This window comes from Aegilops tauschii, chromosome 5 (genome assembly GCF_002575655.3).
Source record: "Aegilops tauschii subsp. strangulata cultivar AL8/78 chromosome 5, Aet v6.0, whole genome shotgun sequence".
Taxonomy (NCBI): Eukaryota; Viridiplantae; Streptophyta; class Magnoliopsida; order Poales; family Poaceae; genus Aegilops; species Aegilops tauschii.
Window position 1 is genome coordinate 448,597,187 of NC_053039.3, and position 72,089 is coordinate 448,669,275.

A 72,089-nucleotide genomic window follows, 5' to 3' on the forward strand; every position below is an offset into this window, starting at 1 on the left:
AGTCATGGGATCATGCATTACAGAACGAGTAAAGTGACTTGCCGGTAACGAGATTGAACGAGGTATTGGGATACCGACGATCGAATCTCGGGCAAAGTAACGTACCGATTGACAAAGGGAATTGTATACAGGATTGCTTGAATCCTCGACATCGTGGTTCATCCGATGAGATCATCGTGGAACATGTGGGAGCCAACATGGGTATCCAGATCCCGCTGTTGGTTATTGGCTAGAGAGCTGTCTAGGTCATGTCTGCATGATTCCTGAACCCGTAGGGTCTACACACTTAAGGTTCGATGACGCTAGGGTTATAAGGAAGGTTTGTATGTGATTACCGAATGTTGTTCGGAGTCCCGGACGTCACGAGGAGTTCCGGAATGGTCTGGAGACGAAGATTTATATATGGGAAGTCCTTATTCGGTCGCAGGAAGTGTTCGGGGGTATATCGGTATTGTACCGGGATCACCGAAAGGGTTCCGGGGGTCCACCGGGAGGGTCCACCTTCCCCAGAGGGCCCTATGGGCTGAATATAGAGGGGAACCAGCCCCTAGGTGGGCTGGGCGCCAAACCCCCCTAGGGCCCATGCGCCTAGGGTTTGGGGAAACCCTAGAGGGGGCGCCCCCCTTGGCTTGGGGGGCAAGCCTTCCCCCTTGGCCGCCGCCCCCCTCTAGATCCATCTGGAGGGGGCCGGCCCCCTCTCCCTTGCCCCTATAAATAGAGGGGGGTGGGAGGGCTGCAGCACCACATCCAAGGCGCAGCCCCTCCCCTCCCCAACACCTCTCCTCCTCCGCGTGTGCTTGGCGAAGCCCTGTCGGAGAACTGTCACTCCACAACCACCACGCCGTCGTGCTGCTGTTGGAGCCTTCTTCCTCAACCTCTCCCTCCTCCTTGCTGGATCAAGGCGCGGGAGACGTCACCGGGCTGCACGTGTGTTGAAGGCGGAGGCACCGTTGTTCGGTGCTTGGATCGGATTCTGCCGCGATCTGAATCGCTACGTGTACGACTCCCTCATCCGCGTTCTTGCAACGCTTCCGCATCGCGATCTTCAAAGGTATGAAGATGCACTCCCCTCTCGTTGCTATTAAACTCCATAGATTGATCTTGGTGATGCGTAGAAAAAATTTAATTTCTGCAACGATCCCCAACAAGGGGGGCGCCACCTCGTGTGTCTGCCTCCTCCTCTCCACTATGGCCCATTAGGCCCATTAACTTTCCCGGGGTTCCGGTAACCTCCCGGTGCCCCGGAAAATCTCCGAACCTCTTCAGAACCATTCTGGGGTCTGTATATAACCTTCCAATATATGAATATTTACCTCTCGACCATTTCGAGACTCCTCGTCATGTCCGTGATCTCTTCCGGGACTTCGAACAAACTTCGATCACCAAAACACATAACTCATAATACAAATCGTCATCGAACGTTAAGCGTGCGGACCCTATGGGTTTGAGAACTATGTAGACATGACCGAGACACATCTCCGGTCAATAACCAATAGCGGAACCAGGATGCTCATATTGGTTCCTACATATTCTACGAAGATCTTTATCGGTCAAACCGCATAACAACATACATCATTCCCTTTGTCATCGGTATGTTATTTGCCCGAGATTTGATCGTCGATATCATCATACCTAGTTCAATCTAGTTACCGACAAGTCTCTTTACTCGTTCCGTAATGCATCATCCCACAACTAACTTATTAGTTACATTGCTTGCAAGGCCTATAGTGATGTGTATTACCGAGAGGGCCGAGAGATACCTCTCCGATACACGGAGTGACAAATTCTAATCTTGATCTATGCCAACCCAACAAACACCTTCGGAGACACCTGTAGAGCATCTTTATAATCACCCAGTTACGTTCTGATGTTTGATAGCACACAAGGTGTTCCTCCGGTACTCGGGAGTTGCATAATCTCATAGTCAAAGGAATGTGTATAAGTCATGAAGAAAGCAATAGCAATAAAACTAAACGATCATAATGCTAAGCTAACGGATGGGTCTTATCCATCACATCATTCTCTAATTAATGTTGTGATCCCGTTCATCAAATGACAACACATGTCTATGGTCAGGAAACTTAACCATCTTTGATTAACGAGCTAGTCAAGTAGAGGCATACTAGGGACACTCTGTTTGTTTATGTATTCACACATGTACCAAGTTTCCGGTTAATACAATTCTAGCATGAATAATAAACATTTATCATGATATAAGGAAATATAAATAACAACTTTATTATTGCCTCTAGGGCATATTTCCTTCAATAATCTCATTCATCTTTTTATGGAAACAACTCCAACATTTGCAAAAACTATGTCAAGAAATGCCCTCACTTTTTTTGCTTGTACTTCTAGTGGAAAGTGTTTTTAAGAAACACCGTCACTAGAAGGATTACATATAGAAGCATTGTATGTTTTGGATTATATATTGGTTAACTGTCATATATGTTGTGACACGTCTTATGTCTCCTATGCACACATCATATAAAACAAAGAGTAAATTCAATTTATCGCGCAGCAGGCGCGATGAGAAATCTCAAATCATTCAAAAAAAATGTAGTAAATTCCTTTTTTTTACCCACATCGTTCATTTACGCTTGTGACAGAATTAATCCCAGTTTAAGAAAACTCTCAATTTAGACCCCCATTTATCACCTTTGTGCCACATTTTACCTCTTTGCAAAATTTTCCATTTTGTGCTAAGTTGGCATGCCCCGTCAATGTTTTTTATTATATATTTTGCCTATAGGTCATTTCTTTTATTTGACCTTGAGGTGGGCCACCTGTCATTATTGAAAAAAAAAGGCTGGGTAAGGGCCCGAACACATGACCTCCCCTGTGGAAGACTTGTATAGGATCTGTTCTTAGGTGAGATCAATGAAATCAATCTTTTTGAAGATACAAAACATGCTCAAAAATTCTGAAAAAAATTGGAGACATACATCCATGTTTGATGTACAAGCTCAAAAGTTTCAGCTCCTAATTCGAATTGCACTTAGAGGACCAAAAAAGACAAAATCAGATGTGAATAGTGTCAAATACTACTCATCCCAAAGCTGACACTATTCATAATCGAATTTGTCTTTTTCAAATCTCTAACTATAGATCGAGTTTTGACCTGATTTTTTTTGGAGTTGTAGACATACCCCGCAGGTATGTTGTACATTTTTTTTTCAGATTTTTTTGGATTGTCTAAATGTGAAATGTTTGAGTTCATCCTATGATCTCACCTAAAGGGCTGATCCTATGATCTCACCTATAGCAAGTGCATGCGGTTTGACCGGTTCTCGCCCCACTTGCATCCTCAGCAAGGTTTTGGTTACGACAGCTTCAAAAAGGTTTTTGATTACGACTCGAAAATTTTGGTTATGGCGTGGTTACCGAGTTTATCAGCGCCCCATGAGAAAAATGTATACCGGGCAGAGGAGTTTGAATTTTCTCGAAAATCTGAATTTAAAAGCCCGACGTATAGTTAAATAACCTAGTATCTTCATTGCTTGTAGTCGTCGTTAGATGGTCCACGAACATGATTATAATTTTTTACCTCTGTTGTTCTTTATACTAACATGACTGAAGATGAATAGATTGAAAGTTTCTCGTAAAAAAAAAACCTAGTATCTCTTTTCAAGCAACATGGATGGTGGTGGTGTAGTGTAATTACCTTCCAGCAGCAACTGCGCGGATGGGTTCGATTACCGCCAACCGTGCTCTTGTAATTCCTATTTCTATTCTTGGAGAATGCATTCAACCTTGAACGTGATAATTGCTAGAAATTATAAATCTACTACGGGTCGAGACCTTGCGACCTGCCTGACACCAGACCACCTGCCTCTGCGCTAGTACATAGTTTGTTATAAATTTGCGTTTTAAATTTATCTACAAGAAATTGAATTCAAATTTTGATTGTGAATTTCATCCTGTTTTTTGGTATTTCATGGTTACCGCAGTAACCTAGTTTTTCGCCCCTCCTCGGTAAAAACTATGTGTTCGATAGGCAAAATGTTGATCCTCACTCGTTTCACTGCCCCCTTGAATCTGAGAATGAAGATGAGGAGGATGCATATGTGAGATAGTGAGAGCATCTCTAGCAGACCCCTTATAACGCGTTTACAGTTCGCGGAAAACGTGTTTTAAGAATCGGTTTTAGCTACGGCCGAACAATCGACTCTCCTGCGCCCCCCACCCCGCGGGCGGCCAGGAGGGAACCCTAGCCGCCGCCGGGGCGCTCCCTCCTCCTCTCCTCCCTCCCTCGCCGCCGCCCGGGGGCGCAGCCGGGCGAAGCGCGGCTGGCGCCGGCGGCGGCGGGAGATCTCGTCCTCTCGCGCGGGGCCCTGATGCGGGACGGGGCGGCCGGGCTGAGGTGCGGCGCTGGCGGCGGGCGCTGCGGCGTGGCGGGGAGCCGGAGCTGTGCGGCGACGGCCTCTCTGGCTGCGCGACGGGCGTCGTGGTGGCGGAGCGTGCGGGGCGGCCGGTGGCGGCGGATGGTGCGGCAACGCAACTCCGCCAGATCTAGCCGTGTCGTGACGCGGGCTGCGGGCGGCGAGGACTGCGGACGGCGCCGTGGGGTCCGGCTTCCTCGGGCGCGGCGGCGGAGCGCGGCGACCGGTGTGTCGGATCTGAGGCGGCGGCCTCGCTGGTACGGACGGCGCTCCTCTGGTGGCAGGGAGTGCTCGTCGGTGAGGTAGGCCGGATCCCCTCGGCTGCGTGGGCAGCGAGGTCCCGATGGGCGCTGGTCATGGCGCGGGGAGGTCCCGGTCTCCCCTCGTAGGATCGGAGGCGAGCTGGTCCGCTCGTCATGCATGACCTCCGGCCGGTCTGGATCTCCGGCGTGCACGCGCCTGCTGATGTTGTGGCTGGTTCGGAGGTGGCGGCAGGGTGCTTGGCCGGGGGAAACCCTTGGCCGCCGGTGGCGGTCACGGCGTCGATGGCGTCCCGGACGCCATTCCCTCCTTGGTGGCGGCGCCGAGGCTAAACCTCCCCTGCCTCCCCCCTCCCCCTGCGCCCGGGTGAAAACCCTAGCCCCGGTGGCTAAGCGGCGGCGGCGCCACAGCGTCGTTACCTTCTTGAAGGCGCCGACTTGGGCATGGGGATGTTGGGTGTGCATGGCGAGTTTGTCTGGTTCCTGGTGGCGGCCCATGTCTGGCCGTGTCTCCGATGGCGACCTCGCCCTTTCTCACCTTGTACTTGCCATGGTGGAGCGGTACTTCATCTCACTCATTGATGGCGGCGGAGATCGGCGGCATGGCGCCGTGGAGGCTCGGCGTCCGATGTGCGGAGATGGACTCGCGCAGGAGGAGGTAGTTGTCTGGCGTCATGGTGACGTCGATGGCAGTAGTGGCCTTCACAAGGTAGAAGATTCAATATAATCTGAAGACGGACCTGTGAAAGATGGCGGCGACGACACAAGAGTGCGTCTGACCGGATTGTGCCCCAGACCCGGTATGTGGCTCGGCTGGGGCTTCCGGCTTTTGATGTTAGGTTTAGGTGAGTGGTTTGAGTAGTGGCCCAGCTAGCATCCCTACATCATATGGATAAGAGGAGCGGCATATGTTGCCAAGATGGTAGTTTCAGGTATATTATTTGTAATACTTTGCAAGGTCCTCGAGAATAATTAATAAAGTGGCCGTATGCATCTCCCTGATGCAGAGGCCGGGGGTCATCCTCCTTTTCTAAAAAAAAAGCTACGGCCGAACAGACCCCTCAAACTTAAACTGTAAAATCAAATATTCGCTTATATTCTTTCCCACGCATTCTTCTTCCTCTCACCCGTGTCCATGGTCAGTTAGCTTGCTCCCACGAAACTGATGGACAGTGATGCATAAAGCGGCCAAATATGGAGCCGCCGGCGACCAAATACGAAGCGCATGAAGCGGCCAATCCAGGTGCTAGCTAGCTCCTCCGTCGGGGCAGCCAGACTAGAGCTAGCTAGCTAGCTCAGCTCGAATCGATCCAGGAGCTAGCTAGCTCCTCCATCGTCGTAGCGAGGGACGCAGCCGGGACAGGCGGCCGGCGGCCGGGGGACCGGGGCGGCCGTGGACGGCGGACGCGGACGGGCTGCCGGCGTACAGGGATGGGCGGGGCGGCGTCCGAGGCGGCGCGGACGGCAGACGCGGAAGTTTCCGTGGCAGTTGGGTTCCTGCCAACTATTTTCTTCCGATACAGGGCACCGTAGAAGCGGACGCGAAAACTGTGTTTTTGCAGATCGGGAGGAGTTTTTTGCCGCACCCCTTAAAAAAATTAAAGGTCGAAGGTGTAAAATGTGTCTGTTCGGCCTACTTTTTCCGTCCGAAATTGAAAACTGATGGTTATTTTACAGTTCAGTGGGATATAAGGGGTCTGCTAGAGATGCTCTGAAGGGAGCTATAAATGGAGGCCATGTACACATATATACTCACACCTAGAATGCACACATGCACACCCTACCTTTGTGAGCATCTTTAAGAGACTGGGCTGGCACATCGTTTTGAGATTGACGAAGTCGCTATGGTGTTAAGTTTAAGACTTGAACCCTGATGGGCGGGGATACCACTGTTTTCCTAACTGTCCAACCACAGATTAGTTCGTGATGACCAACAATTAATGTATCATTTTCTTATGGTACCAATGTATTTTCTTTCCCCCTTTTCTCTTCTCTTTGTCATTTTCAATAAAGCCTTTTCATATAATATATTAAAAAAAATCTTGTCTCCTTTTTCTATTTTTCGAAGAAAGCCTTTTTATATAATATGTAAGTTTTTCTCAACAAATACACTCAATTTCCTTTTCTGTTTATTTTTCATTCCTTCTTTCTTGTTGTGTTTTTCATTTTTTTTCATTTCTATGTTATTTTTTGGATGCTTACCATTTTAACCACTAATTTTTGTTTCAAGGAAGTATAAATAATTTATTGAAAAGTATAAAAATATTTTTAATGTATGAACATTTTTCTAAAACTGCAAAAATATATTTTAAAGACGTGGGCACTTGTAAAATTATATGAATGATTCTTAAATACATGAACACTTTTTAAAACCTACATTGATTTTTTGTAAGAACTGTGAAAACCTTATAAACCTGCCAGACAAGAAATTCTGTTTCTTTTTTGGGGAATAATTCTATTTCGTTTTATAAATAAACCAATTGTCACATGACAAGAAACAGAACAGTTGTCCAACTAGAAAAATGAAAAGGAACTACACACACAACCTGAAACAGAGAGGAAAATCCAGAGGCTACAGGAGACGTTGCTTACAAAAGGTAGATGACTATGCACATTTTTTGACAGTTATGCAGTATGCACATGACAGATTAGCTTTGCCTCCAACAAAGAAAAGAAAAAACATGACAAGACTAGCTTGTACATATAGCTAGCACGTAGTAGTAAACTAGTAGTACATGACTTGGAACGAGAAATCAGATTCTTCTTATAACTAAGCTATTACATTTACATACCGGCAGCCATCATGGCCTTGAATTCATGGAAGTCGACGCGGCCATCGCTGTCCCGGTCATGCGCGGCGATCATGCCTTGCACCCGCGCCATGCACGCCGCCTCCGGCACCCCCATCCGCTCCAGCACGGCCTGCAGCTCCGCCGCGGAGATGTACCCGTCGCCGTTCTCGTCGAACACGGCGAACGCCTCCCTCATCTCGGCCTCCTCGTCCTCCTCGCCTCCGCCGCCGAGCTCGGCGTGGAGCGCCTCGAAGTCCGCGAACCGCAGGCCGGGCATGCCGGGCGCGACGTAGGCGGCGACGAGCCCGTCCGCCTGCGCGCCCAGGGCGAGCCCCAGGCGCCCCAGCGCGCCCGAGAGCTCGGCGGCGGTGATGACGCCGTCGCCGTCGTGGTCGAAGAGGTCGAACACCCGCCGCACCCGCAGCCTCCGGTGGCGCTGCTGCTGCTGCTGCTGGTGGTTCGCTTGCGGCGGCGCCGTGGACATTGTGTGCTACTGCTCTACGTAAAAAGAAGAAGTTTGTAAAGTTTGGGAGGATTAATTGCGAGTGTTTGTTTGCTTGTGAGAGCGGATGAAGTTGCTTGGGGGAGTATATATAAGGAGCCAGCCATTGTTTGCCAAATGAAAAGGATAGACGGCACTCCACAGAGAACGACTTGACCAAATACGATGGGCTCCTATAGATGTCAACCTTGTAGTCTGGGAAGGTCATCATTTCCTATTCCACAATCGAAAGTAATACGTACGTAATCAAACTAATCCAATCGATTGTTTATACACGCAACGCGTTGTGACATATGGTACTTGCTTGCTGTATACGCCAGCTCCAACCGTTATCAATGGAGCTTTGTCGTGGCTGATGCAAGTTGTAAGCTGTCAACGCGGCAAGCACACGGTCTTGACGCTGAAACGGGTGAGAAGGAGGAAAAAAGGAAAAATAAATAAATAAAACAGGACTTACGGAACATCGCTGCAAATGGGCTCCATATTTTATACAGTTAAAAAATAAAGAATAATGAAGTGTCTATTTAGCAAATGACTGTTTTTCAAATCAACAATAGTTAGTTTCTCCTATCACTACCAACCAACAATAGGTGCCGTCCTTTTCCTGCAAATCAATCTTTAGGTACATTTTCAACACGGACCTTTAAACCGCCTGCAACCATCTGGACATAGGGTCCGGACGGATTTTGCAATCCAACGTGATACCCTATCAGTCCGTGGATCGTCCAGACGTCTGATAACCCACAAGTATAGAGGATCGAAACAGTTTTCGAGGGTAGAGTATTCAACCCAAATTTATTGATTCGACACAAGGGGAGCCAAAAAATATTCTCAAGTATTAGCAGTTGAGTTGTCAATTCAACCACACCTGGATAACTTAATATCTGCAGCAAAGTATTTAGTAGCAAAGTAGTATGGAAGTAACGGTAACAACAGCAAAAGTAATATTTTTGGGTTTTGTAGTGATTGTAACAATAGCAACGAAAAAGTAAATAAGCGAGGAACAATATGTGAAAAGCTCGTAGGCATTGGATCGGTGATGGAGAATTATGACGGATGTGGTTCATCATGTAACAATCATAACATAGGGTGACACAGAACTAGCTCCAATTCATCAATGTAATGTGGGCATGTATTCCGAATATAGTCATATGTGCTTATGGAAAAGAACTTGATGACATCTTTTGTCCTACCCTCCCGTGGCAGCGGGGTCCTAGTGGAAACTAAGGGATATTAAGGCCTCCTTTTAATAGAGTACCGGACCAAAGCATTAACACATAGTGAATACATGAACTCCTCAAACTATGGTCATCACCGGGAGTGGTCCCGATTATTGTCACTTCGGAGTTGCCGGATCATAACACATAGTAGGTGACTATAGACTTGCAAGATAGGATCAAGAACTCACATATATTCATGAAAACATAATAGGTTCAGATCTGAAATCATGGCACTCGGGCCCTAGTGACAAGCATTAAGCATAGCAAAGTCATAGCAACATCAATCTCAGAACATAGTGGATACTAGGGATCAAACCCTAACAAATCTAACTCGATTACATGATAAATCTCATCCAACCCATCACCGTTCAGCAAGCCTACGATGGAATTACTCACGCACGGCGGTGAGCATCATGAAATTGGTGATGGAGGAAGGTTGATGATGACGATGGCGACGGATTCCCCTCTCCGGAGCCCCGAACGGACTCCAGACCAGCCCTCCCGAGAGGTTGTAGGGCTTGGCGGTGGCTTCGTATCGTAAAACGCGATGAATCCTTCTCTCTGTTTTTTTTCTCCCCGAACATGAATATATGGAGTTGGAGTTGAAATCGGTGGAGCGTCAGCGGGCCCACGAGGCAGGGGAGCGCGCCCCCCACCCTCGTGGACAGGTGGAGGCCCCCCTGACATGGATTCTTCTTCCAGTATTTTTACTATTTTCCAAAAATACGTTCCGTGGAGTTTCAAGTCATTCCGAGAACTTTTCTTTCTGCACGTAAATAACACCATGACAATTCTGCTGAAAACTACGTCAGTCCGGGTTAGTTCCATTCAAATCATGCAAGTTAGAGTCCAAAACAAGGGCAAAAATGTTTGGAAAAGTAGATACGACGGAGACGTATCAACGTCCATTTTCCTGCAAACCGGACGCAAATCAAGGGGGCTTTGCCGACGTCTGGACCGTAGCCACTTACACGTCCGCCATTCCACCCCCAGGGTTCAAGTCCTGGTGCTCGCATTATTTTTGGATTTATTTCAAGATTTCCGGTGACGTGCTTTCAGTGGGAGTAGATGTTCCGTCGACGACGAGGCGCCTACGGTGACTTCGTAAATCTCAAGATGATATGCCGGCCCAGTCTCTCGAAGGTGCTCATAGGGGTAGGACGTGCATGTGTGCGTGCATAGGGGTGAGTGTATGCGCGTACGTATGAGCGCTTGCGTCTGTACTGTGTTCAAAATAAAAGAAAACCCTCTCCAAAGTACCTCATAATATATTTTAAAAATAATACTCCTACAAAAACGTAGACATGGTACAAGCTCAATTGCTCAACATAGAATTTTAACTCAAACTCTGGCCAATGCCAAAAAACAAAAAAAAACAAGGGGAAAGACAACCCGGGCCCATGGCGCCGGCCTAGGTTATAGAGATGGCGTAGGCCGAAAAGCTAAACGAAGCCCACAAGCACGCACTCACCGCCGCGCGTTCCTCTCGAACCACCACCCTTTGCCAACTTTTTTTTGTGCTCAAATTGCTTGTGTGAAGGGGTTATCATAACAACCTACCCACCCTGTGTCCCTCGAACCAAACACATATATGGCTATCTCTAACCATTTGACATCGCACCCAGCCAAAAAGTAAAAAATGGTTATCCCTAATCATGTGGTTAGGGATACCCATAGTATGGAACTAACGGTAACAGCAACAAAAGTAATATTTTTAGGTTTTTTAGTGATTGTAACAATAGCAACGAAAAAGTAAATAAGCGAGGAACAATATGTGAAAAGCTCGTAGGCATTGGATCGGTGATGGAGAATTATGACGGATGTGGTTCATCATGTAACAATCATAACATAGGGTGACACAGAACTAGCTCCAATTCATCAATGTAATGTAGGCATGTATTCCGAATATAGTCATACGTGCTTATGGAAAAGAACTTGATGACATCTTTTGTCCTACCCTCCCGTGGCAGCGGGGTCCTAGTGGAAACTAAGGGATATTAAGGCCTCCTTTTAATAGAGTACCGGACCAAAGCATTAACACATAGTGAATACATGAACTCCTCAAACTATGGTCATCACTGGGAGTGGTCCCGATTATTGTCACTCCGGGGTTGCCGGATCATAACACATAGTAGGTGACTATAGACTTGCAAGATAGGATCAAGAACTCACATATATTCATGAAAATATAATAGGTTCAGATCTGAAATCATGGCACTTGGGCCCTAGTGACAAGCATTAAGCATAGTAAAGTCATAGCAACATCAATCTCGGAACATAGTGGATACTAGGGATCAAACCCTAACAAATCTAACTCGATTACATGATAAATCTCATCCAACCCATCACCGTCCAGCAAGCCTACGATGGAATTACTCACGCACGACGATGAGCATCATGAAATTGGTGATGGAGGAAGGTTGGTGATGACGACGGCGACGGATTCCCCTCTCCGGAGCCCCGAACGGACTCCAGATCAGCCCTCCCGAGAGGTTTTAGGGCTTGGCGGCGGCTCCGTATCGTAAAACGCGATGAATCCTTCTCTCTGATTTTTTTCTCCCCGAACACGAATATATGGAGTTGGAGTTGAGGTCGGTGGAGCGTCAGGGGACCCACGAGGCAGGGGGCGCGCCCAGGGGGGCAGGCGCGCCCCCACCCTCGTGGACAGGTGGAGGCCCCCCTGACGTGGATTATTCTTCCAATATTTTTAGTATTTTCCTAAAATACGTTCCGTGGAGTTTCAGGTCATTCCGAGAACTTTTGTTTCTGCACATAAATAACACCATGGCAATTCTGTTGAAAACAGCGTCAGTCCGGGTTAGTTCCATTCAAATCATGCAAGTTAGAGTCCAAAACAAGGGCAAAAGTGTTTGGAAAAGTAGATATGACGGAGACGTATCAACTCCCCCAAGCTTAAACCTTTGCTTGTCCTCAAGCAATTCAGTTGATAAACTGAAAGTGATAAAGAAAAAAATTTACAAACTCTGTTTGCTCTTGTTGTTGTAAATATGTAAAGTCAACATTCAGGTTTTCAGCAAAGATTATGAACAACCATATTCACAATAACACTTAGGTCTCATGTTTACTCATATCAATGACTTAATCAACTAGCAAGCAATAATAATAAATCTTGAATGACAACACTTTCTCAAAACAATCATGATATAATATAACAAGATGGTATCTCGCTAGCCCTTTCTGAGACCGCAAAACATAAATGCAGAGCACCTTTAAAGATCAAGGACTGACCAAACATTGTAATTCATGGTAAAAGAGATCCAGTCATAGTCATACCCAATATAAATTAATAGTAATGGATGCAAATGACGGCAGTGCTCTCCAGCTAGTGCTTTTTAATAAGAGGGTGATGACTCAACATAAAAGTAAATAGATAGGCCCTTCGCAGAGGGAAGCAGGGATTTGTAGAGGTGCCAGAGCTCGATTTTGAAATAGAGATAAATAATATTTTGAGCGGCATACTTTCATTGTCAACATAACAACCAAGAGATGGCGATATCTTCCATGCTACACACATTATAGGCGGTTCCCAAACAGAATGGTAAAGTTTATACTCCCCCTCCACCAACAAGCATCAATCCATGGCTTGCTCGAAACAACGAGTGCCTCCAACTAACAACAGTCCCGGGGGAGTTTTGTTTGCAATTATTTTGATTTAGTTTGCATAAAGTATGGGACTGGGCATCCCATTGACCAGCCATTTTCTCGTGAGTGAGGAGCGGAGTCCACTCCTCTTGAGAATACCCGCCTAGCATGGAAGATACGGACAACCCTAGTTGATACATGAGCTATTCAAGCATACAAAACAGAATTTTATTTGAAGGTTTAGAGTTTGGCACATACAAATTTACTTGGAACGGCAGGTAGATACTGCATATAGGAAGGTATGGTGGACTCATATGGAATAACTTTGGGGTTTAAGGGATTGGATGCACAAACAGTATTCCCGCTTAGTACAAGTGAAGGCTAGTAAAAGACTGGGAAGCGACCAACTAGAGAGCGACAACAGTCATGAACATGCATTAAATTTAATAAACATTGAGTGCAAGCATGAGTAGGATATAATCCACCATGAACATAAATATCGTGAAGGCTATGTTGATTTGTTTCAACTACATGCGTGAACATGTGCCAAGTCGAGTCACTTAAATCATTCAAAGGAGGATACCACCCCATCATACCACATCACAACCATTTTAATAGCATGTTGGCACGCAAGGTAAACCATTATAAACTCCTAGCTAATTAAGCATGGCATAAGTAACTATAATCTCTAATTGTCATTGCAAACATGTTTATTCATAATAGGCTGAATCAGGAACGATGAACTAATCATATTTACAAAAACAAGAGAGGTCGAGTTCATACCAGCTTCTCTCATCTCAATCAGTCCATCATATATCATCATAATTGCCTTTCACTTGCACGACCGAACGATGTGAATAACAATAATAGTGCACGTGCATTGGACTAAGCTGGAATCTTCAAGCATTCAATAAACAGGAGAAGACAAGGCAATATGGGCTCTTGGTTAAATCAACAATAATGCATATAAGAGCCACTTCAACAATTTAATTATGGTCTTCTCCTATCGACCCCCAAAGAAAAGAAAAGAAATAAAACTATTTACACGGGAAAGCTCCCAACAAGCAAAAGAAGAACAGGAAATCTTTTTGGGTTTTCTTTTTAACTAATGCTACTACAGCAAGAAAGTAAACTAGCTAAAAACTACAACTAATTTTTTTTGTTTTTCTTAAGGTTTATCAAAAACACAAGAAGAAAGCAAGAAAAGAAAATAAACTAGCATGGATATTACAGTGAAAGAGTATGAGCACCGACATCTAGCAATGAGTGTGTAAACATAAATATAATGTTGGTGGGAAATACGTACTCCCCCAAGCTTAGGCTTTTGGCCTAAGTTGGTTTATTGCCACGGATGGCCTGGCGGATATCCAAAGTTATAACCGGGGTCGTACTGAGATGCAGCGGTCATTGCATCGTGTGCTGCAGCTTGGAGGCGAGCTATCTCAGCCCTCCTCCTATACTCCTCCGCCTCCTCTCTCGTTATGTAATGTCTCCCTTTTTCCTGAAAGTCAAAGAGAGTAGGGGCAGGAAGAACAATATTGACAGTGTGACGCCTGTCAAAGATTAGTCTGTACTGGAGAGGTGGTTCATTCCTCTCGACAACCTAATGGTGAACCATAGCATTAAACTCTAGATAAGTAGGAGGCAGTTCAATATCATCATCACGTATGGTTATACCAAGAAAATCAGCTAAGCGAGTTGCATAAATTCCACCAAAGAAATCTCCATTAAATCTATTGTGATGCAACCTACGCGCAACAATAGCTCCCAAATTATAAGATTGTCTTCTAACACAGCACTCCTAAGAATACTGAGGTCAGGGACACACATGTGACATGCTTCATCCTTACCATTTATACACCTACCTATGAAAAGAGCAAAATAATGTATAGCAGGAAAGTGAATGCTCCCTATGGTAGCTTGTGCTATGTCTCTAGATTCCCCCACAGTTATATTAGCAAGAAATTCTCTAAATTCAGATTTGCGAGGTTCACTAGTACTACCCCATTGTGGAAGTTTGCAAGCAGTGGTAAAATCCTCTAAGTCCATAGTGTAAGATTTTTCATAGAGATCAAATAGGACAGTTTGAGAATTACATGAAGATGAAAATTCAAACCTCCTCACAAATGAACTAGTGAGATAGTGGTACTGGCGGCACTTTTCTACCTCGAAGCTCACAAGATCAGCGTTACGCAAATATGCGTTAAATTCTTCCTTGATTCCCGCTTGATCCATGAAGCCTTCTGAAGGCCATTCACAAGGCCGCACTGGAGCGTTCCTTGCTGGCTCATCATCGGCATCGCGCATTGCGAGCCTGGGTCCTTACTTCCTTGAAGGACCACCATGGTACATTTTCCTAAACATATTTCTTCTCTGAAAAATTTCTGAAATTTTTAGTAACTTCAAGTAAAAGTGAACCAAGCTCAACAAAATTGATAGCAACTACTCCTACAAGTGCCTAGAGACTATATCATGCATTAGAACTACTTAGAACCATATAAATTTGACATGCAAGCTCAAGAACATGGTCACCTAGGCAGCACAAATTTGCAATGAATAAAGCACTAGAACAAAAACTAATTGGACCAATGGAGGAGTCACCTACCAAGGAACAATCCCCTAAAGCAGTTTTGTGAGAGGTGCTTTGAGCAAGGAGATCGAAAATCGCAGCAAAATGAGCTAGAACTCGTGCTTGAGCTGGATAGTGATTTTTTGGGAGGAAGAAGAAGTGTGTGGATGCAGGAATAAGTGGAGGGGGGCCACCGTGGGCCCATGAGGCAGGGGGCGCGCCCTGGACCCTTGTGGCCAGGTGCTTGCTCCCCTGCTATGTTCTCAGTGCCGGATATTCTCAAATATTTCAGAAAAAATCATATTAAATTGGCAGGGCATTTGGAGAACTTTTATTTTCGGGGTATTTTTATATTGCACGGATAATTCAGAAAAACAGATAGAAAAATACTATTTTTACTTTATTTCAACTAAATAATAGAAAGTAAAAGAAGGGTACAGAAGGTTGTGCTTTCTAACTTCATCCATCTCATGCTCATCAAAATGAATCCACTAACAAGGTTGATCAAGTCTTGTTAACAAACTCATTCCAAATAACATGGAACCGGAGAAATTTCGAATAACACTATGTTACCTCAACGGGGATATGCACATCCCCAATGATAAGAATATCATATTTCTTCTTGACAGTAGGTAGAGGAAATTCAAAACCTTCAAAAATAATCGATGGAATTTTTCCAATAGAATTAATATTATGAACTTGAGGTTGTTTCCTCGGAATATGTACCGTATGCTCATTACCATTAACATGAAAAGTGACATTGCCTTTGTTGCAATCAATAACAGCCCCTGCAGTATTCAAAAAAGGTCTTCAAAGAATAATAGACATACTATCGTCCTCGGGAATATCAAGAATAACAAAGCCCATTAAAATAGTAACGTTTGCAACTATGACAGGCACATCCTCACAAATACCGACAGGTATAGCAGTTGATTTATCAGCCATTTGCAAAGATATTTCAGTAGGTGTCAACTTATTCAAGTCAAGTCTACGATATAAAGAGAGAGGCATAACACTAACACCGGCTCCAAGATCACATAAAGCAGTTTTAACATAGTTTCTTTTAATGGAGCATGGTATAGTGGGTACTCCTAGATCTCCAAGTTTCTTAGGTATTCCACCCTTAAAAGTGTAATTAGCAAGTATGGTGGAAATTTCAGCTTCCGGTATCTTTCTTTTATTAGTGACAATTTCTTTCATATACTTAGCATAAGGATTCATTTTGAGCATATCAGTTAATCGCATACGCAAAAAGATAGGTCTAATCATTTCAGCAAAGCGCTCAAAATCCTCATCATCCTTTTTCTTGGATGGTTTGGGAGGAAAAGGCATGGGTTTCTGAACCCAAGGTTCCTTTTCTTTACCGTGTTTCCTAACAACAAAGTCTCTCTTATCATAACGTTGATTCTTTGATTGTGGGTTATCAAGATCAACAACAGGTTCAATTTCTACATCATTATCATTACTAGGTTGAGCATCAACATGAACATCATCATTAACATTATCACTAGGTTCATGTTCATTACCAGATTGTGTTTCAGCATCAGAGATAGAAATATCATTTGGATTCTCAGGTGGTTCAACAATAGGTTCACTAGAAGCATGCAAAGTCCTATCATTTTTCTTTTTCTTCCTTTTAGCAGGACTAGGTGCATCTAAATTATTTCTCTGAGAATCTTGCTCAATTCTCTTAGGGTGGCCTTCAGGATACAAAGGTTCCTGAGTCATTTTACCAGTTCTAGTAGCCACTCTAACAGCATAGTCATTATTCTTACTATTCAATTCATTGAGCAAATCATTCTGAGCTTTAAGTACTAGTTCTCCTTGAGTGGTAACCACAGAAGCATGTTTACTAATGAGTTTAAGCTCACCTTTAACTCTAGACATATAATCACCCAAGTGTTCAAGCGTATCGGAATTATATTTCAATTGTCTGCCAATATAAGCATTGAAGTTTTCTTGTTTAACAATAAAGTTGTCAAACTCATCTAAGCATTGTCTAGCAGACTTATATTGGGGGATATCACCTTCATCAAATCTATAGAGAGAATTTACCTTAACTACCTGTGTCGGGTTATCAAGACCATGAGTTTCTTCAATAGATAATGGACTAAGATCATATGTTTCTTCAACAGGCGGTAAAGACCATGTATTTCTTCAATAGGAGGTAAATTCTTAACATCTTCAGCTTTAATACCCTTTTCTTTCATAGATTTCTTTGCCTCTTGCATATCTTCAGGACTGAGAAATAGAACACCCCTATTCTTCGGAGTTGGTTTAGGAATAGGCTCAGGAAGTGTCCAATTATTTTCATTTGTCAACATATTATTCAATAGAATTTCAGCTTCATCCGGTGTTCTTTCCCTGAAAACAGAACCAGCACAACTATCCAGGAAATCTCTGGAAGCATCGGTTAGTCCATTATAAAAGATATCAAGTATTTCATGTTTCTTAAGAGGATGATCAGGCAAATCATTAAGTAATTGGAGAAGCCTCTCCCAAGCTTGTGGGAGACTCTCTTCTTCAATTTGCACAAAATTATATATATATATCCCTTAAAGCAGCTTGTTTCTTATGAGCAGGGAAATATTTAGCAGAGAAGTAATAAATCATATCCTGGGGACTACGCACACAACCAGGATCAAGAGAATTAAACCATATCTTAGCATCACCCTCTAATGAGAACGGAAATATTTTAAGGATATAAAAGTAGCGAGTTCTCTCATCATTAGTGAACAGGGTGGCTATATCATTTAATTTAGTAAGATGTGCCACAACGGTTTCAGATTCATAGCCATAGAAAGGATCAGACTCAACCAAAGTAATTATATTAGGATCAACAGAGAATTCATAATCCTTATCGGTAACACAGATAGGTGAAGTAGCAAAAGCAGGGTCAGGTTTCATTCTAGCATTAAGAGATTGCTGCTTCCATTTAGCTAATAACTTCTTAATATCATATCTATCATTGCAAGCAAAAATAGCTTTAGCAACTTCTTCATCCATAACATAGCCCTCAGGCACAACATGTAATTCATATTTATTAGGGGGAGAGTCTTCATCATCACTATCATCAATATTATCAGTTTCAATAATTTCATTCTCTCTAGCCCTAGCAAGTTGTTCATCCAGATATTCACCAAGTGGCACTGTAGTATCAAGCATAGAAGTAGTTTCATCATAAGTATCATGCATAGCAGAAGTGGCATCATCAATAATATGCGACATATCAGAATGAATAGCAGAAGCAGGTTTAGGTGTCGCAAGCTTACTCAAAACAGAAGGTGAATCAAGTGCAGAGCTAGATGGCAGTTCCTTACCTCCCCTCGTAGTTGAGGGATAAATTTTTGTTTTCTCGTCTTTCAAGTTCTTCATAGTGACTAGCAGATATAAATCCCAAGTGACTCAAAGAATAGAGCTATGCTCCCCGGCAACGGCGCCAGAAAATAGTCTTGATAACCCATAAGTATAGGCCGGGGATCGCAACAGTTTTCGAGGGTAGAGTATTCAACCCAAATTTATTGATTCGACACAAGGGGAGCCAAAGAATATTCTTAAGTATTAGCAGTTGAGTTGTCAATTCAACCACACCTGGATAACTTAGTATCTGCAGCAAAGTATTTAGTAGCAAAGTAGTATGGAAGTAACGGTAACAACATCAAAAGTAATATTTTTGGGTTTTTTAGTGATTGTAACAATAGCAACGAAAAAGTAAATAAGCGAGGAACAATATGTGAAAAGCTCGTAGGCATTGGATCGGTGATGGAGAATTATGACGGATGTGGTTCATCATGTAACAATCATAACATAGGGTGACACAGAACTAGCTCCAATTCATCAATGTAATGTGGGCATGTATTCCGAATATAGTCATACGTGCTTGTGGAAAAGAACTTGCATGACATCTTTTGTCCTACCCTCCCGTGGCAGCGGGGTCCTAGTGGAAACTAAGGGATATTAAGGCCTCCTTTTAATAGAGTACCAGACCAAAGCATTAACACATAGTGAATACATGAACTCCTCAAACTATGGTCATCACCGGGAGTGGTCCCGATTATTGTCACTTCGGAGTTCCCGGATCATAACACATAGTAGGTGACTATAGACTTGCAAGATAGGATCAAGAACTCACATATATTCATGAAAACATAATAGGTTCAGATCTGAAATCATGGCACTCGGGCCCTAGTGACAAGCATTAAGCATAGCAAAGTCATAGCAACATCAATCTCAGAACATAGTGGATACTAGGGATCAAACCCTAACAAATCTAACTCGATTACATGATAAATCTCATCCAACCCATCACCGTTCAGCAAGCCTACGATGGAATTACTCACGCACGGCGGTGAGAATCATGAAATTGGTGATGGAGGAAGGTTGATGATGACGATGGCAACGGATTCCCCTCTCCGGAGCCCCGAACGGACTCCAGATCAGCCCTCCCGAGAGGTTGTAGGGCTTGGCGGCGGCTCCGTATCGTAAAACGTAGACATGGTACAAGCTCAATTGCTCAACATAGAATTTTAACTCAAACTCTGGCCAATGCCAAAAAAACAAGGGGAAAGACAACCCGGGCCCATGGCGCCGGCCTAGGTTATAGAGATGGCGTAGGCCGAAAAGCTAAACGAAGCCCACAAGCACGCACTCACCGCCGCGCGTTCCTCTCGAACCACCACCCTTTGCCAACTTTTTTTTGCTCAAATTGCTTGTGTGAAGGGGTTATCATAACAACCTACCCACCCTTTGTCCCTCGAACCAAACACATATATGGCTATCTCTAACCATTTGACATCCCACCCAGCCAAAAAGTAAAAATGGTTATCCCTAATCATGTGGTTAGGGATACCCATAGTCAATCAAACTATCCCTCGAACCAAACACATCCGAAGGGTTTCTAGTGTTAGTTGGGCTTTCAGACTAATAGTGTCATTCTGATTGAAGGTTTTACTTGTGTTTTACTACCAAGTTATTGTAAACAAAGGCCGATACAATAAACTCTTTGTTGCTAGCCAGTAAAATTACTCAGGGCCTAGCGTTCTGAAGACTATAGTTGGACCTCTTTGCCCCACTGGACCACCATCTACTAAGGAAGGCAGTTTTCATGCGACCATTGATGGACCTAGGATTGAAGCAGATCACATGAGAAGAAATTGGCAACTTTGATTTTTTTACGCTTATAACTACCTCATAACATTCTAGAAAAAATGCCCATACAAAACATAGACAAGATAAAGCTCAATTGCTCGATAAATCTAGAATTTAAACTCAGCGGTGGTCGATAAAAAAACTCAATGCTGGTGTTTTTCTAAGAACATGATTTTTTTGAGTCAATTTAAGAACATAAATAAATGTTGGCCTAGGTCCATGGAAAAGACAGCCCAGACCCGTCGCGCCGGCTGAAAGAACATGCGGTGCCCCCATGTTTGGTTTTGGTAATTGATGACAATCTCTATGGACTAATGGTTGCCTTGAGTTATATTTGAAGGATTTGTCCATAGGCATTTCTTGAAGTCCATGTGTTGGTTTCAAGGAGTTTATGTGGTGACCAAGGTGTTATTAAGGAATTATCCAAAGATTGGTCATGTGAGAGTTGAGCTTATTGCAAGCATGTCTTGAAGAAGAAGATTGTGTGATCATTCATGTTTACCTTCAAGACATCATCCAAATGAAGAGAGTTGGAAAGAGTCAAGGTTGATCAAGACTAAGTCAAGAGTGAATCAAGTTGATCAACACACAAAGCGCACAAGATGTACCGAGGGATCAAGCGATCCCATGGTATGGTAAGCATTGTCAATTCCACTTTGTGTACTAACCCATGGTCTTTGTGAGAGTTCTTTGTGGGGTTAGGTTGCGGTGTGCAAGTTCAAGTGAAGCGGGCAAGTTCAAGTAAACATCACGAAGAGATCAAATGCTTGAAGCCATTGTGGTGACAATGGACTTGTGAAGATGTGCGGAAGGGTGGCTCACCCATAGTGGAGTATGGGGGAGCAATCAACTAGTCTTCATCGAGCCAACGCAATCAAGAAAGGTGGTCCATCTTGAGGGAGTCAAGATCGTCATCATCTAGCTCAAGTGGACCATGTGCAAGGCAAAGGTTTGCTCTTGATAGGTTTTCTATTTTACCGGTCTCATGATGGTAGTTGGGAGATCGGGTTATAGGATCGATTGCCGTACTATCAAGGGGGGCTCTCGATGAGTAGCTTGATCGTATCGTTCATAGAGAGCTCAAACCATTGCATCCTTGCATCATCTTTATTGGTTCTTGTTTGGTTCTTCTCTTTGTGAGTTTTGGAGCTTATGGTCATCTTGATGACAAGCTCGAGTTCATCGAAAACGGAGTTCACTCGCATCTTCAATGATGTTTTCGATGTTGGAGGTTATGCCGGTTCTTCTTGGTTGGAGGTTTCACTCCTCTATTTGTTGGCATACCTCCCCTGCCTCTTCTTACTATGCTGTTTTGATGCTACTCGTCGTCTTGTATCCAACAAGCTTGAGTTTGCTCAATTCGGAGCTCATATGAAGAAGTTTTGGCAGTTCTGTTTGGTCCCAGCGGTAGTACCGCGGGCCGGAGCGGTAGTACCGCTTGGGTGCTACAAGCGGCAGTACCGCTCCACAGCGGTAGTACCGCTGGTAGCCCCCAGCCATAGTACCGCTGCGGCTTCGAGCTAGTACCGCCTCGATTCGAGGGGTCTTTTTCCGTGTTGGGTTTTACGGTACTAGCCGCGCTAGTGGAGGCGGTAGTACCGCTCGTGTGCGGTAGTACCGCCCTGACCACCGCGGTAGTACCGCTCTGGGCCCAGCGGCAGTACCGCGAGGGGGAGCGGTAGTACCGCTGGCCAAGCGGTAGTACCGCTCTCTACGGGGTTGTTTTGGGGGGGTAACGGTTGGATTTTCCCCCTCCTATAAAAGGGGGTCTTCTTCCCCATTCTACCTTATCTGTTGAGCTCGTGTTCTTCCCCCATTGTTGACCTTCTTCGAGCTTGCTAACTCTCAATCCCTCCATGGATTCTTGCTAGTTTTTGAGGGAAAAGAGAGAGGAGATCTAGATCCACATTTCCACCAATCACTTTCTCCTCTTTGTGAGGGGAACCCCTTGGATCTAGATCTTGGAGTTCTTGGTGTTCTCCTTCTTGTTCTTCCTCTCTTTTTCCTCCCTAGCATTAGTTGCTTCGGTGGGATTTGAGAGAGAAGGACTTGGGCACTCCGTGTGCCCTTGCCATTGCATTTGGTGCATCGGTTTGAGTTCTCCACGGTGATACGTGAAAGTTACAAGTTGAGAAGCTTATTACTCTTGGGTGCTTGGTGCCCTTGAGCTTGTTCCTCTTGGGTGCTTGGGCGCCCTAGACGGTTGGTGGTGTTCGGAGCTCAATCATTATGGTGTAAAGCTCCGGGCAAGCGTCGGGGTCTCCAATTAGGTTGTGGAGATCGCCCCGAGCAATTTGACGGGTTCCGGTGACCGCCCCCAAGGGTTGCCAAAGTGTACGGGTTCGGTGACCGCCCCCAAGGGTTGCCATTTGTACGGGTTCGGTGACCGCCCTCAAGGGTCCCTTAGTGGAATCACGGCATCTTGCATTGTGCGAGGGCGTGAGGAGATTACGGTGGCCCTAGTGGCTTCTTGGGGAGCATTGTGCCTCCACACCGCTCCAAACGGAGATTAGCATCCGCAAGAGTGTGAACTTCGGGATACATCATCGTCTCCGCGTGCCTCGGTTATCTCTTACCCGAGCTCTTTACTTATGCACTTTACTTTGTGATAGCCATATTGTTTCTTGTCATATATCTTGCTATCACCTAAGTAGGTTTTCTTGCTTAGCATAAGTTGTTCGTGCACATAGGTGAGCCTAGTTGTTGTAGGTTTTGTGCTTGACAAATTAACCGCTAGGTTTATTTCACATTTGTTCAAGCCTAAACCGTAATTATTTTAAAGCGCCTATTCACCCCCCCCTCTAGGCGACATCCACGATCTTTCACCGGCCCAGGTCATAGAGATGGCGTAGGCCGAAAAGCAAAATTAAGCCCACACGCACGCACTCGCCGCTGCGCGTTCCTCTCTTGTCTCTCTTCTCCGACGCTTCCTATTCAGCACGCAGGGCGCCGCCGAGCAACTGCGCGTACCCCCTCGCGCGCTGGATTTTGTACGGGCCAGTCCATTTGACATTTTTCCTTCATTTTTCCTTTTCTTATTTCCTTTTTCCTTTTTTTCTGTTTTCCTTTCCTTTCTCTTTTTATTTAATATTTTCATTTTCGTGTGAATTTTCTTATCAAATTCGTGAACATTTTTTTGTTCATCCAATTCAAAAAGTGTTCATCGAATTCATTCTCCGTTCATCAGGATTTTTCCATCAAATTCAAAATTTGTTCATCAAATTAAAAAAAGTTCACCAATTCGAAATTTGTTCATAATTTTTTAAAAAAATTCATCAAATTTTAATTTTTTTCATCGATTTTTGAAAATGTTCATCAAACTCAAAATTTGTTCATCCATTTTTTTCATAAAAAATGTTCATCTAACTCAAAAAATGCTCATTGTATTCAAACTTTGTTGACCATAATTTTTTAAAATGTTCATTCACTTTTCAAAATGTTCATCCGAATTTTAGAAATAGAATTCTTGAATTGAGAATTTGTTCATCAAGTTCAAAAAATGTTCATCAAATTCAAAATAGTTTCATCTAATAAAAAATGTTCATTAATATCCGAATTCACGAATATTTTTTGAAATCACGAACATTTTTCAAATTCATCAATATTATTGGGAGGACATTTTTTGGCTTCATGAACTTTTTCAAACTTCGCATTTTCTTGATTTTTTTAAAAATTTCGAAATCCCGAATTATTTAAATAAGAAAAAACAAAAATGGAATAAAAAAACGAAATAAGAAAAATACGGGGCGCCCCGCCGCCGCTCATGGGCCGGCTCAAATGGGCGCGCGAGGGGAGCGAGGGGTGAGCTCCCCTCTTCTCCCATGTCCCCGCCGGCGATCCATCCGGCGCGGCGCGGCGCGGCCGGAGATTGCAGGCGCAGCCGCGGCGGTTCTTTCTCGAATCAGCGCTTCCTCTCCTCGAATCAGGTTCGTGTCAGGAAATACCCCTCCTCTCGCCGTAGATCCTTTGCAGAATCCCGACTGACCGCGTGTGTGCGTCCGTGCGGGTGCGGCGCAGGTGGTCAAGGACGTGGCGGCGCGGTCGCTGGAGGTTGAAGAAGCTTGATCGCCTCCTCCAGTACGCTGAGAGGTAACCCCCTCCTTCGCATCTCTCCCGGCCTGTGAATGATTAGTCCAACCAGATTGGAGTAGATTCGAGGGGAAACGATCTCTTCTCTAGCAAACACAAATTTTAAGGATGCATACTAGATATGTAAACAAGAATTTCTTTCTGATTTGTTAGACAAAGATCATGCTGTTTCAGTATTTCATGGCCTCCATACACTGGATTTCTGAATAAGAATGATGTTTCTAACTGAATTTAGCTGCTGCAAACCATGGTTTGTGAATTTAGCTGCTAACTGAAGGTACGGATAATAGACATGTACTTAATGCAGTACTGACACACTTCTCATTGAGCATTTTCTGGCCTACTGCCTGCTGTACAGTTTAATTGGTTCATGCGCGTTCAAATTTTTAGGTAACAGTTAAACATCAGTTGCTTGTTTCTACTGAAGAGACCTGCTGTATACTGCTAAATAAAACCTGGTTTCTCTTCCATTACCTTTTTTAACTAGTCTGGTATTTCTTACCCCGATGACCTTCTCAAGTTATATCCTGAGAGATCATCACTGCATATAGATTGTGCCGCACAGTCATTTCACTTTCTTACAGTTTTTATAAATTTTTCTAAGGACTTACTTAGTGCTAGATTGTACAGAGGTAGAGAGATTAATTATTGTATTCAATTTGAATTTAAGTAAAACAATGACAGCTAGTGCTGAATTGCTGATTGCCCATGTCCCTGCTTGGTTGCTTGCATGATCAAAAAGCTTTACATAACAATTTCCTTTTCCTATTGCCTATTATCTAACTCTCTTACACTATCCAGGTATAAACTACAACAAGCAGAAAACAACATTAGGGTCTCTGCACGCATGTTTTTCAGCGGTTACGAAAAGCAAATTTTCTGGCTGTCTCCAACAGTTGGCATCACAGAAACAATGTAGTGGCAAGATATCACCATAGAACTCAGCAATGCCTTCTCGACCTCGGCAGAGGCATCTCTGCTGAGCAAGCACATGACATACTCCATCACTGCGGCATCACAAGGCAGTGTGATCTTTCCATTGCTTGCGAAACCAAACTCTTCCTGGGACACTCTTAGGAGCTCTCCAAAGACCATCGTGCTGAGGTACACCAACGGGACCTCGAAACGGCTTCTGTCGGCCGTGTACATGATGCAGTGGCCCCTTACCACTCCAGAGGTGCAGCATTCTTCATATTCTTTGGCTGTCACTGTGAGCCTCTTCCTCCCAAGTGCCGCCACCCTCTGCTACTTCTTTGCCAGTTGAGCAAGTCTCTTCGTGCTAATCATGGTTGGTTCTGGGTCTTGTATTTTCAGCTCCAGAGAAAGTGAGCTATGGGTGTTGTAGTGCTCAGTTGGTGGTGGATTAGCTGATGAAGTGATGGTATTGAGCTTTGCCGCTCCCTGAATTTATAGGCAAGGTGAAGGGCATTGTGCTGGTGAAGAGTAGTTGTCACTGTGAAGAGTTGGCCAGGGACAAGGCCATGTGATCACTTTGGAGTAGATTGTGATGGGGCCAAATGTTTGGGGCATGCTGGAGCCAATAGTGGTAGCAATAGCATCATGGCACGATCTATTCTGCGATGCAGATATGGATGGATTCAGTTGAGATATCATCAGTTTCGCACATCATGCTATTATTTTGGAGCTCCAAATTGACACTTGACCAGCTGAAAGGAAAAGAAAGTGTGTCGGACTAATGATCAGGAACTTGTTCATGGTCTTACCAGTCGCCATTGAACCTTCAGTCTCAGATGTGTTGTTGATCAGTCGGATGGTGTGCATGCCTGAATTAACTTGCTCGACAGATGTTGCTGTTTGTTCACTTCGTGATCTGCTCCATGCATGTCTGGTCTCCAGTCCAGCATCTCATGTGGTCTTCATTTCATTGTTGCTTCCACCATTTGGAGTCTAAGTTAGAAAGGAAAGAACTCTATTTCAAAAGGTATGTATTGTAATTTTTCTCTAAAAAACCAGTGTAATTTTTGTCCAAAGTTGTACCTTGTTTAGCTAGGAGGGTCAAGTGTTCTGCAACTTGCCATAAATTACTGAATCTGTAGCTGGCTGTTTCTGCTGTGTGTTGTTTAATGGAAGTTTTCCTTCGGAAAGTAATTTTGGCAACTAGTTTCCCGCGCATCATATATTCTCTCTCCCCTGTTTCTGATTTTCGCAGTTTGCATTATTTTTTTAAATAATTCATGGATGCAAGCCGCATCTGTGAAAATTCATACCAAAATATAACTTCTTGTGACCTGTACAAAAATGATAACTTATATCATGTGCATGCTGTTTAACTGAGCACTATTCATTTGGATATTATTATTTTTGTCTAGGTCAGAAATGGTCATATTATTAGATGAATTTTTGCAGGTGCACATCATATAGCATTACTAACATCAATGAATTATTTGGAAAATCAGAAAAAATAGAAAAGAGGAGAGAATATGGGTTGCACAGGCAACTGGCTGCACCAAATCCTCTCGTTTTTCCCTTCTTCTATTTCTAAGCTATTAAAATGGGAAACACATTTAGCATGCATCTATGACTCCTAATTTGCCTTTTCTTAATTCGTTTGCAAATTATGCTCATGTCTCTTTCAGGAAACAACAACAACAACAACAACAACAACAACAACAAAGCCTTTAGTCCCAAACAAGTTGGGGTAGGCTAGAGGTGAAACCCATAAGATCTCGCAACCAACTCATGGCTCTGGCACATGGATAGCAAGCTTCCACGCACCCCTGTCCATAGCTAGCTCTTTGGTGATACTCCAATCCTTCAGGTCTCACTTAACGGACTCCTCCCATGTCAAATTTGGTCGACCCCGCCCTCTCTTGACATTCTCCGCACGCTTTAGCCGTCCGCTATGCACTGGAGCTTCTGGAGCCTGCGCTGAATATGCCCAAACCATCTCAGACGATGTTGGACAAGCTTCTCCTCAATTGGTGCTACCCCAACTCTATCTCGTATATCATCATTCCGGACTCGATCCTTCCTCGTGTGGCCACACATCCATCTGAACATGTCGCCTTTTAGTCGGCCAACACTCCGCGCCATACAACATTGCGGGTCGAACCGCCGTCCTGTAGAACTTGCCTTTTAGCTTTTGTGGCACTCTCTTGTCACAGAGAATGCCAGAAGCTTGGCGCCACTTCATCCATCCGGTTTTGATTCGATGGTTCACATCTTCATCAATACCCCCATCCTCCTGCAACATTGACCCCAAATACTGAAAGGTGTCCTTCCGAGGTACCACCTGGCCATCAAGGCTAACCTCCTCCTCCTCACACCTATTAGTACTGAAACCGCACATCATGTACTCGGTTTTAGTTCTACTAAGCCTAAACCCTTTCGATTCCAAGGTTTGTCTCCATAACTCTAACTTCCTATTTACCCCCGTCCGACTATCGTCACTAGCACCACATCATCCGCAAAGAGCATATACCATGGGATATCTCCTTGTATATCCCTTGTGGCCTCATCCATCACCAATGCAAAAAGATAAGGGCTCAAAGCTGGCCCCTGATGCAGTCCTATCTTAATCGGGAAGTCATCGGTGTCGACATCACTTGTTCGAACACTTGTCACAACATTATCGTACATGTCCTTGATGAGGGTAATGTACTTTGCTGGGACTTTGTGTTTCTCCAAGGCCCACCACATGACATTCCGCGGTATCTTATCATAGGCCTTCTCCAAGTCAATGAACACCATATGCAAGTCCTTTTGCTCCCTATATCTCTCCATAAGTTGTCGTACCAAGAAAATGGCTTCCTTGGTCGACCTCCCAGGCATGAAACCAAACTGATTTTTGGTCACGCTTGTCATTCTTCTTCGGGTTTTTATCAGTTTTGCCATTGTCTGTATAACGCTACTCAGTTTTGCCACTAAACATTTTCACTACTCAAAAATGCCACTGTTCTGTTAGACACAACCTCAAAAGGACCATTTTTCACCGTTACCGTTTGGTCAATACACGTTGACTGAAGTTAGATGACGAAACTACCCATATCCCATTTGTAAGAGGCGCATGAGAAAAAGAGAACAAAATATGGGAGGATGGGGGTTCGAACCCAAGACCACAGGGTACACAAGCGCGCGAGCTAACCAACTGAACCATGGATACTCTTTGTTGTGTGAGGAGATACAGTCCTTATATACCGATGTCTGATATGGAATAATATTCCAACACAGCAACGTCTCATACATTTTCTTGTTGCTAGCTAATTGGACTTGGGTTTGAAAGTTAGTATGGACAACACATCTGCATGAGCGGCTGGCCGGCTGGAAGAATGTTTGGTGCTAGTAACATAAACAAATGATGCAAACCGTCACGCCCAAATTTTTTTGACGATCACACACTAATTGAGAGAAACAACACATATGACAGCAGGATCACATGGTATTGTAAATTTCTCTGAAAATTTCAGCATGGTGGCTGCCCATTTTTCTGAAAACGACACAAACACAAAGTGGTTCACAGACATAAATAAGGTTCAGAATATCAACTTGTTTGTTTTTCAGCACACACAAATCAGGTTCACAAACATAAATAAGGTTCAATAACATCCACTTGCTGGTCGAAATATAAAGGTACAAATTCTCAAACATGCATAAGGTTGTAAAGAAGGATGTCCAGGTTCACAAGCATAAGGTCACGATCACACAAACTTCACATATGTAGCTTCTTTTTGCTTCTTGTGTTTTTAGCAGGACTGTCTGGTGGTTCCGCATTTGCAACTTGAATATGCATGGGAGACGAAACAAATCCACCTGCACGTCCTTCGGTTGTGGCACAAACTTCATTTTGCATGTCCTTCCTTTTCCTAGTGTTCTTCTTTGTTTTCTTCACACTTGTTTTCTTCACACTTTTCTTTGAGCTGTACAGAAGTTAGTCATGTTGCAAAAAAGAATGAAAATGGATGTTGAAAACATATAGAAAAGCACATGTTCTTTTCGTGTTACCTAGCCGAACTTGCAACCATTGATAGTTCAGGGATTGCAACCATTGATAGTGCAGGGTCACCTTCTCCTGCCACAAAAGGGGCTTCCCTAGCTTGGAGGTCAGCCTCATCTTCTCCAAATGCTGGGTCAACTGGATTTGTGCACAATCTGGCAATGTGCCCGAAGCCTCCGCATCGCTTGCACTTCCTTTTCCTAGCGCTCACGCCAGCACCTTCAGCACTAGATCTAATTCTAGTTTTCCTTGGTCGGCCTTTTGGCCTCCTCAACACTGGAGCATGTAGTTTGAAGCCAGCGTCAACAATGTCCCATTGTTGCTTGCCTACCATTGCAGGTATGTTGTCCGCATACGCAGCCTTAAATTTTGCAACGGAGTAGAACTCATGTACATATGGTTCAATTTCTGATACCGGACCTCGTAGTGAAGTAATAAAGTACATGGCATGGATACATGGCAAACCCTTGACCTGCCATTGCCTGCAGCTACATGTTTCCTTTGCGATGACAACAGGGTACCTCCATTCCCTATTCTCTTTGTCCATTGCAGTAATTTCTGCCTCAACATCACTGCGTCTAATTACCATCATCTTCAGCCCTGAAAAGAACACAAAACATTAATCATTGAATTTAGTTGTTATGAAATTAATCAATTGAAAGAATACAAGATATTTACCTTTGGATTTGGCATGCCGTGTCTTTATCACACTTGGTATTATGAGATGGCCAAGCCATTTTTCTAATGCTATCCTCATCCGCAGATCAAACTTCTCCATTATCATCTGCCTAATCTTGTCCAACATGTCAACAATAAGAAGAGCCTTAACTTTCCTGACTTTGCTATTAAATGACTATGCGAGGTTGTTATTGACGTAGTCAACCTTGCAAATTTCATTGAACTTGCTTCTATACCATATCTTTGTGTGGTGTTCAGCCATATATTTTTGGACACTCTTCTTAGCAAGGATCTGTTTCATATGCCAATTGTGCTTTCTAGAGCTGAAAGTTAAGCTTGCAGCCCAAAGATTATCATCATAGACCTTGCCCTTGAATTTTTTTTGAAAATTTGCAGCAAGATGCCTCATACACTCCCTATGCTCCACTCCAGGCCACACTTGTTCTACTGCTGTCTCTAAACCTTTGCAAGCGTCAGTGTGTATGACTAGTCCTTCAGGATGCCCAATAAGCCCACGCAGATTTTGAAGAAACCAAGCCCAACTTTCAGATGATTCTGTCTCTAGCACCCCATATGCAACTGGGTAAAGCCAATTACGGCCATCAATGGCACAAGCAGAAGCTAGTTGCCCTTTGAATCTCCCATTTAGTGCAGTTGAGTCTACGGCCAAGTATGGTCGACATCCATTTGAAAAGCCTTGCCAGCATGCCTTGAATGAAACAAACACCCTCCTAAAGCATTCCTTCTCTCTCACTTTTCCTTTGATCGTGTACTGCACAGTCTCTTTGTCTATTTCCACTACACTACCAGGAGAACACTTCTCCACCTCAGCCTTGAAACTATAGAGACGATGGAAGCTATCTTCCCATTTTCCACTAATCATATCCATTGCTTTGTCCTTACCACGAGATACACGCATGTATGGCAAAGTGAAGTGGTACTTCTCATGGATCTTCTCTTGAAGAGCAGTAGGGCCAATATCTGGGTTCTTTCTCACCCAATCCAGCACAACATCAGCAACCCACCTGCTCTTTGCCGGCTTGAACTTCTCACTTCTCAGCTTAGTTGGGCATGTATGAGAGAAAGGACACACCTTGATCTGTAGGAAACAACAAAATCAGTTAGTATGTTGCTAGTATGTTAAACTTGCCACATTTCAATAGTTACTAGTTCCACAAAATAAAGGGTACAATAAACAAATCAATTAGATGTTAGCAAGTTATACCTGAAATATCGTGTTATTCCTCATATAAGAGCCATGAATTCTCCAGTTACACCTCTTATATGCACAACTTGCTCTCAGCCTCTTAGAATCACTCTTTTCGACTGTATAGTCAAATTCACGTTTAATTGCAAAAGTAGAAAGTGCATTCTTGCAGTCCAACAAAGAGGGGAATACCGACCCTTCTGCAAATAATGGATTCTCCTTGTTATATACGACAATGGGTCTGTCCTCCTCCTCCTCTTCCTCTTCATCAACTAAACCCATGTCTCTATTCTCTTCTTCTTCTTCAGTGTCAGTGGATTCATATGCTGGAGGATTATCTTCCTCTTCCATATCTGCCGAATCATCTTCTTTGGTAGACTTCCTGACTAAGTCTGGATACTGCCGCTCATCATCATTATCCGAGAGAACAGCATCATCGGGTATAGCATCGTCGGTTATGTCTCTATTAGCATCATCAACACTAGTAGACTGCTTGACTCCCTGTATGTTGACTGTATGAACATCAACTGCCTGACTCCCTGTATGTTGACTCTCACTGTAACAAGGTTGTGTAGGTGGATTACAGCTAGGTGTGCTAGGAGTTTGGGATTTTTGAAGAACCTCAATTTGCATAGATATTTTCTTTGAATCTTGATGTTTTCCAAACATCAAAGCTGCATCATCATCACATACAACAGCAACCCATTTATTCTGCTCCCTGTCATAGTACTTCAACTCAACGTAATCACGCCACCCCCATGGATAGCTATCACACAGCTTGCGCAGCAATGTTTTGTGTGTGATACTAGGTTCTACGAATAGAGGAAAATCAAAGACGCCAACGTATCGCTTGAGACCATCGCTACTCTCACGGCTTGTTTCCATCCTAACTGTCAGCATACAAGCAGTATCCGCATCCATCCTGACCATCAGGAACACAAGTACCAAATTGTACGCGATTATCAGTAAGGGAAAGTCAGCTACTACAAATTCTATGTACAAATTTCGACCTCTACAAGTTATATTCAACCACACACGCACACTGAGAATTAGTATACTCACAATGCAGGAATTTCAGAGCCTATGTCATTTTGGGGCGTCCTGTGGCCGATGCAACCCTCCGATTCGGTCCTGCTGTCCGTCGCCATTGCCGTGGAACAACTGCACTTCAAGACTCGGGAGGAGTTGCGGAGTCAGCCGGGAGAAGCGCCGGAGCTGCCTGCCTCCAGTGGCGGTGCCGGGCGGGAGGAAGAGGCGAAGCTGCGATGGGTGGCGGCACTCGGCGGGAGGCTCCGCAGCTGCGGCGAGTGGGGGCGCGCCGGAGCTGGGCGGGCAGCCCGGCGACCGGCGGTGCCAGGTGAGGAGTTTGGCAGGCGGCGGCGGTGATTAGGGATATTGGTTCCGGCTGGGGAAACTGCCACGAACAGATCGGGTCAAGGATTAGATAAGGTTCTGTTTAGTTAGGTTCAGACATCGGTATATAAGGACTGTATCTCCTCACACAACAAAGAGTATCCCTGGTTCAGTTGGTTAGCTTGCGCGCTTGTGTACCCCGTGGTCTTGGGTTCGAACCCCCATCCTCCCATATTTTGTTCTCTTTTTCTCATGCGCCTCTTACAAATGGGATAGGGGTAGTTTCGTCATCTAACTTCAGTCAACGTGTATTGACCAAACGGTAACGGTGAAAAATGGTCTTTTTGAGGTTGTGTCTAACGGAACAGTGGCATTTTTGAGTAGTGAAAATGTTTAGTGGCAAAACTAAGTAGCGTTATACAGCCGATGGCAAAACTGATAAAAACCCTTCTTCTTAAGCGGTGCTCAATGACTCTCTCCCATAGCTTCATTGTATGGCTCATCAGCTTAATTCCACAGTAATTAGTACAACTCTGAACATCCCCCTTGTTCTTGAAGATTGGTACTAATATACTCCGTCTCCATTCTTCTGGCATCTTGTTTGCTCGAAAAATGAGGTTGAAAAGCTTGGTTAGCCATACTATCGCTATGTCCCTGAGACCTTTCCACACCTCAATGGGGATACAATCAGGGCCCATCGCCTTGCCTCCTTTCATCCTTTTTAAAGCCTCCTTCACCTCAGACTCCTGGATTCGCCGCATAAAACGCATGCTGGTCTCATCAAAGGAGTTGTCCAGTTCAATGGTAGAACTCTCATTCTCCCCATTGAACAGCTTATCGAAGTACTCCCGCCATCTATGCTTAATCTCCTCGTCCTTCACCAAGAGTTGGCCTGCTCCGTCCTTGATGCATTTGACTTGGCCAAGATCCCTCGTCTTCCTCTCTCGGGTCATAGCCATCTTATAGATGTCCCTTTCACCTTCCTTCGTGCCTAATCGTTGGTAGAGGTCCTCATATGCCTGACCCCTTGCTTCACCAACAGCTCGCTTTGCGGCCTTCTTCGCCATCTTGTACTTCTCTATGTTGTCTGCACTCCAATCCAGGTATAGGCGTCTGAAGCAATCTTTCTTCTCTTTAATCGCCTTCTGGACATCATCATTCCACCACCAGGTATCCTTATGTTCGCTTCTCCTTCCCCTGGACACTCCAAACTCCTCCGAGGCCACCTTACAATGTAAGTCACCATCTTCATCCACACATTGTCCGCATCCCCTCCTTCCTCCCAAGGGCCCTCCTTAATGACCCTCTCCTTGAACACCTGAGCTACCTCCCCCTTGAGCTTCCACCACTTCGTTCTAGCGACTTTGGCACGCTTATCCCGCTGGACACGAATCCGAAAGCGGAAGTCAGCAACCACCAACTTATGCTGGGGTACAACACTCTTTCCAGGTATCACCTTACAGTCTAGGCACGCACGCCTATCTTCTCTTCTCGAGAGGATGAAATCAATCTGGCTAGAGTGTTGGGCACTACTAAAAGTCACCAGATGTGATTCCCTCTTTCTAAAGAGGGTGTTAGCTACAATCATGTTGTAGGCTAGAGCAAAGCTTAAGACATCTTCTCCTTCTTGATTCCTGATGCCATAGCCAAAGCCCCCATGCGCCCCTTCAAAACCTGTGTTAGATGTACCCACGTGGCCATTGAGGTCTCCTCCTATGAAGAGCTTCTCACCAATCGGTACACTCCTAACCATGTCTTCCAAGCCTTCCCAGAACTCCCTCTTGGTGTTCTCATTGTGGCCTACTTGCGGGGCATACGCGCTGATAACATTGAGAACCAAGTCCTCAACTACCAGCTTGACCAGGATAATCCGGTCCCCACGTCTCTTGACGTCTACCACTCCATACTTGAGGCTCTTGTTGATCAAGATGCCTACGCCATTTCTGTTTGCAGCCGTCCCCGTGTACCACAGCTTGAAGCCGGTATCCTCCACCTCCTTCGCCTTCTGTCCTCTCCATTTGGTTTCTTGGACGCAAAGGATATCAACACCTCTTTCACGAAAAAACATGTCCAAAATTCAGTAGTTTATAGTTTCTAAAATAGGAGTGCACGTTAGTTGAAGAGAGATGCTGCACCTATGGACGAATTCTTATGGGATTAAAGTTACAGGGGATGGGGGACTCACAGTGAAAATCAGGTTGGAGATATAATAAGCAATTGTTCATGCTCCTAATAATCTATTCTCTCTAAACATTCATGTGAAATCTTGTGCTGGCCTAGTACATGATCTAATTGATTTTCGGCATTCCACATGGTAACTGTTTCTTCTTGCATTCCACATCTCTTGGGTACAAGGATTAGAGGACTAGAACCAAACCTATGGTGAAGCAATTTGTTGAACAGAGTCATATCTCAGTTCCTGACGGCCTACCTGACTTGTAGCATTGCATGTGCAAGCCATACCTTAGCCCTTTCTCTGCACTTTCCGGCCTTCAGGCAACTCGAACTAGGCTTTCGGGCTTTCAGCCAGCTGCGTGCCTGAAGATTGTGAATAACATACGTATACCAAATCTTGTGCCCACACACTTGTTATTGAGCATTTTTCAGGCCTAGCCCCTGCTACCTTCTTTAAAGTTTTGTGGCCTTATACTCGTATATTAATCTGCTTTCTGTTCTCATCTTCCACCTTGTCATTTTACTAATTCAATTTTTTTGGATCTTTTAAGTCCCTGACTTAGCTGATAGATTGTAGAGAAACATCTAAAGATAGAATCACAACCATTGTTTGTTCATTGGACAGTTGTATGCAATTAAAAGATTGCGCAAGTCTTTTGGCACTGGTCATGGTTGGTTCTCGATCTTTGTGAGAATATAAAGAAGTATGTGCTATGGATGTTGCAGTGCTCAGTTGGTGGATGAGCTGATGAAGTGATGGTGTTGAGCTAGCCACTTTCTGAATTTATAGGCCAAGGAAAGGACACCGTGATGGTGAACTGTGGTTCTCACTGAGAAGAGTTGCCAAGGGACAAGGCTATGTGATCAGTGCATGCAGTGTTGCAGCATATGATTAGTTTGGATTAGATTGCAGTGGGGCCAAATGTTTGATGTATGCCGGAGCCTATGGTCGTTATTGGTTTGGTTTCTTATCTATCATGGCTGCCATACCGAACCGTGTAGCGAATAGGAGACGTTTCTAGAACAGGCATGGACAGAGCCATGGGCTCATAACATGCAGTGCTGCCTGCATGTGCAGGGCCAAGCAATGTGGTCTTGAGTTGATCTTTCTTGGGCCATCGGTTTGGGACTGGCGGTACTAGGAGTGCTTGCTTGCTTTGGTCTCTAACAGGAGTGCAAAGAGGTATAATTCGTTTTTTTTTTTGCTTGATTATATCCTAATGATAAGAAGTTTATAGAGTGGCCCCTGAGATCGACAAAGTGCTTCATGGATCTCTAACAGGAGTTATGAACATCCATTTGACAGGAGTTATGAACATCCATTTGAAAGCTTGTGCTGGTTTAGCATGTGGTCTGATTGATTTTCAGCATCTTACATGGTGGCTGTTTCTTCTTGCATTTCATATCTCACATGGAGTACATGACTAGAACCAAACCAGTGTCATACCTACCAGACTAACATGTGGAAGCTATTCCTTAGCTCTTTCTATGCACCTTCCTTTGGTGCTTCAACCAGCTGCATGTCTGCAGATTGTGAGTAACAGACATGTACCAAATCCTTGCACCGATACGATACACTTGTTATTGCACGTCTTTCAGGCCTAGTTCCTACTACCTTCTTTAAAGTTTTGTGGGCTGCCTTATACTCATAAATAAACCTGCTTTCTGTTCATTTTGTGTTTTTATCCTAGTTTTTGCATGCCTTATATTTCCCCCCTGAGAGTTCACCATTGAAAATGGCTGCTCTTCCACCTTGTCTTTTTACCAATTAACAATTTTGTAGATCATTTTTATTGTCTGACTTGGATGATATAGGTTGTATAGAAACTTCTTGCGAATTCTCCTAGCAGCAGTATGAAACTACCAACATCTAAAAATACTTGCAACCTTGTTGGGTCACTGGACAGTTGTATGCAACTAAAATGCAAGAGAAGTATGGCTGCAAGCCTGCAATTGCTAGTTGCCAGAATGCTGCTTTGTTGCTTTTATGAATACATACTGAAAACATCTCCTAGTGTTTCTTATCTAACTATCTTACACTATCCAGGCAAACTACAAAAAAACAGAAGGCAACATCAGGGTCTCTGCATTCATATTCTTCAGAAGCTACAAACAACAAATTTGTTGACTAGCTCCAACAGTAGGCATCATATGGCCGGTGTAGTGGCAAGATGTCACCATAGAGCTCAGCAATGTACTCTCGACGCCGGCAGAGGTGTTTCTCCTAAGCAGGGACATGACATACTCCATCACTCCGGCATCACAAGGCAGTGTGATCTTCCCATCGCTTGCAAAGCCAAATTCCTCCTGAGACATCCTCAGGAGCTCGCCGAAGACCATCGTGCTGAGGTACTCCAACGGGACCTTGAAACGCCTCCCATCGGCTGTGTACATGACACAGTGGCCCTTGGCCGGTATAGAACTGCAGCAGTCTCGGTCTTCTTTGGCTGACATTGTGAGCCTCTTCCTCCCAAGTGCTTCAACCCTCCACTTATTTGCCAATTGCGCAAGTCTTTTGGCACTGGCCATGGTTGGCTCTCTATCTTTGTGAGAATTTGAAGTGTGTGATATGGATGTTGCAGTGCTCAGTTGGTGGATGAGCTGATGAAGAGGTGATGGTGTTGAGCTAGACGCTTGCTGAATTTATAGGCCAGGGGAAGGACATCTTGACAGTGAACTGTGCTTGTCATTGAGAAAAGTTGGCAGGGGACAAGGCCATGGGATCGGTGCATGCAGCGTTGCAACATGATTAGTTTGGATTAGATTGCTGTGGGGCCAAATGTTTGGTGTATGCTGGAGCCTATATCGTAACTGTTAGGCATTGGTCCGCTTTCTTATCATTCGTGGATGCCATACCAAGCCGTGTAGCGAACAATAGACATGTCGAGAACAGGGCTTTTGGCAATGTGCTAGGAGGGGACAGTGATGGCTTCCAGATTCAGGGATCGAACAGTTTCGGTAAGCCCTGATCGATTAGGCTACCTCTGTGCTTTCTCCTGGCAGATACTTGACATTGTAACGTGCATTGTTCATGCACCTGATCAATCTATTTTCTGTTGACATTCAGTCGAAAAGCATGCTCGGTCTAGCAGATCATCCGTTTGATATCCGGCATGCCACACGTTTACTGTTCATTCTTGCCTTCTATTTCTTTTGGGTACAGGAGCATATGGCTAGAATCAGACCACTGTATACTTATTTCAAGCTGAAGCAGATGTCTCTGATGTGTGTTGAGTTGACTCTGGGGTTCCGTATTCATGCATAACAATTTCAATGTGATGTTTCCAGTCATAGTTGGGTTTCTCAGGCACAACTTTTTGGACTAAATACAGATAATCCTGAAAAGGAAACCTCTCTCTAATTAAGAATGTCATGACACACATGTGTACTAATTCTCCTTTTGGCTCTGAACTTGTATGTATTTTTAGATATCATTTTTTTGGTAGACATGGTGCAGTTAATCTGTTCCATTGACTGAATTTGCAGGCGACGGAAAGATGGGACTGGAGGGGGCCACAGGGGGAGGCTGGTGAAGTGGGTTGCACCTGTCAGTGCAAAAAGGCAGCGAAAGGACTAGTCTCAAATTTGATTCTCTTTTTGCTTGGAGGGAAGAAGGGACTAGTCGGTCAGCAGGCAACATGTCCGTGCCGTACCTCAGCCAGTGTGGTTCTGGTGCTTTGCCTGCACATTAATAGTGTTTGGCAGGTGAGAAGGCCATGAGCTTGGTGAGTGCAATGGTGGCTCCCAAGGGAAGCAGTGATATTCAGATAATGGCCATGCTTGTGTGTTCTTGGTTCTGAGGTATGTTGCTCAGAAATTCTTTATCTCTGAGTTTGTTGATGAAGTGGTGGTGTACTACTATGTAGCCCATGAATATATAGGCACATACATATGACTAATTTGCATTTGGCAGGGGACAAGGCCATGAGCTTGGTGCATGCAATGGTGGCTGTAAGGGGCAGCAGCCAGATTCAGATCAGATTTTGCTTGGCCATGGCTTTCTGTATAGGCAAAGGTAGTGGACTACTTGCTAGGCACTCAGATGCATACTACAGTAGTACAGTCCTTGATGCTTAACTCGGTAGATGCATTTTGCAACCATCCGGGGTCCAGTATTTAGGGACGTGCTCCTTTTTGTTCAGCACTCTATATCAAGATATTGGAAGATATGCTGATTCAAAAACAATCACTTTAATGTTCTGATGACCTATATCTGTGCCTTTGCTTCAACTGCGTGATTGCAATTAGGTGAGGTACAGAGCTAGCGTCATAAGGGACACAGCACATGATGGTCCGGGAGCCTTTCACAGGCAGATGCGGAGTTCACTTCACTGCTTTCGGGTGTCTACTTTGCACTTACAGTTGCAGCTGCATGTTAGATGTTTGCTGGTTTAACAGTGATTTGATTGCTTCAGATCTGGCAGGTTGCTGGGAAGTTCCATATCTCATTGTCCACCCATGGTCTGCATGGTTTCTAGCATAGCATGTGTCAGCCATTTTCCGGTATCTTGCATTTAGCTGGGCATTTGAGGGTTTCCAGGCCACACATCCTTGAATCTATCCAGTGACTTGTGATTGTTTCGCTTTGGTATATCTTTTGAGGAAGTGATGTAATGTAAGTCACAATGCAAGGCTTATTTGTTAGTCTATTTTAGACAATGAACCTGGCCTTGCCTGATGATTTACTTTGACTTCCATGACACAAACATAGCATGCAATTTTGTTTTGCCAAGCACAAATCTTGATGAGCTTATTCTGCAGGATATACCCGATTTTTGAACATTTGGTGATTTTATCATCAGTTGAACAACTTGCAGTAGCCTTTGTCCAAAAGGTCACATCCCATCTCCAGCTGCAAATATTCTATCATGGGTTGTCGGTTGAACAACTTTCTTCATAATATTTTGGGTCTGAGGATACAATTGGAAAGGAATTTGTCGATGCTTACTGCTTAGGCCCTAAAAAACTGTGATCGGTCATTTATCTTTGGAACAAAGTATATGCATACATTGAAAGAACATTGTCTCTAACTACGGTCCATCTTCCTTGATTGCTTCTTTGCCAGCAAGATCAAAATGCTTACACAAAAAGTGTTTTCCTTAATCTATTTTCCTATATCTCTGCAGATGGTAATCAGGAGCTGCAAACACCATTATGCTGGCTAACTCCGAGATGTGGCTCTGCATGATAGTGGCATGGCATTGCCATGGTGTTGAGGAACGCGGCCTCCATATCTGAGGACGCACTTCTCCTGAGCAAACACAGGGCATACTCCATCATTGATGCGTCACAGGGCAGCGTGATTCTGTCACCGTCAACGCCTGTGAAGCCGAACTCCTCTGGGGACATCCTCAAGAGCTCGTCGAAGACGGTCGTGCCGAGGAACACAAGCGGTACCTCGAACCTCGCACCGTCGGTAGTGTACACGACGAAGTGGCCCTTGCCAGCCACAGGTGAGCACGACGTGCCACATGGCCCTCCGGTTTCCCCCCCTGATGTTGATGAGGTGAGCCTCTTCCTCCCCATAGCCACCACCCTCTGCCACTTCTTGGCCAGCTGAGCGAGGTTCTTGGCACTCATCATGGTAGTTTCTTGTGTTTCTGGAAACTGGAGAAATTCTTCTGCTAGTTGGAGGCTGGAATGCCTTTTGTCTTTGGATGAAGTGGTGGTGTTAGGAGGGCATTTAGCCATGGATTTATAGCTCAAGGGTAAAGTTGGCGCCCACACGATGGACTGTGATGGTATGCAATGGGTAGGGTACGTGCAGTGCTGCGGTTTTGGAGGTGCCGTGGTGTGATCTGGATCAGGTCTGCTGGGGCCAAGTGTTTGGCACATGCCGGAGCTTGCGCTGGACATCTCGCCTGCAGAGCCGTGGTGATCGGTTTGCTAGGGAATGGCACAAGCACGAGGACCCCATGTGGTTCTCTAACCAGAAGCGCATTTCAGACATGGATGGTGCTTGGAACTCTCATCAAAATCATCATCACGTTGTTGGTGTCTGCAGCTAATTCCAACAACATTGCACACAGAGCACGCATGGCATTGTCCCCTTCCCAACGCTCTTGCTGATAGCTACACACTACCCACACGAATATGCACCGCCCTGAGTCCTTTCTTCCTTCTACTATAAATCTGTGGCCTGCTCAGCACAAACTTCATCTCATCTCAAGCAGCATCACAATCTACAACACAACTTCAGACTTCCAGAGCCAAAGTGAAATTTAGCCAGCCGGGAGCACATCCGACTCAACCATGATCCATCCAAAGAAGCTTGCTCAGCTGGCCAAGAAGTGTCAGCGGATGTTGGCGGCCAGAGCCGGTGCCCGCCGTCGGCATGCCTCAGACATGGCCGACGAGTGTTGCAGCACAGTGTCATCTGTGGTTGCCGATGAGGGCCACTGCGTGATGTACACCACTGACGGAACCCGGTTCGAGGTCCCTCTGGCGTACCTTGGGACGGCGGTCTTCGCCGAGCTCCTGAGGATGTCCGAGGAGGAGTTTGGCTTCGCGAGCAGCAGTGATGGAGGCAGGATTATGCTGCTTTGTGATGCCAGTGTGATGGAATATATCTTGTGCCTGGTCAGGAGAGAGGCCCCTGAGGAGGTCGAGAGGGCGTTCTTGAGCTCCATTGTTGGGCACTGCCACAACTACAATGCTAGCTGCATGGCACAATCAATGGGATTTGGCCATCAGTTTGCTCTTTGTACTCAGCTACTAGCTTAGCTTCTGAAATATTTTTTAATTAGGACTGATAGGAGCTTTGTAGAGAGCCTCATGTAAGATTCAATGATCACAGGAAATGATACAAAGAGACAAATTTTTTGGGAGAAATTGGATTGTCTGACACATCCTTGAACATAGTTCATATATACTAGTGAAGGAAGTAGAAAGAAACCATGGACTTAAAGTTTGTGGTCAAGTGGCTGAACTCGGTGATGGCGCTGCGAAGGGGTTGGGGATGAGAGGATTGATGGACAATGAACAAACTGCTGTTCCTTTACTAAAAAAAAGAACTGCTGTTCCTACCTCCAACTAGAAACCTCGGATTGAGACTGCGTGTCCCAGATGGAGGTGGGTTGAGCAGTTCATAAGTTCTGGTTAGAGGTAGTAATAGCAGCTTTCACCATGTCACTGCCGGAAGTGGCCAATTCCGGATCTCCATTCCTCATGTGCTGGAGACTGCTCTGCGTTGGCTTCACGGATTCTCGTCAGCTCACCACACTTTGGTGAAAAGCTAGCATCAGAGGGGACATGGCACATGATGGTCCAGGAGCCTTTCATAGGCAGATGCGGAGTTCACTTCATTGCTTTTGGGTGTGTCTTTGCACTTACAACTGCAGCTGTATGTTAGGTGTTTGTTAGTTTAACAGTGCTTTGATTGCTACAGATCTGGCAAGTTGCTGGGCAGCTCCATATCTCATTGTCCACCCACGGTCTGCATGGTTTCTAGCATAGCATGTGTCAGCCATTTTCCAGTATCTTCCTTGCATTTAGCTGGGCAGTTGAGGGTTTCTAGGTCACAGCCTTGAACCTATCCAAGGGCTTGTCATTAGTTCCATGTTGGTGTTTCTTTTGGGAAAGTGAGCATCCTGATGAGGACATCCATGACACGAACATAGCATGAAAATTTATTTGCCAAGTACAAATCATGGTTAGCTTATACTGCATGACAGACCCGATTTCTGAACGCTAGTAGGTTTGCTGGTCCTGACTCGAGTATAATTCGATGAATTTGTCATCAGTTGAACAACTTGCAGTAGCCTTTGTCCAAAGGTCACCTCCCTAATCCATCTGCTAGGACTTACCTGCCCAACCTAAACTTTCTTTGTAATAACTTGTGTCTGAGGCCATTTAATTGCATTTTTTTGTCGACCCTTAATGCTTAGGTCCTAAAAAACAGTGATTAATCATTTATTTTTGAAACAAAGTATATGCATACATTGAAAGAGTAATTTCTCTAACTACTGTCCATCTTCCTTGATTGCTTCTATGCTAGAAAGATCAAAATGCTACACATAAACTGTTTTCCTTAGTCTATTTTCCTATATCTCTGCAGATGGTAATCAGGAGCAGCAGACACCGAAATGCTGGCCAACTCCCAAATGTTGGGCCACATGATAGTGGCATGGCATCGCCATGGTGTTGAGGAATGCGGCCTCCATGTCTGCGGAGGCGCTTCTCCTGAGCAAGCACATGGCATACTCCTGCGAAGCCGAACTCCTCCTGGGACATCCTCAAGAGCTCGCCGAAGATGGTCGTTTCAAGGAACACAATGGGTACCTCGAACCTTGCACCATCGGCAGCGTACACGACGCAGTGGCCCTTGCCGGCCACTGACGAGCATGACGTGCCGCACGACCTTCTGGTTTCTTCTGTGGACATTGATGGCGACCAGGTGAGCCTCTTCCTCCCGATAGCCGCCACCCTCTGCCACTTCTTGGCCAGCCGAGCGAGTGTCGTGGCACTCATCATGGTAGTTTCTTGTGTTTCTGGAACTGGAGAAATTCTTCTGCTAGTTGGAGGTTGGAATGCCTTTATCTGTGGATGAAGTGGTGGTGTTTGGTGGTCACTAGCCATGGATTTATAGCTCAAGAGTGAAGGAGTACCCACATATGGTGTAGTGTGTGATGGTTTGGCAGGAGACAATGCCTTGTGTATGGCACATGCGCTGTTGCAGTTTTGGAGGTGCCGTGATGTGATCTGGATCAGGTCTGCTGGGGCCAAGTGTTTGCCACTTGCTGGAGCTTGCGCTGGACGTCCCACTTGCACAGCCATGGTGATCGGTTTCCTGGGGAAATGGCACGAGCACGAGGACCCCATGGGGCTCTCTAGCCACAAGCACATTTCAGACTGAGCACATTCATCACATTTTCTGCAGCTACTTCCACCCAACGCCCTCACTGATAGCTACACACAACCTACACGCATATGCACTTCCCCGAGCCCTCTTTGTTGTACGTTCTACTATAAATCCATGGCCTGCTCAACACAGCTTCTTCATCTCATGTGCAAGCAACATCACAATCTACAACACACATTCAGACTTCCAGAGCCAAAGTGAAATTTAGCCAGCCATGATCCATCCAAAGAAGCTTGCTCAGCTGGCCAAGAAGTGCCAACGGATGTTGGCAGCCGGAGCCAGTGCCCGCTGTCAGCATGCCTCAGACACGGCCGATGATGAATGCTGCAGTACAGCATCATCTGTGGCTGCTGATGAGGGCCACTGCATGATGTACACCACCAATGGAGCACGGTTCGAGGTCCCTCTGGCGTACCTCGGGACGACGGTGTTCGCTGAGCTCCTGAGGATGTCTGAGGAGGAGTTTGGCTTCGCGAGTGGCGGCGACGGAGGCAGGATCATGCTGCCCTGCGACGCCATGGTAATGGTGTACGTCTTGTGCCTGGTCAGGAGAGAGGCCTCCGAGGAGGTCGAGAAGGCATTCTTGAGCTCCATTGCTGGGCACTGTCACAACTACAATGCTAGTTGCATGGCCCCATCAATGGGAATCACCCATCAGTTTGCTCTTTGTACTTAGCTATTCCCTCCGTCCCAAAATAAGTATCTCAACTTTGTACTAATTTTAGTACAAAGTTGTACTAGAGTTGAGACATTTATTTTGGGACAGAGGGAGTACTAGCTTAGTTTCTGAAATACTGTTTTGGTTAGGATTGAGGAGATCTGTAGTCTGATATAAGATTCGATCATCACAGGAAATGACACAAAAGAGACAATTTTTCTGGGAAAAAATGGATTATTTGACACATCCTTTAACATTCTGCTCAAAGTTTGGAGGGTGAATTGTGGGTGCAGCGGCTAAAAGGAGGGGATGTGAATGATGGAACTCGGCAACAGCACCGGCGAAGGGGAGAGATGAACGATCAGTGAACTGCCTTTCCTACCTGTAGCGAGGACCATCGGATTGAGAATTTGACATTGTGTGAGCCGTTTATAAGATTTTCCAGAGAACGCGCTCCACATAGACCTGCCTCTACTGCCTCATAGATGGATGCTTCCACTGCTGCTTGCGTGTGATGTCTGATGCACAGCTAGCCTGTGCGTGCGTGTGCTCGGTGGCGTCTTGCTTGCTCGAGCACCTCCTCCATACTCCGGTGAGAATTCCAGACTGGAATAATCTCTCCAACCGGTAGCAAAGCAATCAAATTTGGTTAGTTTAGCTCTTTAGTTACAGGAAAGATGAGCAAGTTGATCTACTTTATGTAATTCAAGAAACCAAATAATTCAAGTTTAATTTGGATATAAAGTGTTCACCTTTCTGAAGAAATTAGGATATCATACATATCTCTGATGCTCTGCTTTTTTATCTTCTGTTTGTATGCATTACCCAAATAGTTGATAAACACTTAAAATGAACGTACTGTGTAATAACATAATGTTTATTGGCAAATAAAAGAGGGTATCTCTTCATTACTTTTTATGCAAATTGAATACATTTTTTTCTTTCTAAAAAGGTGCAACAGAAAATCAGAAATTTTGACTTAAGGTGCTGGGTTAACATGTTCCTGCTACATTCGTTACATAGCAATTTCTCAAGTGGAGGTGGGAAGAATGCCAACGATTTCATAAACATAAAGAGAAGCACATTTTCCATTCCCCTTCTATCCATGTCAAACTACTTTACTAACAAATACTAACCACATAAACATTAGGAGCTGCAAACAGGCACTTCTTGCTTGACAGTTAACCATCACATGCTTTTACCCCAAGAATTAAAATCTGCCTTATACCCATTAAAACCTGTGGAGTAAACCCTTCTTTCTATTCCATTTTGTGATTGTTATCATACTTAATTTCTTATTGGATTGGATGGTATAATTTTCCAGAGGATTCATCATTGGAATTGCTCCTGTACCACCTGGTCATTTCTCAATTCACAACTTTTTAATCTTTTTAATGTGCTGGCTTAGATGATACTCCCTCCGTTCCATAATTCTTGTCATGATTTTAGTTCAAATGGAACTAAAACCATGGAACGGAGGGAGTAGTAGATTGTATGGAAACTTGTTGTGTATTCTCTGCGGAGCAGGATGGGACTACCGATGTCTAAAAATAATAGCAACCATTGTTGGTATATTATACACTTGTACAAAACTGAAATGTAAGAGAAGAATGCATACTGCTGGTGGCCATAATACTGCTTTGTTGCATTGCTATATATACAATTTTTCTGCTCCTAGTGTCTGTTGGCTAACTATCTTACACCATCCAGGCAAACTACACAAGACAGAAGACAGCATCAGGGCCTCTTCATGCATGTTCTTCAGAAGCTACAAACAACAAATCTGGTTGCTGGCTCCGACAGTAGGCATCTCACAGCCCATGTAGTGGCAAGACGCCACCATAGAACTCAGGAATGCACTCTCGACCTCGACCTCGGTGAAGGCATTTCTCCTTAGCAAGCATATGGCATACTCCATCACTGCAGCATCACAGGGCAGTGTGATCTTGCCATCGATCGCAAAGCCAAACTCCTCCTGGGACATCCTCAGGAGCTCGCCAAAGATCGTCGTGCCAAGGTACTCCAATGGGACCTCGAAACGCCTCCCATCATCTGTGTACATGACACAGTGGCCCCTGGCCGGTACTGAATTGCAGCAGTCTTGATCTTGTTTGGCCAACACTGTGAGCCTCTTCCTCCCAAGTGCGTCCACCCTCTGGCACTTCTTTGCCAATTGAGCAAGTCTCTTGGCACCGACCATAGTTGATTCTCGGTCTTTGAATTTTCAGCTGGAGATCTGAAGAAGTGAGCTATGGATGTTGCAGTGCTCAGTTGGTGGATGAGCGGATGAAGAAGTGATGGTGTTGAGCTGAGCTGCTTGCTGAATTTATAGGCCAGGGGAAGGACGTCTTGACGGTGAACTGTGCTTGTCATTGAGAAAAGTTGGCAGGGGACAAGGCCATGGGATCGGTGCATGCAGCATGATTAATTTGGATTTGATTGCGGTGGGGCCAAATGTTTGGTGTATGCTGGAGCCTATAGTTGCAATTGTTAGGCATGGGTCTGCTTTCTTATCATTCGCGGCTGCCATACCGAACCGCGTAGCCAACAAGAGGTGTGTCGGAAACATGGCTACTGGCAACGTGCGAGGAATACAACAATGGGTTCCAGATTCAGGGACTGAACAATTTCGGTGAGCACTGATCAATTATATGCTATATATTGATGTGCTTCTGTTGATTGGACTGTCATCATAATGTTCATTGTTCATGCACCTGATCAATCTATTCTCTGTGAACATTCAGCTGAAAAGCTCGTGCTCGGCCTAGCACTTTGATGTGTTCAATTTCCGGCATGTCACATGTTTACAGCCCATTCTTGCCTTGTAGGGCTGTTACAGAGGGAGTATTTGTTCATGTGGTTCCCATGAAGCCTTGCACGCATCCTAGTTAACTAATCAGGCATTAAGCAAGCTGATTTGATATCATCTTGGCTGGCTTCACGCTTGCAGTTGCAGGTAGGCATACGTAGCACTGCATGTTGCGCTGATGGGGCGCGCTTCTAGGTGCCCCTGAGGTACCTCGGCACGGCGGTCATCAGCGAGCTCCTGGGGATGCTGCGGTAGTGATGGAGGACGTCATGTGTGTCTTCCGTTCTCGGTAGGGATGGAGGAGGCCGGCTGAGATGGCTCTCCTGAGCTCCGTGGTCAGGAGGGTTCGCCAGTCGCCACTACCAAAATTGCTCCATCACAGCAGTCATCCATGGGCATAGTGGAATAGCGGCTGTAGCTGCTTCTTCTATAGCTAGCTTCTGACGATGCGCCATGTAGTTTCTGAAGAGGCAGAAAGTAGTGCTCCGTCTTTTAATTAGACTAGCTTCTTAGCCATTCTTTTCTTTAGGATGATGATGCATGCAAATACTGCACTTTAAATTTTGAGACATGAATGACGTTAGCACGCATTCCTTCTTCTCTTCGAGATGAAAAAACCACCCGATCCGGATAGATAATGCGGAGGGGCCGTCCTCTCCTCCCACATCCTGGAGGGGCCGCCGGCTGGATCGCTGCCCCTCCCCTCACTCCTCCTCTACATGCCCCTGCCTCCGTGGATTTCGTCCAAGAAGCATCGAACAAACTTGCGCCGTTACCTTTTTGAAGGCGTTGTCTATTAGCCGTTGAGCTGGTATTCATTGGCTAGTCTCGACAATTAGGATGAAAACTCTTGTCTTGGCCATCTTCGGCCTGACATGGAGACAATGACGCAAAAGAAATTTATTCCTTCTTGAGGGCTCTGATGTGGAAGAAGTCGACTTAGTCGTGAGTGTTAATTTCACATCTTGTAATGGTTTGAGCATGGTTAACTTTATCATGTACTATATTTAACAGTAAATAAGAATGATTGTGTGCAACAATGATGCAGAGGCCAGGGGTTTAACCTCCTTTTAAAAAAGAGTTAATTAATAATTAGTACACAAACTTGCACGGTACGTACAAATTCATATATAAAGTTGAAAAATGACACAAATTAACCCTACAACTTGTGTTTGAGGTACATTTACATACATTTCCGTCAGTGACAGTTAACTCACTGCTAACTTTGCCTACGTGGCATACCAGCGAGGCCAGGCCCGCACTCTCTTATTTGTGGGTCCCACCTATAAGTGAGAAAGAGAAAGAAAAAAAGAATAATGTAGCACTGTTGCTGCCTAAACTTGATCTCAAAAGCTCCCGCATAGGGGGTGTTGCACAAGCCAATGAGCCGCTTTATGTTTGCTTAGTTGCATTTAGATACACATATTTATATATCTTAGGAAACGTCTGGAACAAAAGATTTTCACATTCTATTATTTGAACCGGCAGAATTGTTTTATCTACGTTCAAGAATTTGTTTCTTTGTATTCTACTATTGAACGAGTTTGAACCATCTGAATAGACTTTTTTTTGTAAACCGGGGTAAAAACCAGGGCGCTGAATAAGCCATACGCGTGCAGATAAATTATAATAGAAATTAGTCCACATGGATTTTGATACGATCCTAGGTGGTTACAGTAATCGCCTTCAGGTTTGCCCCAATAACCATCACACCCAAGATACCATATTATTGTCTAAAAAAATTATTTATAGAAAATATTTTCTAAAAAATAATAATTATAGAAACTGGTGGTATTTGATCTCTTTTTATTTAGTGCCTAGAAACAAGTTGATTGACCAGTAGACCGGCGGTCTGACCGGTAAAAATCTGAACCGAAAGGCTAGTCGGCTCGGTTTCCAAAATTATGGGAGAAGAGACGAAAAGCTCTGGAAGTGATATAGACATAGGTACCTACTTATACTTCTCACGTCAGCTGCAGTTGCTGCGCAATTTTATTTTTCTATTTATTCTTCTTTTGCAACTTACAGATCGGACCCACAAATAAGAGAGTGCGGGCCCGGCCTCGCTGGCATGCCACGTAGGCAAAGTTAACTGAGAGTTAACATCCACTAACGAAAATGTATTTAAATGTACTCCAAACACAAGTTATAGGGCTAATTTGTGTTATTTTACAACTTTATGTATGAATTTGTAGGCACCGTGCAAGTTTATGTATTAATAGTGTAATTAACTCTTTAAAAAAATCGTCTTCTCTTCAAAATAATTTTTGACTTCTGAGTTCCAGGTGTGAGAAGGGGAATAGATGCAACACACGAACCGTATTGATCTCATGCATGGGTATTTGTACAGAGTTACACGATGTCAAAATATGTCGAATATCACGTGTACGAGTTGTAGTACAGTTGGAAATCGGTGTTCCCTAGTTGCCCGCTGTTCACTGATGTGCACGTTGGTTCTGACCATGCCCTGTTAGTGGTTGACTCCGGGGAACGGTTGCTTGGACCACAATTCCAGATTTCATTTCGAATTTGCATGGCTTGAGATTGATTCGTTCCCGGAGATGGTGATTTCTAAGTGGAACTCCTTGATGGCTTCTAGGACTAGATCCTCCGGGACTCTGGATAATTGGAATTTTTGTTCCCAAAGATTGTGTCAGTTTCTGAAGGGATGGGTTGTGAATAGACCTTGTGATTCTACCCACGCTAAAAATAACATTATCTCCGAGATCCGTGCCCTTGACCAAATTGCTGATTCCAGATACGGGTGGACGGTCTCAGCAGTATGACCTTGAGACGGAGTTGATGGATATTCACTCCCAGGAAGAAATCTATTCGCGGCGGCGAGGCCGCCTAACCTGGACTCTGAAGGGCGACACTAATAGCATGGTTAATAATAGAGCGAGCAATCGGTTATAAAGAGTTGTCATGTTATTTACAGCTAACTTAATAGCCGGCATGTACAATAGCACATTTTAATTGTGTACTATTTTATTAATTGTTGGCCCACCTTACAACCTCACAAACTGTTTTGGGGCTTGTGTTGCAGCTGACTATACAAACTAAGAGCCCGCTTTTCTTCTCTCTTCTCTTTTCTCTCCCCCAACTAAGTAAAGATATAATATTTTCGTCGTTATAGCTAGCTTTATTGTACTTGCTCGAACTCAGCTTACTTTCGCCGTCATAAGTGTTTCATTGCGCATCTCTCCTCGATGGAGGGGGACCTCTTTTCTTTCAATGATATCCAGCATCATGTTTATGACTCCTATCATGGTCTTCTTAGTGGGGCTCCTATTCCGAGGGTGTCTCTTGCTCCTGTGGTTTGGGTCCGGTATCCCGGGTCTCACGGGAAGACAACTAGCGACTTATGATCCTTTTCTCTTGCGAAGAAATTTACCTTGTGGTCTCATCTTCCAAAATCAATACCACACCAGGTTCGGATGGTTTTTTGACTGCTTTTTAAGAAGCTCCGGGGAACTCTTGAAGGTCTAGTTTACCTGATTCGTTAGGGTTTTTGTTTGGGTATGGTGGACACAAAAAGGTTAAATTATGCCATCCTCTCCCTCGTCACCAAATGTAAAGGGGCTAATAATATCGATCAGTTTAGGCGGATAGCCTTCATTAAGGTGTTGTTCGAGTTCGTCGACAAAGCTTTTGCAATCCGGCTAGCCCCGATTTGCTACAAAACCCTTAGCCTATCTCAGACAACTTTTATCAAGGGGCGTAATATACTTGATGCGATTGTGTCTCTCCGTGAAATTGTGCACGGTCTTCATGTTTCTAGGCAGGAAACTATTGTGCTTAAACTTGATTTTGAAAATACCTATGACCGTGTTAGACTGTTAGCTGGGGCTTCCTTCGTGTAGTGTTGTTGCGTAAAGCTTCCATCCCGGCTTCGTTCAGCGAATTATGCAACTGGTGTCTGGTGGACACGCCGTTGTGTGTACCAATGGTGTGCTAGGGCCTTACTCCCGGAACACGCCGTTGTGTGTATTAGTGGTGTGGTAGAGCCTTACTCCCGGAACGACAGTGCCCTTCGTCAGGGGGATCCTCCCCCCTTCTTTTTAACATTGTTGTGGATGCCCTTTCTTGCATCCTTGTTTCAACAACTAGTGTTGGTCATATTTTTGGTGTTGTAAGTTAATGGATTGTATGCGGAATTTCACACTTACAATATGCCGATGATATCATTATACTTGTCAAAAAAAGTTGTTTAAATTCTGAACCTAAAAGTTATTCTTCTTTGCTTCGAGGCCGTGTCTAGGCTGAAGGTGGATCACATGAAGAGTGAGACCATTGTGCTTGGGTGTGCTCCCAAGGAAAATACTGGGCTCCTTCTGTTGGGGAATGCAATAATTTAAAAAAAATTCCTACGATCACGCAAGATCTGTGTGCTACATAGCAACGAGCGGGAGAGTGTTGTCCACGTACCCTCGTAGACCGTAAGCAGAAGCGTCAAGTGACGCGGTTGATGTAGTCGAACGTCTTCGCGATTGAACCGATCAAGTACCGAAAGCACGGCACCTCCGCGATCAGCACACGTTCAGCTCGGTGACGTCCCACGAACTCACGATCCAGTAGAGCTTCGAGGGAGAGCTTCGTCAGCACGACGGCGTGATGACGGTGATGATGAAGCTACCGGCGCAGGGCTTCGCCTAAGCACTACGATGATATGACCGAGGTGGATTATGGTGGAGGGGGGCACCACACACGGCTAAGAGATCAATGATCAACTTGTGTGTCTATGGGGTGCCCCCCTCCCCCGTATATAAAGGAGTGGAGGAGGGGGAGGGCCGGCCCTGTACTATGGCGCACCCTGGGGAGTCCTACTCCCACCGGGAGTAGGATCCCCCCCTTCCAAGTAGTAGGAGTAGGAGAGAAGGGAGGGGAAGAGAGAAGAGAAGGAAGGAGGGGGCGCCGCCCCTCCCCCTAGTCCAATTCGGACTAGGCCTTGGGGGGGGGGGGGCGGCCTGCCCTAGGCAGCCCCTCTCTCTCTCCCCTAAAGCCCAATAAGGCCCATATACTCCCCGCGAATTCCCGTAACTCTCCGGTACTCCGATAAATACCCGAACCACTCAGAACCTTTCCGATGTCCAAATATAGCCTTCCAATATATCGATATTTACGTCTCGAACATTTCGAGACTCCTCGTCATGTCCCTGATCTCATCCGAGACTCCGAACAACCTTTGGTACATCAAAACACATAAACTCATAATACCGATCGTCACCGAACGTTAAGCGTGCGGACCCTACGGGTTCGAGAACTATGTAGACATGACCGAGACTCATCTCCGGTCAATAACCAACAACGGAACCTGGATGCTCATATTGGCTCAACCGCATAAGAACGTACGTTGTTCCCTTTGTCATCGGTATGTTACTTGCCCGAGATTCGATCATCGGTATCTCGATACCTAGTTCAATCTCGTTACTGGCAAGTCTCTTTACTCGTTCCGTAATACATCATCCCGCAACTAACTCATTAGTCACACTGCTTCCAAGGCTTATAGTGCTGTGCATTACCGAGAGGGCCCAGTGATACCTCTCCGACAATCGGAGTGACAAATCCTAATCTCGATCTATGCCAAATCAACAAGTACCATCGGAGACACCTGTAGAGCACCTTTATAATCACCCAGTTATGTTGTGACGTTTGGTAGCACACAAAGTGTTCCTCCGGTATTCGGGAGTTGCATAATCTCATAGTCATAGGAACATGTATAAGTCATGAAGAAAGCAATAGCAATATACTAAACGATCAAATGCTAAGCTAATTAACGGAATGGGTCAAGTCAATCACATCATTCTCTAATGATGTTACCCCATTAATCAAATGACAACTCATTTCTATGGCTAGGAAACTTAACCATCTTTGATTCAACGAGCTAGTCAAGTAGAGGCATACTAGTGACACTCTGTTTGTCTATGTATTCACACATGTACTAAGTTTCCGGTTAATACAATTCTAGCATGAATAATAAACATTTATCATGATATAAGGAAATAAAATAATAACTTTATTATTGCCTCTAGGGCATATTTCCTTCAGTCTCCCACTTGCACTAGAGTCAATAATCTAGTTCACATCGCCATGTGATTTAACACCAATAGTTCACATCACCATGTGATTAACACCCATAGTTCAAGTCGTCATGTGATCAACACTCAAAGGATTTACTAGAGTCAGTAATCTAGGTCACATCGTCATGTGATTAACACCCAAAGAGTACTAAGGTGTGATCATGTTTTGCTTGTGAGAGAAGTTTAGTCAACGGGTCTGCCAAATTCAGATCCGTATGTATTTTGCAAATTTCTATGTCTACAATGCTTTGCACGGAGCTACTCTAGCTAATTGCTCCCACTTTCAATATGTATCCAGATTGAGACTTAGAGTCATCTGGATCAGTGTCAAAACTTGCATCGACGTAAACCTTTACGACGAACCTTTTGTCACCTCCATAATCGAGAAACATATCCTTATTCCACTAAGGATAATTTTGACCGCTGTCCAGTGATCTACTCCTAGATCACTATTGTACTCCTTGCCAAACTCAGTGTAGGGTATACAATAGATCTGGTACACAGCATGGCATACTTTATAGAACCTATGACCGAGGCATAGGGAATGACTTTCATTCTCTTTCTATCTTCTGTCGTGGTTGGACTTTGAGTTTTACTCAATTTCACACCTTGCAACACAGGCAAGAACTCTTTCTTTGACTGTTCCATTTTAAACTACTTCAAAATCTTGTCAAGGTATGTACTCATTGAAAAAACTTATCAAGCGTCTTGATCTATCTCTATAGATCTTGATGCTCAATATCTAAGCAGCTTCACCGAGGTCTTTCTTTCAAAAACTCCTTTCAAACACTCCTTTATGCTTTTCAGAAAATTCTACATTATTTCCGATCAACAATATGTCATTCACATATACTTATCAGAAATGATGTAGTGCTCCCACTCACTTTCTTGTAAATACGGGCTTCACCATAAGTCTGTATAAAACTATATGCTTTGATCAACTTATCAAAGCGTATATTCCAACTCCGAGATGCTTGCACAAGTCCATAGATGGATCGCTGGAGCTTGCATATTTTGTTAGCACCTTTAGGATCGACAAAACCTTCTAGTTGCATCACATACAACTCTTCTTTAAGAAATCCATTAAGGAATGTAGGTTTGACATCCATTTGCCAAATTTCATAAAATGCGGCAATTGCTAACATGATTTGGATAGACTTAAGCATCGCTACGAGTGAGAAAATCTTATCGTAGTCAACACCTTGAACTTGTCAAAAACCTTTTTCGACAATTCGAGCTTTGTAGATAGTAACACTACTATCAGCGTCTGTCTTCCTCTTGAAGATCTATTTATTCTCAATGGCTTGCTGATCATCGGGCAAGTCAATCAAAGTCCATACTTTGTTCTCATACATGGATCCCATCTCAGATTTCATGGCCTTAAGCCATTTCGTGGAATCTGGGCTCATCATCGCTTCTTCATAGTTTATAGGTTCGTCATGGTCAAGTAACATGACCTCCAGAACAGGATTACCGTACTACTCTGGTGCGGATCTTACTCTAGTTGACCTACGAGGTTCGGTAGTAACTTGATCAGAAGTCTCATGATCATCATCATTAGCTTCCTCACTAATTAGTGTAGGAATCACTGGAACTGATTTCTGTGATTAACTACTTTCCAATTCGGAGAAGGTACAATTACCTCATCAAGTTCTACTTTCCTCCCACTCACTTCTAGAGAAACTCCTTCTCTAGAAAGGATCCATTCTTAGCAACAAATGTATTGCCTTCGGATCTGTGGTAGAAGGAGTACCCAACTGTCTCCTTTGGATATCCTATGAAGACACATTTCTTCGATTTGGGTTTGAGCTTATCAGGATGAAACTTTTTCTCATAAGCATCGCAACCCCAAACTTTAAGAAATGACAGCTTAGGTTTCTAGCCAAACCATAGTTCATACGGTGTCATCTCAACGGATTAGACGGTGCCCTATTTAACGTGAATGTAGCTGTCTCAAATGCATAACCCCAAATGATAGTGGTAAATCGGTAAGAGACATCATAGATTGGACTATATCCAATAAAGTACGGTTATGATGTTCAGACACACCATTATGCTGTGGTGTTCCAGGTGGCATGAGTTTGTGAAACTATTCCACATTGTTTTAATTGAAGACCAAACTCGTAACTCAAATATTCGTCTCCGCGATCAGATCGTAGAAACTTTATTTTCTTGTTACGATGATTTTCCACTTCACTCTAAAATTCTTTGAACTTTTCAAATGTTTCAGACTTATGTTTCATCAAGTAGATATACCCATATCTACTCAAATCATCTGTGAAGGTCAAAAAATAACGATACCCGCCGCGAGCCTCAACACTCATCGGACCGTATACATTAGTATGTATTATTTCCAATAAGTCAGTTGCTCACTCCATTGTTCCAGAGAACGGAGTCTTAGTCATCTTGCCCATGAGGCATGGTTCACAAGCATCAAGTGATTCATAATCAAGTGATTCCAAAAGCCCATCAGCATGGAGTTTCTTCATGCGCTTTACACCAATATGACCTAAACGGCAGTGCCACAAATAAGTTGCACTATCATTATTAACTTTGCATCTTTTGGCTTCAATATTATGAATATGTGTATCACTACGATCGAGATCCAACAAACTATTTTCATTGGGTGTATGACCATCGAAGTTTTTATTCATGTAAACAGAACAACAATTATTCTTTGACTTTAAATGAATAACCATATTGCAATAAACATGATCAAATCATATTTATTCTCAACACAAACACCAAATAACATTTATTTAGGTTCAACACTAATCCTGAAAGTATAGGGAGTATGCGATGATGATCATATCAATCTTGGAACCACTTCCAACATACATCTTCACTTCACCCTTAACTAGTCTCTGTTCATTCTGCAATTCCCGTTTTGAGTTACTAATCTTAGCAACTGAACTAGTATCAAATACTGAGGGGTTGCTATAAACACTAGCAAAGTACACATCAATAGCATGTATATCAAATATACCTTTGTTCACTTTGCCAAATACTTGGGGCTGTTCTGCTTCCAGTGACCAGTCCCTTTGCAGTAGAAGCACTTAGTCTTAGGCTTAGGTCCAGACTTGGGCTTCTTCACTTGAGCAGCAACTTGCTTGCCGTTCTTCTTGAAGTTCCCCTCCTTCCCTTTTCCCCTTTCTTGAAACTAGTGGTCTTGTCAACCATCAACACTTGATGCTTTTCTTGATTTCTACCTTCATCGATTTCAGCATCACGAAGAGCTTGGGAATCGTTTCCGTTATCCCTTGCATATTATAGTTCATCACGAGGTTCTAGTAACTTGGTGATAGTGACTAGAGAACTCTGTCAATCACTATATTATCTGGAAGATTAACTCCCACTTGATTCAAGTGATTGTAGTACTCAGACATTCTGAGCACATGCTCACTAGCTGAGCAATTCTCCTCCATCTTGTAGGCAAAGTGCTTGTCAAAGGTCTCATACCTTCCGACATGGGCATCAGTCTGAAATACTAATTTCAACTCTTGGAACATCTCATATGCTCCTTGGCGTTCAAAACGTCTTTGAAGCCCCGATTCTAAGCCGTAAAGCATGGTGCACTAAACTATCAAGTAGTCATCATACCGAGCTTGTTAAAAGTTCATAACGTCTGCGTCTGCTCCTGCAATAGGTCTGTCACCTAGCGGTGCATCAATGACATAATTCTTCTGTGAAGCAATGAGGATAATCCTCAGATCACGGATCCAATCCGCATCATTGTTACTAACATCTTTCAACTTAGTTTTCTCTAGGAACATATCAAAAATAAAATAGGGGAGCTAAACGCGAGCTATTGATCTACAACATAGATATGCAAATACTATCAGGACTAAGTTCATGATAAATTGAAGTTCAATTAATCATATTACTTAAGAACTCCCACTTAGATAGACATCCCTCTAGTCATCTAAATGATCACGTGGTCCATATCAACTAAACCATGTCCGATCATCACGTGAGATGGAGTAGTTTTCAATGGCGAACATCACTATGTTGATCATATCTACTATATGATTCACGCTCGACTTTCGGTCTCAGTGTTCCGAGGCCATATCTGCATATGCTAGGCTTGTCAAGTTTAACCCGAGTATTCTGCATGTGTAAAACTGGCCTGCACTTGTTGTATGTGAACGTAGAGCTTGTCACACCCGATCATCACGTGGTGTCTCAGCACGAAGAACTGTCGCAACGGTACATACTCAGGGAGAACACTTATACCTTGAAATTTTAGTAAGGGGTCATCTTATAAAGCTACCGTCGAACTAAGAAAAATAAGATGTATAAAAGATAAACATCATATGCAATCAAAATATGTGACATGATATGGCCATCATCATCTTGTGCCTTTGATCTCCATCTCCAAAGTACTGTCATGATTTCCATCGTCACCGGCATGACACCATGATCTCCATCATCTTGATCTTTATCAACGTGTCGTCACATGGTCGTCTTGCCAACTATTTCTTTTGCAACTATTGCTATCGCATAGTGATGTCTACTACGCAACCTTCTTCTTGTGGACGTTGTTGGGCCTCCAAGTGCAGAGGTTTGTAGGACAGTAGCAAATTTCCCTCAAGTGGATGACCTAAGGTTTATCAATCCGTGGGAGGCGTAGGATGAAGATGGTCTCTCTCAAGCAACCCTGCAACCAAATAACAAAGAGTCTCTTGTGTCCCCAACACACCCAATACAATGGTAAATTGTATAGGTGCACTAGTTCGGCGAAGAGATGGTGATACAAGTGCAATATGGATGGTAGATATAGGTTTTTGTAATCTGAAAATATAAAAACAGCAAGGTAACTAATGATAAAAGTGAGCGTAAACGGTATTGCAATGCTAGGAAACAAGGCCTAGGGTTCATACTTTCACTAGTGCAAGTTCTCTCAACAATAATAACATAATTGGATCACATAACTATCCCTCAATATGCAACAAAGAGTCACTCCAAAGTCACTAATAGCGGAGAACAAACGAAGAGATTATAGTAGGGTACGAAACCACCTCAAAGTTATTCTTTCCAATCAATCCGTAGGGCTATTCCTATAAGTGTCACAAACAGCCCTAGAGTTCGTACTAGAATAACACCTTAAGACACAAATCAACCAAAATCCTAATGTCACCTAGATACTCCAATGCCACCTCAAGTATCTGTGGGTATGATTATACGATATGCATCACACAATCTCATATTCATCTATTCAACCAACACATAGAACCTCAAAGAGTGCCCCAAAGTTTCTACCGGAGAATCACGACGAAAACGTGTGCCAACCCCTATGCATAGGTTCATGGGCGGAACCCGCAAGTTGATCACCAAAACATACATCAAGTGAGTCACGTGATATCCCATTGTCACCACAGATACACACGGCAAGACATACATCAAGTGTTCTCAAATCATTAAAGACTCAATCCGATAAGATTACTTCAAAGGGAAAACTCAATCCATTACAAGAGAGTAGAGGGGAAGAAGAAACATAAGATCCAACTATAATAGCAAAGCTCGCGATACATCAAGATCGTGCCAAATCAAGAACACGAGAGAGAGAGAGATCAAACACATAGCTACTGGTACATACCCTCAGCCCCGAGGGTGAACTACTCCCTCCTCGTCATGGAGATCGCCGGGATGATGAAGATGGCCACCGGTGAGGGATCCCCCTCCGGCAGGGTGCCGGAACAGGCTCCCGATAGGTTTTTGGTGGCTACAGAGGCTTGCGGCGGCGGAACTCCCGATCTATTCTGTTCCCCGAAGGTTTTAGGGTATATGTATATATATAGGCGGAAGAAATACGTCAGGGGAGCCACGAGGCGCCCACGAGGGTGGAGGGCGCGCCCGGGGGGGTGGGCGCGCCCCCTGCCTCGTGCCATCCTCGTTGCTTTCTTGACGTGGACTCCAAGTCTCCCGGGTTGCTTTCCTTCCAAAAATAACTTCTCCAGAAGGTTTTATTCCGTTTCGACTCCGTTTGATATTCCTTTTCTTCGAAACACTGAAACAAGGACAAAAACAGGAACTGGCACTGGGCTCTGGGTTAATAGGTTAGTATCAAAAATAATATAAAAGTGTAAAATAAAGCCCATAAACATCCAAAACAGATAATATAATAGCATGGAATAATAAAAAATTATAGATACGTTGGAGACGTATCAGCATCCCCAAGCTTAATTCCTGCTCGTCCTCGAGTAGGTAAATGATAAAAACAGATTTTTGATGTGAAATGCTACCTAACATATTTATCAATGTAGTATTCTTTATTGTGGCATGAATATTCAGATCCATAAGATTCAAAACAAAAGTTTAATATTGACATGAAAACAATAATACTTCAAGCATACTAACTAAGCAATTATGTCTTCTCGAAATAACATGGCCAAAGCAAGCTATCCCTACAAAATCATATAGTCTGGCTACGCTATATCTTCATCACACAAAATATTTAAATCATGCACAACCCCGATGACAAGCCAAGCAATTGTTTCATACTTTTAATGTTCTCAAACTTTTTCGATCTTCACGCAATATATGAGCGTGAGCCATGGACATAGCACTATAGCAGGAATAGAATGGTGGTTGTGGAGAAGACAAAAAAGGAGAAGATAGTCTCACATCAACTAGGCGTATCAATGGGCTATGGAGATGCCCATCAATAGATATTAATGTGAGTGAGTAGGGATTGCCATGCAACGGATGCACTAGAGCTATAAGTGTATGAAAGCTCAACAAAAGAAACTAAGTGGGTGTGCATCCAACTCGCTTGCTCACGAAGACCTAGGGCATTTTGAGGAAGCCCATCATTGGAATATACAAGCCAAGTTCTATAATGAAAAATTCCCACTAGTATATGAAAGTGACAACATAGGAGACTCTCTATCATGAAGATCATGGTGCTACTTTGAAGCACAAGTGTGGTAAAAGGATAGTAGCATTGTCCCTTCTCTCTTTTTCTCTCATTTTTTTGTTTTTTTGTTTGGGCCTTTTCTCTTTTTTTATGGCCTCTTCTTTTTTTGTCCGGAGTCTCATCCCGACTTGTGGGGGAATCATAGTCTCCATCATCCTTTCCTCACTGGGACAATGCTCTAATAATGATGATCATCACACTTTTATTTACTTACAACTGAAGAATTATAACTCGATACTTAGAACAAAATATGACTTGTGGGGGAACCGTTCTTACCTACGCATCAAAACCACAATGATTTTCCGTCAAGTATGTGCTGTTTTAACCTTTACCAAGGACCGGCCGTAGTCACGCTCGATTCAGCTAAAGTTGAAGAAACTGACACCCGCCAGCCACTTGTGTGCAAAGCACGTCGGTAGAACCAGTCTTGCGTAAGCGTACGCGTAATGTCGGTCCGGGGCGCTTCATCCAACAATACCGCCGAATAAAAGTATGACATGCTGGTAAGCAGTATGAATATTATCGCCAACAACTCTTTGTGTTCTACTCGTGCATATAACATCTACGCATAAACCTGGTTCGGATGCCACTGTTGGGGAATGCAGTAATTTCAAAAAATTTCCTACGATCACGCAAGATCTATGTGATGCATAGCAACGAGCGGGAGAGTGTTGTCCACGTACCCTTGTAGACTGTAAGCGGAAGCGTCAAGTGACGCAGTTGATGTAGTCGAACGTCTTCGCGATCCAACCGATCAAGTACCGAAAGCACGGCACCTCCGCGATCAGCACACGTTCAGCTCGGTGAGGTCCCACGAACTCACGATCCAGTAGAGCTTCGAGGGAGAGCTTCGTCAGCACGACGGCGTGATGACGGTGATGATGAAGCTACCGGCACAGGGCTTCGCCTAAGCACTACGACAATATGACCGAGGTGGATTATGATGGAGGGGGGCACCGCACACGGCTAAGAGATCAATGATCAACTTGTGTGTCTATGGGGTGCCCCCCTCCCCCGTATATAAAGGAGTGGAGGAGGGGGAGGGCCGGCCCTCTACTATGACGCGCCCTGGGGAGTCCTACTCCCACCGGGAGTAGGATCCCCCCCCAGGAGTAGGAGAGAAGGAAGGGGAAGAGAGAAGAGAAGGAAGGAGGGGGCGCCACCCCTTCCCCTAGTCCAATTTAGACTAGGCCTTGGGGGAGGGCTGCCCTAGGCAGCCTCTCTCTCTCTCCCTAAAGCCCAATAAGTCCCATATACTCCCCGGCGAATTCCCGTAACTCTCCGGTACTCCGATAGATACCCGAACCACTCAGAACCTTTTCGATGTCCGAATATAGCCTTCCAATATATCGATCTTTACGTCTCGAACATTTTGAGACTCCTCGTCATGTCCCTGATCTCATCCGGGACTCCAAACAACCTTCAGTACATCAAAACACATAAACTCATAATACCGATCGTCACCGAACGTTAAGCGTGCGGACCCTACGGGTTCAATAACTATGTAGACATGACCGAGACTCATCTCCGGTCAATAACCAACAGCGGAACCTGGATGCTCATATTGGCTCCTACATATTCTACAAAGATCTTTATCGGTTAAACCGCATAACAACATACGTTGTTCCCTTTGTCATCGGTATGTTACTTGCCCGAGATTCGATCGTCAGTATCTCAATACCTAGTTCAATCTCGTTACCGGCAAGTCTCTTTACTCGTTCCGTAATACATCATCCTGCAACTAACTCATTAGTCACATTGCTTGCAAGGCTTATAGTGATGTGCATTACCGAGAGGGCCCAGAGATACCTCTCCAACAATCGGAGTGACAAATCCTAATCTCGATCTATGCCAACTCAACAAGTACCATCGGAGACACCTCTAGAGCACCTTTATAATCACCCAGTTACGTTGTGACGTTTGATAGCACACAAAGTGTTCCTCCGGTATTCAGGAGTTGCATAATCTCATAGTCATAGGAACATGTATAAGTCATGAAGAAAGCAATAGCAATATACTAAACGATCAAATGCTAAGCTTGGGTCAAGTCAATCACATCATTCTCTAATGATGTGACCCCGTTAATCAAATGACAACTCATGTCTATGGCTAGGAAACTGAACCATCTTTGATTCAACGAGCTAGTCAAGTAGAGGCATACTAGTGACACTCTGTTTGTCTATGTATTCACACATGTACTAAATTTCCGGTTAATACAATTCTAGCATGAATAATAAACATTTATCATGAAATAAGGAAATAAATAATAACTTTATTATTGCCTCTAGGGAATATTTCCTTCACCTTCCTATAATGTCATACTTGGGAGTCCTGATTGCTGTTAGGAAGTTGATCGCCAGTGATTTCGTCTCGATCATCCATAAGGTTGGACAAAGTGTACGGCCTTGGCGATGAAGGTATATATAATAATATGTCTACATGGAAGGTGGTGCTTATAAACTGTTGTATGTCTAGTATTCCCATGTTTTGTATGGGTTTTTACCGTTTGTCGGGCGGTACCTTTTCGGGCTTTTGGAACACTACCGAGAACAAGACGAAGTATAGACTGGTGAAATGGAAAATTATCTATAAATTGAAGAAACTGGGAGGATTAGGTTAGGTATTGTCAACACGACTACCATGAATAAATGCCTTCTTATGAAACGGTGTTGGAAACTATGCTAGCCTGAAGGTTATGACACACGATGGGGGGCTCTTTTAAGCGCAAAATACTTCCCTGTTAGAGAACCCCTCTTTTCCTCCCCTAGGGTCTGCTCACTGTTCTGGAAATCTATGTTGAAGCTTCGGGACTGATAAAGAGATGACTAACAGTTCGGCGTTCGTCACGTACGATACAGAGCAGCCTTGATCATCGTGACCCATGTTTCTACATATGACCCTACCAATGCATACTAATCTTAAATAAGGCCCTAATACATTTACACGTTTAAATAAATTACAACAACATAACTCCAAGAAGTGTGTAGGGCGCATTGCCCCCCCCCCCAAACATTTCACCATATTATATTTACTCAATATTATACTAATATATATAATTCCCGGAAGAAAGAAAAGTGGACTCACCGATTACCAATAGCAAGTAGCAAGGCGATGATGTGCTTGTGAAGGTCCTTCTTCGCCCACACAAAGTAGAGGTGAAAGCACGTCTGGACGAAACGCCACAGAGAATGGAGGAGCCTCTCCTTAACCAGGAAGCTACAAACAAGATCAAACATGATCATAACATACTTCACAAAAAATGAACACATCATGAGTAATTACATATATATAACTAAAACCAAAGCAAAATAAAACTTTATTTTTATCCATGGCACTTTTAGTTTTTCCTAGAAATTGCACCTTGCTAATCTTTCATTTTGGTTGCACATGTCCTATGTTTGGGTATGCAGGCACACAATCTTCAACTATAATATTCATAGTTAATCTTCTCCAAAAGTTTAATTTCCAGTCATGACAGTAGGTAATTCACAAAGTTTCATGAAAATATATATGTCATGGGTGTTTTATTTTGCTATTTAATTCTAACCACAACATTACACAAACCAATTTCTATGCAACATCTCTCAAATAAAATTGGCCCCTGCACTTCGCCAATGGAAAAATAATAAAAATGTATCATCTATGTGTACAGAAATTATTGCTAACCAAATTACTCTAATACTTTAATAACAAAGATCATTATTTGTAATAACCCAAAACAATTTTGGGTGATCTAAATATTTATTCCTTTAACACAATCAAACTGGAGTTTATTTCACATGAGAAAGACATTGGTAGCATTTACGTGCTAAAGTTACTTGATTTATTGGGTGTTGCAGCAAATGAAAAGTTGTGCGAGAGAGACGCCATAAATTCGAAGTGGAGTAATTGGGTCTTCTTGTTTTGTCTTCATTGAGTACACTATTGCTTCATCTTCTTTCGGTGAAAGCAAGGCTGCGATGCGCTGGTGAAGGTCCTTCTTCGGCCACACATAGTAGAGGCGAAAGCACGCTTGGACGAAACTCCACATAGAATGGATGGAGGAGCATTCACCACAACCAGGAAGCTACAAACACGATCGAACATGAACATAACATACCCCCCCCCCCCCAAATGAGCACATCATGAGTAATTACATGTAACTACAACTAATGCAAAATAAAATTAATTACATATATGACATTATTATAACAACGGGATGTTGTGTCGTCGTCAATCTTGAGGCAACAACGACGACAATTATTCTATTAATGATTACTTTTGTCATCGCTAATTATATTTCCATGATGATTGAATGATCATTAATGAACACTTTATATTATTAACAACCAATCTCTTTACCATTTTGTTACCCCTTGGCGACAACTTTAATTTAGTAAACCTTCCATTCAACCACATGTAGAATCTTTGATACAACTTTATGCATCATCCAACATTTGAATATTAACATCCAGATTAATTTAGAAATTTATGTGGCATGCAACATTTCAAAATTAACAACCACACAATTTAGCAACAAAAGCATCTGATTCCAGAATAAAAAAAAAATAGATTAAAAAAATCCACACATACGATTCTGGAATTAAAATAATATTAAAGAACCATGAATCAAAATCACTCTCTGTGTGACCAATGGACTTGCTCATGTCTAACTGAAATTTCAGAACTAGATAAGATAATATTTATTAATCTTCAGTCAATGGACACCATCATTGATCAATATTTTTGTTTGAATGCATATCATTCTTCATTCGTGATTACAATGCCTTCTCATGTTTCTATAATTTATAGAAGTTAGGACATGTGAAAAAAATGGCACTTAGTATATAATGGCATATAAATTTATTGTATGAGAACAACTTACTTGATCATGTTGGCTTTTATGAGGATTATTGCTTAGATATCTACCGGACATAAGACGCTTCTTTCTGGCACTTCTTGCACCACACCATTCAGCTTTTATGTGTGTACTTTGTTTTCATCCTCCCATGATTGAGGTTTAGAAATTAATTCAGTCTTACTTGAACACTGGAAAGACCAGGCCAATTGAATCGTATTCTCAGTTTGTGTCTGGAGTGCCAAAAATAGATTATGTGCAGTAACTTCTTTTTCCAAGCAGGTATTTTATATACTTGCAATTCATTGGATAGGTTTTTACATTACATTAAGTTTTACATGTTTGGTGGAGGCTTGAGAATCGGTGTTGTGCCCTTCTTCTGAGTCTCAGAAAAATAATTTATACATGATCGGTTGCTCGTTTCCTTTCCTCCCTATTTGACTAGAGCCAAGTGGCAAATACTATTTCATATAAAATGGCACAAAAATCAAAGTATAAGAAGTGTGCAAACTGGATTCTAAGTTTCCATACCTGAAGGGAAGAAAGCTCAATAAACACCACAACCTATACTTCCAAACTGGATTGTAAGTTTCCATACCCGTGACTACTCGTTGAAATAACCTATACATGTATAGCATTAATTTGAAGAGTGGACACCGTCTGTAAAAATTAAAGTAAAATAAAATAAGTGAATGCTGTGAGTATCACAATCAGGAATCATTTATCATTGATTGCAATTTTTTTGGTTGCTTACCAAGCGGACCACTTGGTAAAATAAAATAAGTGAATGCTGATGTACTAAAAAAGAATTACTCACTGCCAAAGGAAAACCTTGTACTGTATGTCATTAGAATAGCTATCTGAGTAAAGGACTACTTTTCCACTATTTAATAATACAACGAAAGCTAAATTATAAAGCGAATGGATTGCTGCATACAAAGATTTGCATAACCAGTGTGGCCTCATGCTTTTATCTTTCTACGCGATGCTGTTGTTCTCGAACTTTGAAGCAAGTCATCTTCATTGCCATTGGCATGCTCAGGTTCTTCAGACGCTTCATAATTGTGACCGTCCATGCATACCTTATAAGCATGATATAATGAGTATGGTCTGCTACCCGGGGCCGTGAGATGCAGCAACATACTCCCTCCGGTCCTTTTTAGTCTGCATATAAGTTTTGCCTGAAGTCAAAGCATCTTTACTTTGACCAAACTTATAGAAAAAAGTAAGTGCCTTTACAATGCCAAATCAATATTGTTAGATTCACTATGAAATGTAGTTTCATGGAATATATATTCAATATGGTAGATGTTGATATTTTTTAATATATATTTGGTCAAACTTTGTAAAGTTTGACTTGACCCAAATTTAATACGCGGAGTAAAAAGGACCGGAGGAAGTACATGCATGCTTTGGTGGCGGCGAAATTGCGCGAACTTATTGTGTGCGCGTGTGCGTGTGTGTACAGGAGAAGTCAAATTCTGGGTATAGTACAAACTAGCTAGAAAGACGACTTTTGGAATTTCCAGCATCCCAATTTTCACTAAACCAGCCGCGTGTAACACCTCTCTACGTGTCATTAGCATTTATCATAACAAACAACTACTGTAATTTATGGCAATCACTCGCTTGACTTATTATCGGCTTGAGAGTTTGAGTAGTAATACCTTTTGAATCTCATTCGTAATCTTTCTTTGGTTCTTCTTGCATATAGACGTGTGTGTACAAAGGCTGTACAAAGTACTCAAAATACGAGCCGTGCTTCCGTACACCCACTACTAGAATCGCCATTTGTGCCGAGTTCCCAAGAAACTCGGCAGAGCCCATATTAAACTCGGCGAAATCTTCGTCGAGTGCCAAACTCGGCGCAGCGCACTCGGTGGGACGGACCCGGCAATCATTAGTACCCCACTTAAATTCATTTAAAAGGGTAGTTTTGTCCATCCAATTTCTTCAACTAATCAACACCAGTTATTAGAGCTTCTACAACTGGACCGGACAAATCCGGATCCTTATACGTCCGCAGGCGCGACTGCAGACACCGCGAGTCTGGCTATCAAATGTCCCCATTTGGAGCCACAATTCGGACGTGGAGTTTCAGCTCCCGGGCTCATCTGCACCCCCTTTTAGAAAAAAAATTAAAACAAATGCTAGAAAAATTCAAAAAATTCCAAATATTTTTTGGGTGGTAGATAATTTGATGCGTGAGGTCCGCTTCAAATTTCAACCCATTTGGACATCTGAGCAGCTCCCGACAAAAAATACAAAATCGGGGTCTGTAAAAATGTTTACTGTTCACGCACTGTTCTGACCCGATTTGTCTTTTTTGCCGAGAGCTGCTCAGATGTCCAAATGAGTTGAAATTTTGAGCGGACCTCAAGCATCAAATTATCTACCACCCAAATTTTTTTTGGAATTTTTTGAACTTTTCTAGTATTTATTTTGATTTTTTTCTGAGCGGGAGCAGATGAGCCTGGGCACCGAGTTGGATTTTCGGCATAATCCCTACTTTTGAAACCTAAAATCCATGCAAACACATGCATGTCTATCATCATACACAAACAATGAGTAGCGACACAAATACAAATTATTTGTATGTAAAAATACACAATCCAAACATAGTCCAAACATAACTGAAACATAAAAAGCATAGTTTAGTGATTTCCAGCGTGGATCCACATATGCTCTACAAGATCATTGAGAAGTTGCATGTACGCTTATTGATATTGAAGTTGTCGATGCATCTCCAGATAGTTGGCAATATGACTCGCCTCTTGTTTCGGGAGGTGGACATTAACTCTGGGCTTCTCAAAATCATGCATGCAGGCTGGTCCTTGACCCCATGCTCGACAATCATGTTGTACAAGATTACACAACATGTCATAAGCTGCCAAAGTGTCACCGCTTTCCACATCATTGCAACTCCACGAAGAATACCCCAATAAGCTTGGAGCACTCCAAATGCCCTATCCACATCATCATTAGCATCTTCGTCGTCCGAATCAGATGATTCGATGAACTCTTTGTATAAATATTCGCCAAGGTCCATGTTTTCATAGCCATAATTCAATGACGAATCCATCAGTGACCTACAAATGACCAAACGAATAAAAATTGCTCAAACATTTCATCGAACACATAGAGCATGAGGTGTATGTATGGGGGAGTTGGACATACCGAGGCGGTGTCCAGTGGCAGCACGGTCGGCCGCGTCGTGGGTTGGGGCCTTTGATTGTGCCGCTGTGGGTTTGAGATGATGACAGCGGAGCTCCAGTGGCGGCTGTGTGGACGAGGCAGAAAAGAGGAAAGGAACATGACAGATCATGCAAGGAGGGGGACGTCTTCAAGTGATTTGGTGCGGGGCCTTGCGGTCATTCCTACATGTTGGAAGCATCCGGACGTCCCCATATCCGCCCCAGATATGGGTCAGCCCGAACGTTTGGGCCGAGTGTGCCCGGTCCAGTTGGATGACCTTTCTTGTCCACGCAATGACCGGGAAGCCTACCGGGACATTAGGAGCGGATATGAGGCGTCTGGCTGTAGATGCTCTTAGAAATTATTAAGGGGTCCAACTGCCGTCAATGTTGCCATAGTCCTTGGTCCCATGGATACATCACTACTAGAATTATTTATAAGTTATATAGGCCACCGAATATTCAAAATATTTTTACATTCTCCCACTTGGCCTATGTAGTGACTTGAAGATTCAATATATACTTTAAGAGCTCACAAGACATTGAAACGGATCATTTCGGTCTCAAGTAAACAAATTAACAAGTTTCCTTTGATTTATCCGACTTAGAACTCAAAAGGAGGAAATATCCAATAACTTTTATTTGTTATACCATTGCACTATAATTTATACTCATAACGAGGATAAAAAATCTAGCAAAACAACATAATAATGAATTCACAAGTGTCATATACATGTGGTTTTATTTTTAGAGAGGTGCTGACAAGGAGTTCCGATAATGGTCATCAATTCGACATAGACGATAACTATCAGTACCAACCATTATTCTACAGATATTTCATCAATATCAACGTGCTCAACTGACACATACATTTTCCACTATAATTGACAAGAAATGTTTGATATTTAATAAACTTGTACATTTATCAGTGCTAGAAAAATAATGCGCCCAAAACATGCCAAATACCTTCTATTCCCGAGCATCTTTCTTCCTTGTCAACACCAAAGATTCATTCATCCTATTGAAATCACTTTAATGTTCCAGTTAAAACTCTCATATTCATACAATAAACTCACGCTATTAGTTGCGCTTGGAATTTATGTATAAATTTAGTCTAGCAATGTGAAGCAATTTCTCTTCATATTTCAACGCTTTAATGCTTTGAGTTACCAATAAATTTTTCTATGAAGTTACCTCTATTATGTATTCAAGGTCAACTTTGGATGGCACATAATTACATCTAAAGTCGATGCTAAATAAAATACTCATTTCATATGTTGGATGACAAATTAACCATATGCCAAATGAATATGACGTTATTTTTGGATGTACAAGAATAATCCCAAGTACACTCGTTAATTTTTCTCTTTACTTTTAAGAGTTATATGCCATAGAACACCTTTAGGTGAATGACTATCACATCACAACTAATGAACTTGATTGTTCAGTACTGCAATTTCCTTTTGTTGCATTGCCATGCACCAGAATAATTGTCCATAATATTATCAATATGTCTAGAAACTAAGCGAGTCCACTTTGATTGTTAACAACTCAATCAAAAGATAACCATTCATAAAAGAATTCATGATAATGGGCCAACAAAATTTTATGTCGTCCATCGTACACGTACATTAGTATACCATTTGCGGTTGATGAAATCGTTTACCATTAAATGGTCCTATGTATGTCACTTGTAACAACGCAGCCTTTAATATCACGGTTGCTATCCAATAGCAATGATTCTCACACATGATAAGTCATTTTATTTGTGATAACTTTACATGCATTCGTGGACTATTAATCCACAAATGCTCACGCCCTTTCTCACTACGGCAATACTATCACATCATTGCCATGTACTTATGATCAGAACCATCCATGCATACATGTGACTAATCATATTCTTTAAAAAATCCAGCACACCTTATAAGACATAAATAAATTATGTCAACTATAACGTGAAATTGGAAATCTTTTGTACTTCAAAAATGAAGTCACCCATATGTCACTAGCCAGGAACAAGCAAAATCAATTTTTCATAATTCTAATTTGCCATTTAGTCAAAATAAATGAAAGATAGACTGAATTCAATCTACCAAAATTCTTACCTTTTCTCGAGAGAAAAACAATCAATGATACACCCCAACGACATGAGCACCAGTCAAGAGAACCTTCATGCAAGAAACAAAAATACTACATGCAAACTTTTTTTTTGAGGGGAACATTATAAGCAAACTAGAAGTCTAATTAACCAAGCTCTCGAACGTGGCCGAGTTCCATTAATACGGGGACCAAAATTCATGCCATAGGGGCGTGCTTTGCAGAACTCAATGCCCCTACACAAAATGACCAAAAACTATAATCTGCCATCGGCTTAATACGTGAATTGTTATGTTTGAATTATAGTATTACACCCGAGTCTCAAATGAACAATTCATCCAATTAAATCATTTTCTGTAATGAATATACCATAATACTTGCCTTGATTGCTTACTGAGAATAACAAATATATCTAAATCACTCGACATGATTATAATAGCACGCACCGTCACCATGCCAAAATCCCAAGATCATATATAATGTGTAATAGTGCAACCATATACAACTTATTAAGTTCGCGAATACTGTCATTAATATTCACTGAACAAATTCCATCCTCACATGGATTTTAAAACTAGATGCATGCATATAGCATGATCATACATTTACTTCGGGGAAAATGCAATTTTCGTACACTAGTCGGTTTTTGATTAGGATACTTCTCCAAAAATATGAATTATAAGAATCTTTCATCTCAAGGAGACGAACCGCAAGAACTGAAATCTTGAGACAAAAGAGATCGAAGACACATAATTTTCAAGGTGAATCAGAAGTACAAATAATCTAGCTTTAATACCAATTGTAAGAACAACTGTGATGCAGAAACTTTTATCGAGGATCGTTTTGCACAATGTTGATTAAACCATTTGATCTCTTTTACATACGTACCTGATGTCCCTCTAATCCTTGTAAAAACAACAGAATCATCAACGAATAACTCCTCAAATTATATGAAACCTCTGAAGTCTTCGATGTTGACGTTGCCCATGATAGAGAGGTTTCTCTTCTCTCTTCCTCCTTCTTTTAGTGTTCCCTCGATGATCAGAGAACTATGCTATTATGTGTATATGCATGTCCATAACACCAGTCCTCATATGCATTCTCTCATTTCACAGACGCATCTACAAACCTTCTCTTTCATAGATCCCGTAAGTCTTAATGATGTTCCTTGATTGTCTAATGAATAACTCATGGCTACTTTTATAGTCACATAAGAGGCATCTCCTTCACTGCCTACATATCCCTTAAATGTGTGCGTTCCTTGGAACATACGCCTTGTTCATGTCTCGTTTAGCTCCCAACAGACATGATCCCTCACCGAACCAACTGCACTTGTGCTTTAGCCACACATTTTGTGAGGCGGTTAATTAGCATGTGCTAGTTGGATAATTAACTGCAGTCTAATCACACGGCCTTTACAAAGGAAGCAACCGTTCAAAACCACCCTTCTGCTCATTGTGACAGCATGCCACCGGCTACTTCCATACGGTTAATTAGCATCACGTGATGATGCATATCCCATCAATTGCAGTGCACAAGCCACATACATGAGACTACATGTATGGGTCGCTTCAAGAAATTAGCACTTGCTAATTAACTCTTGATGCAAGTCTCTTATAAACTCATATACATCACTGTTATAATACTTTGAAGGGAAAGGAGAGGGTATTTAAATCCAGAATTATAAATCTTTTATATCTAGT

General features: G+C 43.4%; 5 protein-coding genes, 2 long non-coding RNA genes and 1 other non-coding gene across 8 annotated transcripts; 4 read left to right on the forward strand and 4 right to left on the reverse strand.

Moving 5' to 3' along the window:
* Window positions 1-7,230: 7,230 nt before the first annotated feature.
* LOC109757147 (probable calcium-binding protein CML21) lies at window positions 7,231-8,142 on the reverse strand. The gene has a single exon (XM_020315984.4). The coding sequence runs from the start codon at window positions 7,916-7,918 to the stop codon at window positions 7,427-7,429; it is 492 nt and encodes a 163-aa protein (XP_020171573.1). The 5' UTR covers window positions 7,919-8,142; the 3' UTR covers window positions 7,231-7,426.
* Window positions 8,143-24,241: 16,099 nt separating this feature from the next.
* On the forward strand, window positions 24,242-26,686 carry LOC109757030 (uncharacterized). Its single transcript, XR_002231423.4, has 3 exons — window positions 24,242-24,402; window positions 24,494-24,565; window positions 25,367-26,686. It is a non-coding gene; the product is annotated as an uncharacterized lncRNA (long non-coding RNA).
* A 10,293-nt stretch (window positions 26,687-36,979) lies between these two features.
* Window positions 36,980-37,885, reverse strand: LOC109757029 (auxin-responsive protein SAUR36-like). The gene has a single exon (XM_020315849.4). It carries the CDS (start codon window positions 37,459-37,461, stop codon window positions 37,039-37,041), a length of 423 nt encoding a protein of 140 aa, XP_020171438.1. The 5' UTR covers window positions 37,462-37,885; the 3' UTR covers window positions 36,980-37,038.
* A 964-nt stretch (window positions 37,886-38,849) lies between these two features.
* On the reverse strand, window positions 38,850-41,188 carry LOC109757028 (auxin-responsive protein SAUR36). The gene has a single exon (XM_020315848.3). The coding sequence runs from the start codon at window positions 40,786-40,788 to the stop codon at window positions 40,066-40,068; it is 723 nt and encodes a 240-aa protein (XP_020171437.2). The 5' UTR covers window positions 40,789-41,188; the 3' UTR covers window positions 38,850-40,065.
* Window positions 41,189-41,277: 89 nt separating this feature from the next.
* LOC109757027 (auxin-responsive protein SAUR36-like) lies at window positions 41,278-41,655 on the forward strand. The gene has a single exon (XM_020315847.2). It carries the CDS (start codon window positions 41,278-41,280, stop codon window positions 41,653-41,655), a length of 378 nt encoding a protein of 125 aa, XP_020171436.2.
* Window positions 41,656-42,995: 1,340 nt separating this feature from the next.
* LOC109757024 (uncharacterized) lies at window positions 42,996-43,776 on the reverse strand. The gene has a single exon (XR_005757879.2). It is a non-coding gene; the product is annotated as an uncharacterized protein (transcript).
* Window positions 43,777-44,004: 228 nt separating this feature from the next.
* On the forward strand, window positions 44,005-46,288 carry LOC109757025 (auxin-responsive protein SAUR36-like). Its single transcript, XM_045229118.2, has 2 exons — window positions 44,005-45,042; window positions 46,161-46,288. The coding sequence occupies exon 1, from the start codon at window positions 44,007-44,009 to the stop codon at window positions 44,466-44,468; it is 462 nt and encodes a 153-aa protein (XP_045085053.1). The 5' UTR covers window positions 44,005-44,006; the 3' UTR covers window positions 44,469-45,042; window positions 46,161-46,288.
* Window positions 46,289-46,487: 199 nt separating this feature from the next.
* LOC123494196 (uncharacterized) lies at window positions 46,488-47,201 on the forward strand. Its single transcript, XR_006664498.1, has 2 exons — window positions 46,488-46,592; window positions 46,679-47,201. It is a non-coding gene; the product is annotated as an uncharacterized lncRNA (long non-coding RNA).
* The last annotated feature ends 24,888 nt before the right edge of the window (window positions 47,202-72,089 follow it).

Excerpts from the sequence above, each read along its gene's own strand:
- LOC109757147 (XM_020315984.4), bottom strand. The coding sequence starts at position 7,918 with ATGTCCACGGCGCCGCCGCAAGCGAACCACCAGCAGCAGCAGCAGCAG.
- LOC109757029 (XM_020315849.4), bottom strand. The coding sequence starts at position 37,461 with ATGGCCAGTGCCAAAAGACTTGCGCAATTGGCAAATAAGTGGAGGGTT.
- LOC109757028 (XM_020315848.3), bottom strand. The coding sequence starts at position 40,788 with ATGTCCAGCGCAAGCTCCGGCATGTGCCAAACACTTGGCCCCAGCAGA.
- LOC109757027 (XM_020315847.2), top strand. The coding sequence starts at position 41,278 with ATGGCCGACGAGTGTTGCAGCACAGTGTCATCTGTGGTTGCCGATGAG.
- LOC109757025 (XM_045229118.2), top strand. The coding sequence starts at position 44,007 with ATGATCCATCCAAAGAAGCTTGCTCAGCTGGCCAAGAAGTGCCAACGG.